The sequence below is a fragment of the Diabrotica virgifera genome, chromosome 7 (assembly GCF_917563875.1).
Source record: "Diabrotica virgifera virgifera chromosome 7, PGI_DIABVI_V3a".
NCBI classification, from domain to species: domain Eukaryota; kingdom Metazoa; phylum Arthropoda; class Insecta; order Coleoptera; family Chrysomelidae; genus Diabrotica; species Diabrotica virgifera.
Window position 1 is genome coordinate 131083667 of NC_065449.1, and position 72089 is coordinate 131155755.

At 32.5% G+C, this 72089-nt stretch overlaps 2 protein-coding genes and 2 long non-coding RNA genes across 6 annotated transcripts; 2 read left to right on the plus strand and 2 right to left on the minus strand.

Annotated features, from left to right (window-relative positions):
- Positions 1-26382: 26382 nt before the first annotated feature.
- On the minus strand, positions 26383-32190 carry LOC126888156 (uncharacterized). Of its 3 annotated transcripts, XR_007699426.1 has the most exons (4): positions 31015-32189; positions 30215-30471; positions 28523-29107; positions 26384-26674 (listed from the first exon to the last, which is right to left on the minus strand). It is a non-coding gene; the product is annotated as an uncharacterized LOC126888156 (long non-coding RNA). The 3 variants fall into 3 exon arrangements; XR_007699425.1 differs by having other exon boundaries at positions 26383-26674; positions 28523-29196; positions 30215-32190; XR_007699424.1 differs by having other exon boundaries at positions 26386-26674; positions 30215-32103.
- Positions 32191-38245: 6055 nt separating this feature from the next.
- LOC126888610 (uncharacterized) lies at positions 38246-39037 on the plus strand. Its single transcript, XM_050656967.1, has 2 exons — positions 38246-38661; positions 38719-39037. Exons 1-2 carry the CDS (start codon positions 38246-38248, stop codon positions 39035-39037), a joined length of 735 nt encoding a protein of 244 aa, XP_050512924.1.
- A 15516-nt stretch (positions 39038-54553) lies between these two features.
- Positions 54554-55486, plus strand: LOC126888154 (uncharacterized). Its single transcript, XM_050656158.1, has one exon. It carries the CDS (start codon positions 54689-54691, stop codon positions 55457-55459), a length of 771 nt encoding a protein of 256 aa, XP_050512115.1. The 5' UTR covers positions 54554-54688; the 3' UTR covers positions 55460-55486.
- A 1554-nt stretch (positions 55487-57040) lies between these two features.
- LOC126888158 (uncharacterized) lies at positions 57041-57794 on the minus strand. Its single transcript, XR_007699428.1, has 2 exons — positions 57584-57794; positions 57041-57424 (listed from the first exon to the last, which is right to left on the minus strand). It is a non-coding gene; the product is annotated as an uncharacterized LOC126888158 (long non-coding RNA).
- Between the last annotated feature and the right edge of the window lie 14295 nt (positions 57795-72089).

The window sequence follows — 72089 nt, forward strand, 5'->3', positions numbered from 1 at the left end:
GTGTTTATTTTTGGGTTGAATGCTTACAGACTTATGTCCAATATTATTTTACAAACAACAGGGCATACTAATGGATATTCATTCTGAATTTAACATTTATGATTTTTGTCTTATTTTCCTTAATACTGTGCCAAAAGGAAATGTTAATTAAGTTTGGTAAATCCTGTATCGCAATCGATGGAACTCATGGGCTCAATTCCTATGACTTTGAACTTATGACAGTATTAGTAAAAGATGAATTTGGGAATGGATTTTGTACTGCTTTCTTATTTTCAAATAGAAAAGATACCTACTTTAATTTACCAATTTTTTTAAATACATGTCTGTGTTGGTATTATAGTCAAATGTTTTCATATCAGGCATAAGCGACACCTTTTACAACGCCTCGTCAAATGTAATGGGTATTGCTCCTAATAGACTGTTAAGTGCCTGGCACATAGATAAAGTCCACTTTACATCAACAATAAATTGGACAAGAAATTGACCAAGTTATTCAAGGCCAAATTTGACGTGTAAAAGCACACTTTGACATCTAAGTTTGTTCGTTATAAACTTCACGTGAAGAAATTGACGAAAAAGAAAATTGTTCTATTTTTTCATTTATTTGGCGTGAATTCAGTGTCACCAACCTGTGTCCATTTGGCGGGAAGTGGAAGTAGAGCTTTTTGTTTATTATTATTTGTTGAGGTTGAGTCTTTCATGTTCATGACAACCTAAAAATTTTGATTGGAAAATGCATATAAGATAAGGGGGTGGGAAAATGGAAATTAGTGGCTTTTTGCAGTTCTGTCTGTTAGTTTTGCTCTGGCTGGGTCTCTTTTGTTTAAACAATTATGTAAGTATTATAAAAACGTTTTCAATTTTCTGTATTCTTTAGGAAACGAATTATTTATGCATATTATTACCTGTAAATAGTAGTACCTATTTCCTATTTCTTTTGATTTTTAATTGTAAAGAATAGAAAAATTACCATTCATTTTAATTTTTTAGAATCAGCTGAAAGTGGTCTACAAAAAAACCAGGAAGGAAACGTATTATAGCCTTGTTGTGGCTATGAAAGGCAAAAGAAAGATACCTATAAAAAGTGTATTGACTAGTTGGAAGAAACTCCACATTGTCGATGCATAATAAGATATTACTTTATAAACAAATATCAAGACCTAGGAATGGAACCTGGATAATATAGTCATCAAGAAGATAGCAGGAAGTCATGAGCAACAACAACTTCATAAGTATGAGAATATTGAGGAAATCCAGCTCCTCATATCTACTACTGGACAAACTAGAAGATTGAAGAGGACAAAGCCTTTTGAACTAGTTTGAGTGATAGGTGATAGTGAAAAGCAGAGCGTAGTGCTTGTGTGCCTGTGTATGTTAGAATAGTGCACGATCTTGTTAGATTAGATAAGAGACGCTATGGGGTAAGCTCTTCATTTTAAGGAACAGTAGTAATTTAGGTTAAATTAAAATTGCTCATTGGTCAGTTATGACCAGATTGTAATTCTCTGATGTTTGGCAAAAAGGGCTTAAGTCAGAATTGCACATCAATAATGTTTTGATGATTTCTGGACCATAAAAAAAGTGTTGCAGACTTAAACTGTATGTACCAATAAAAAGAGCCGATTTTTCTGGTCCAGAAATCATCAAAACATTATTGATGTGCAATTCTGACTTAAGCCCTTTTTCCCAAACATCAGAGAATTGCAATGTACAATTCAATACAAATGAATCATCATCGTAGTGATGATTATGGAAAAAAATATATGACAAGATTTTGTGCAATAAAAATGTTTATATTTATCAAGGATGTATTATTTGGTATGGCCACATATACTTCTGGTATATCGTCGGTGATGTGACAATACCTCCTATCTGCTTTTTCATGAATTTTGTAGGAGACGAAAAACCATTTTTAGGGTCATCTCTGTTTTCACATGTAAATTTTGACATGTTTTGTAGTAAATAGATAATTGAATTTACTACAAAACATGTCAAAAAATATCATATGAAAACAGGAGGTGACTGTAAAAAAAGTTTTTAGTCTCTCTTACAAAACGGTTAACAGAGGTGACAGTTAATAGAGAGACAGATAATCAAGGTTCCACTGTATAGTGAAATTTGGACACCCGACACCCCATACAAATTTTATGGGGGTTTTGTTCGTTTAAACCCCCCCAAACTTTTGTGTAAGTTACAATTGAATTATTATTGTGGTACTATTAAACACAATGTTTTTAAAACTTTTTGGCCTCTTAGTACTTTTTTGAAGTCAGTTTTTATCGTGATATTTTGAATATTTGTCAAATCCACCACATATTTGTATATGGTTAAGTACTATTGTAGAGACTAATAATATGAAAATTTATTTATGATTTACATTTTTAGGTATATTTTGAACCATTTTAAAAAGAAGCCATATCTTGATAAAAAGAGCTTTATCGAAAAAATAGAAAGAGGTAAAAAAGTTTTAAAAACACAGTGTTTAACTAATGGTACCGCAGAAATAATTTAATTGGAACGTACCCAAAAGTTTGGGGGGGTTAAAGGGAACAAAACCCCCATAAAATTTTTATGGGGTGCACAAATTTCACTATAATTTTTCTTTAAGATGTTACTGCAATAATATTGCTTCATGTCCATTTTCAATAAAAAATCTTTAATAGTTTTCAATATATTCGAAAAAATCAATTTTTATTTTGTATCTTCAAAGGGCTGTAACTTTTTTTGTGTGCATATTTGTACTAAGGTAAGTTAGGTTCATTCAAATTATTTTTGGTCCCAGAATATGTGATTTAATTTACGACCAATCTTTTCGGGACACCCTGTATAATAAATGGGATTAGCTGGCTTAAAAATTCATAATCTACGTTCTGTAGAAAATATCCAGTTTTTGGTTTCTGTTTAACTAGATCTTAATATATAACCAAGCATTTTAAGACCTTTTTATTAATTTTTCGATGATATATTCGTGTTTTTAGTTTGTTCAAAATATTCTAGATGATTGTACACTATAATAGATAGCCAACTAAATAAACACAAAAATTTTATTTTTGTTACAGCCTGTATATAAGTTTACCTATATATACAGTGCATTACGCACCACCTTAAAAATTAGGCATTTTTGATGTCTCGAATTTCCTAAACCTGTTGTCCCATCTAAGTGATTTTTTTATAATAATATAGCCTGAGGCTATAGGTTACTGCCTTATGCTTGTCATGCACGGGGAGCTATACTGTAATATATATTATATCACATCGCTCTCTATAGTAATGAGTAATGAGTGAGACTGCACATACGGAACCATTAGTTCCCTGTCTGCAGGCTCACTCATTACTATAGAGAGCGATATGATATAATATACATATATTACAGTATAGCTCCCAGTGCATGACAAGCTTAAGGATGTAACCTATAGCCTAGGCTATATTATAAAAAAATCACTCAGATGGGACAACAGGTTTAGAAAATTCGAGACATCAAAAATGCCCTATTTTTAAGGTGGTGCGTTAATTTCTTGGAGAAGTGTATTGTAATTTAATGTAAATAATGTAATATCCAATAATTGTAATTTAATATAAGATGTAATATAAGTTCCTTAAAAATTTATTTTTTATTTCCCACCATACATTCTTCACAAGTCTAAATATCGATGCTAGACGTCCACCGGAGGTCCTCTCAGGACGTTAGATGGATAATATAGTCATCAAGAAGATAGCAGGAGGTCATGAGCAACAACAACTTCATAAGTATGAGAATATTGAGGAAATCCAGCTCCTCGATATCTACTACTGGACAAACTAGAAGATTGAAGAGGACAAAGCCTTTTGAACTAGTTTGAGTGATAGGTGATAGTGAAAAGCAGAGCGTAGTGCTTGTGTGCCTGTGTATGTTAGAATAGTGCACGATCTTGTTAGATTAGATAAGAGACGCTATAGGGTAAGCTCTTCATTTTAAGGAACAGTAGTAATTTAGGTTAAATTAAAATTGCTCATTGGTCAGTTATGACCAGATTGTAATTCTCTGATGTTTGGCAAAAAGGGCTGAAGTCAGAATTGCACATCAATAATGTTTTGATGATTTCTGGACCATAAAAAAAGTGTTGCAGACTTAAACTGTATGTACCAATAAAAAGAGCCGATTTTTCTGGTCCAGAAATCATCAAAACATTATCGATGTGCAATTCTGACTTAAGCCCTTTTTCCCAAACATCAGAGAATTGCAATGTACAATTCAATACAAATGAATCATCATCGTAGTGATGATTATGGAAAAAAATATATATATATATAGAAATATATATATTTTGTGCAATAAAAATGTTTATATTTATCAAGGATGTATTATTTGGTATGGCCACATATACTTCTGGTATATCGTCGGTGATGTGACAATACCTCCTATCTGCTTTTTCATGAATTTTGTAGGAGACGAAAAACCATTTTTAGGGTCATCTGTTTTCACATGTAAATTTTGACATGTTTTGTAGTAAATAGATAATTGAATTTACTACAAAACATGTCAAAAAATATCATATGAAAACAGGAGGTGACTGTAAAAAAAGTTTTTAGTCTCTCTTACAAAATGGTTAACAGTTAATAGAGAGACAGATAATCGAGGTTCCACTGTATAGTGAAATTTGGACACCAGACACCCCATACAAATTTTATGGGGGTTTTGTTCGTTTAACCCCCCCCCCCCCCCAAACTTTTGTGTAAGTTACAATTGAATTATTATTGTGGTACTATTAAACACAATGTTTTTAAAACTTTTTTGCCTCTTAGTACTTTTTTGAAGTCAGTTTTTATCGTGATATTTTGAATATTTGTCAAATCCACCACATATTTGTATATGGTTAAGTACGATTGTAGAGACTAATAATATGAAAATTTATTTATGATTTACATTTTTAGGTATATTTTGAACCATTTTAAAAAGAAGCCATATCTTGATAAAAAGAGCTTTATCGAAAAAATAGAAAGAGGTAAAAAAGTTTTAAAAACACAGTGTTTAACTAATGGTACCGCAGAAATAATTTAATTGGAACGTACCCAAAAGTTTGGGGGCGTTAAAGGGAACAAAACCCCCATAAAATTTTTATGGGGTGCACAAATTTCACTATAATTTTTCTTTAAGATGTTACTGCAATAATATTGCTTCTTGTCCATTTTCAATAAAAAATCTTTAATAGTTTTCGATATATTCGAAAAAATCGAATTTTCATTTTGTATCTTCAAAGGGCTGTAACTTTTTTTGTGTGCATATTTGTACTAAGGTAAGTTAGGTTCATTCAAATTATTTTTGGTCCCAGAATATGTGATTTAATTTACGACCAATCTTTTCGGGACACCCTGTATAATAAATGGGATTAGCTGGCTTAAAAATTCATAATCTACGTTCTGTAGAAAATATACAGTTTTTGGTTTCTTTTTAACTAGATCTTAATATCTAACCAAGCATTTTAAGACCTTTTTATTATTTTTTCGATGATATATTCATGTTTTTAGTTTGTTCAAAATATTCTAGATGATTGTACACTATAATAGATAGCCAACTAAATAAACACAAAAATTTTATTTTTGTTACAGCCTGTATATAAGTTTACCTATATATACAGTGCATTACGCACCACCTTAAAAATTGGGCATTTTTGATGTCTCGAATTTCCTAAACCTGTTGTCCCATCTAAGTGATTTTTTTATAATAATATAGCCTGAGGCTATAGGTTACTGCCTTATGCTTGTCATGCACGGGGAGCTATACTGTAATATACATTATATCACGTCGCTCTCTATAGTAATGAGTGAGCCTGCACATACGGAACCATTAGTTCCCTGTCTGCAGGCTCACTCATTACTATAGAGAGCTATATGATATAATATACATATATTACAGTATAGCTACCAGTGCATGACAAGCTTAAGGATGTAACCTATAGCCTAGGCTATATTATAAAAAAATCACTCAGATGAGACAACAGGTTTAGAAAATTCGAGACATCAAAAATGCCCTATTTTTAAGGTGGTGCGTTAATTTCTTGGAGAAGTGTATTGTAATTTAATGTAAATAATGTAATATCCAATAATTGTAATTTAATATAAGATGTAATATAAGTTCCTTAAAAATATATTTTTTATTTCCCACCATACATTCTCCACAGGTCTAAATATCGATGCTAGACGTCCACCGGAGGTCCTCTCAGGACGTTAGATGGACGTTCGGCAGCAAGACATTGGACCAAACTGGGACATCCTATGAAGGTCCAATTGACATTCACTGAACGTCCCCTCGGACGTTAGGTGGACGTCCATTGGACGTTTGGCAACGTGGCATTTGGACCAAAATAGGACGTCCTGTTAAGGTCCAATTTACGTCCCCTAGGACGTCCGATTAAGGTCCAATGTACGTCCCTTCGGACCTTAAGTGGACGTCCAACAGACATTCGGTAGCGCGACATTTGGACCAAAATAGGACGTTCCTTGGACGAAAACGGACCTCCCTAAAGTCTGTGAAGGACATCCTTGTGCTATTAGGGATGTATCTATGTAGGTATATAGTATCTTTATTCTATTATATTCTACTCTATTTCAAACCTATTCTATATAAGTATCTACACATTACACCTATTATCATCATCATCATTCTCTTTGCCTTATCCCTATGCAGTGTCGGCTTCCCTAATTGCATTTCTCCACACAATTCTATCTTGAGTCATATCAATGTTAATCCCCTTTACCAACATGTCCTGCCTTATCGTCTTCTTTGGTCTTCCTCTCCTACTCCTTCCAGGAATCTGCACTTCAGCTATTCTTCGTATTGGGTGATTAACGTCTCGATGTTGAACATGACCAAACCATCTTAACCTATGCTCTCTCATTTTGGCATCAATTGGTGCCACACCTAGACTTCCCCTAATATACTCATATCTAATTTTATCCTTCTTTGTCACTCCACTCATCCATCTAAGCATTCTCATTTCCACCACATGCATTCATTGTTCCGCTTTCTTTTTCACTGCCCAACATTCAGTTCCGCGCATCATAGCCGGTCTTGTGGCTGTTTTATAGAATTTTCCCTTCAGCTTCATTGGAATTTTTCTGTCACAACACACCACTCGCTTCTTTCCACTTCATCCATCCAGCCCTAATTCTACTGCATGCATCTCCATCTATTTCTCCATTACTCTGTAATACCGATCCTAGGTACTTAAAACTATTGCTTTTCATAATCATTTCACCTATTATATTATATTTTACTTTATTCTATACTATATATCTATTCTAATCTATCTATATATTTCATTTAATCTGTTACATTCTACTCTATTCTGTTTTAAATCAAATACTTTATTAGTAAGTATCTACATATATATTACATCTATTCTATTATATTCTACTCTATTCTATTTCAGTTTATTTTATACTATATATCTATTCTAATCTATCTCTCTATTTTATTTATTTTATTAATCTGTTCTATTCTATTCTGTTTCAAATCAAACACTTTACTCAAACAAAGAAACAAACGACATTCAAAAGCTTCTAATAAAAAAATCATTGCATTGGTACTACTGAAAATATTGACATTTTTACAACATTTATTCCAAGTTCCTTCAATTTTTTTGAGGACAAGAAAATTTTGCTTTCAAGAAATTCACGAATTTATTGGCGTCAAGTTAATAACGAACAAACATGGATGTCAAATTGTGCTTTGAGAACACGTCAAATTTGGCCTTGAATAACTTGGTCAATTTATTGTTCAATTTATTGTTGATGTAAAGTGCACTTAAGGCATGGTAAGTAAATCTTAATAAAATATCTGATTCTGAAAAAAAACCTATTATGTATACAAGATGTATTAATGATGGTTTAGAGAGTATTAATAGCTTTTTGGGTAGACTTCTAAGTGATGCAGATACATACAATTTTAGTAAGTATTTCCAGTAGAACTACTGCAATAACATCCAACAATGGGCCATTGTTATAGGAAGGGGTTGTGGAATTAATACCAATATCACCATTCAAAATTTTCATAAAATTTTGGATAAAAGGGTATCCATTAGTTGTTATCAGTTAAGTTTAAAACTTGGCACTCATGGAGAGCTATACCATAATATATAATAGGTATATCTCATAATATTACATCTCATATTGTTCACTACAGTAGTAATGAGTGAGCCTGCATACACAGAACCATAATAATATATTAGTTCGTGTATGCAGGCTCACTCATTACAATAGTGAGCAATATGAGATATAACATATTATAGTATAAGTCTCTGTGCATGACCAGATTAACACGTTTGGTACCCATCTCGAACAAGCTCCACTTGGCTGGTACCACATAGTTAAATAATTTATTTAGTTACACAGTACTACTCACATAACTTATGTGTCGTAAAAAAGTACCTTCGGTAAAACCTTCGTGATGCTACGTCATGGCCACTGAATGTGTTAAAGCTTGTTAATGTAGGAGAGTTATACTAAAATATATATATATATATATATATATATATATATATATATATATATATCGGTTTTAAAACGTTCTCCTACGTCTTCCGATGCCTAGTCGCCATTCACTTCGGTCCATCCAAAGGTCTTCATCCAATTCTCTTTCTCTCATTTCTCGATTTATGCCTTCTCTCCAACTAAGGCGGGGTCTTCCTCTTTTTCGTCTACCATGAGGGGTCCACGTTAGGATTTGTTTCGGGAGTCGTTCTTCGGACATTCTTTGTACGTGTCCATACCATCTAAGCTGTTTGGTACTAATGTCATCTACTATTGTGTGTTTCACATTCATTATTTCCCTAATTATGTTGTTGGTTACCCTTTCTAATCTTGATTTTCCTGCTGAGCGCCTCCAGAAATCCATTTCTGTTGCTTCAAGTTTTCTCTTGTATCTTTCTTTTATTTGCCATACTTCACTGCTGTAAGTGATTATACTCTTAACAATTGTATTGTATATTCTATGTTTGTTGTTGTTTGATATTGACTGGTCCCACAGGATGCTATTGAGAAGGGTAATTGCTTTTCTTCCCTGGTTGTTTCTTTCTTCTATCGTCCGGTCTACGCTTCCTTCTTGTGTGATGGTCATACTAAAATATATATTGCCTTAAATAGAAAAATATCTTATTTAAATTGTATCCATGTAAGTTTTGATTTAATGAAATAAACCTTTTAATCAAAAAAGTGTTGTTTACTTGTGTACACCCAGCAATATCCTGATCATAGATAAATAATATAGTATTACTGGATCCTGATATGCAGACGCCAATAGGGCTTTTCATCGATTGTCATTTGTTTCGAGCTTCTGTCATGATTCACATAATATTAATGTATCTACGTCATACGTCTTTGGTTTGTATCATTGGTATATACCAATAATGTACGACGTAGATATATTAATATTATGTGACACATGACAGAAGCTCGAAACAAATGACTGTGTATGAAATGCCCTATTGAATAGGGCTTTTCATCGATTGTTATTTGTTTCGAGCTTCGGTCAAGTGTCACATAATATTAATATATCTACGTCATACGTCTGTGGTTTGTATCATTGGCAATATCAATAACATATGACATAGATATATTAATATTAGACAACACATGACAGAAGCTCGAAACAAATGACGGAGTGAAAAGCCCTATATCATGTAAATACAAGTCATAAAGATGTCCACTTTTTTCTATGAAGATGTCTTTCTACGGTTAAAATTTCACAGCCTAAAGACATCATTTATGTAACTTCTTAAGCCGTCACAAAATGACTGCAATAAGAAAATAGAATTTATTAACTCGCCTCGCCCCCAGGCAAAGTAAAGGTGCTAGGCCACTAAGAATGTTTTTTTTATTTTGCGGCTTTAGCGCTTAGCTATTTAGCCAGATACATGATGAGAATTAATACTATTATAATACATATTAAAACTAATTCAAATTACTAGTAATTTTATTAATATTCTGAATAATTATGTAACCACTTTAATACTAAAATAAAAAAGTGTCCATCTATACTATCCCAACACATTTTCACCTTTGAAATCGTAAATTTCCATTCCCATTAAAAAATAATTTGTACTGTATAAGTATATTTCTTTTGAGCTTCATTTTTTTTTCAAAATACTGCAACATGAGTTTTAAATTATGACACAGTACAATACTTGTTTCAATATTTACATTTAAATAAAATAATCCTAATTACTTGTAAAAGTAAGGTTATAAATTTAAGAATACAGAACTCTCTTTTAAAACCAAAGTGGCATTACACTAATTTTAAAATTCCCGCTAATAGGAAAAAGGTAAATCTGGCAACAGTGCCGTCGTTTGCTGGACATTTAATCTCTCCCGCGTATTGGCTCCGTGCGTCTCCCCTCTACTTACAGTCACGTGACACGCTGTCAGATTTTGTAAGGACGTTTTAACATTGAGTCTTATGGGATTATTTTGTTAAACTTGAATATTTTATTTTGTAGTGATAATAACCGAAAAAAATTGTTAGAATTCATTAGTTATTAATTTATACTGTAATTTATAGTGCAACAAAAATATTTTCTTTTGCGTTAATAAAGATTTATTGACATAAACTGCGATAGTGAGGTTATGTATACAAAATCGAACTGATAATCAATATTGGAAAGTGAAGAATTTATATCAGATTAAGTGCGTTTTTATTTTCTGTTTATATTAATTCATAATATCACTAGCGTGACACGGCATTTTTTTTAAATGTCTCATTTAAACATACACAAAGCGTCCTTATAAAATTTCAAAAAACCGCCACCATGAGCAGGTCGGTCGATTTTGCTTTGACACTTTGTTAACGCTCGGGACGAATAGGGCTTTTCATTTTCATCGATTGTCATTTGTTTCGAGCTTCTGTCATATGTTGTATAATCTGTGTATAATATTAATATACACGGATTATACGACATCTGACAGAAGCTCGAAACAAATGACTGTGAATGAAAAGCCCTATTCTTTCATTTTTCCGACTGTATTTGCCAGCAACTATTGTCAGAAACATCTTAGTATCTCATTTTAAGCAGTTATTGACTTACACCGATTGGCTTCTGGCATTGATTTGTTAATAGATACCTTTCACTTTTCTAAATAAAAAAATTAGTTACAGATATGACAAACATCTAGCTAGAAGATGGAATCCTGCGTTCTTAAAAGAAAAAAAGCTAGTTCCAGAAGTAAGCTACCAATAATAAACTAGAGAATGTATTACAAGAAAGAACAACGCTAATACTCAACATAGCTCAATTGCTTCAGATAGAAAAAGAGGAGAAAAGGGTACAACACAAGCGTGCCAGAGACAATGAAAGGGCAGAAGAGAGACACAAAATTCATTGATTTATTAAATTTAAAAATTAAATTATACAAAGGACAATTAAATAAAAAATTAAAAAATGATACATGTATATTAATGATCCTTCTATTTCCCCATAAAGCTTGTTACTGACCAGGAGGTATACTATAATAGATATATATTATATCTCATATCGCTGACTCTAGTAATGAGTGAGCCTGCATAAATGGAACCATAATATACATTATAGTTCCGTGTATGCAGCCTCACTCATAACTGTAGTGAGTGATATGAGATATATTATAGTATAGCTCCCCGTGTATGACAAGCTTAACACAAAAAATTGATCAGGTTATCAAACATCTTAACTTCAGTAAATTCAATAATTTAGCTTATTCCTGGTATATACTCTTAGCAAAAAATAATTTTTGAATTAAATTAATTGACGCAAAAAGAAGAATGTGAATGTATGTAATTTATTTAAGCCAAAATATATTGTACGTCTGTCAGTAAATAGAAAAAAATGTTTATTTCACAAATAAACATTTCTTCTTTCGCTTAAATTAAATCACAAACAGCCTCCCACATACCTCTTGGCAGTTTGAACATTTAATTTAAGCGAAAAGCATTGTTTATTTGCCAAATAAACATTTTTTTCTATTTTCTGACGGCGATAGAATGTTTTGAGATAAATAAATTGCATACACTCTCAATTCAATGGATTATTCAATAAATATAGACATAATATTGAATAATTTTTAGAACGTGTAATGACATGTTTTTAAATCTGCCGCGTTTACGATTCCGATCCTGATTAAAAATTTGGCAACATCGCGGAATTGGTTGTAACATCTATCCCTACCTAGATAAAACAGCTGATGAAAAGCGGGAATTTAAAAAAATAATAGGTTAGGTTATATATTAGGTCTGTTCCTTTGTTTTAAGTGTAACACTAGTTCTTGAAAAGTGTAAGAAAAGTGTTACACTTTCTTGTTTCTTTGTTTTTCTAGTGTTAACACTTTTTTTTTTCACGATACACTCAACTTCTGTCGTAGAACGCGTACAACTCGTTTCTTTGAAATGCTGTAGGAAAAAAAGTGTAAAGTGCACTTTACATCAACAAGAGAGTTAGCCCCGTATTCATAGACAAGAATCTACAGGTCGAGCAAGTCTCGTAAATTTCACGATTGCGAGCCACGCTTCACGCAACCGTGTTTGCGTACTTGTGTTTCGAGTTGCGTGGTCGTGCGGAGTTATATTTACCAAATTTAAATCCGTTCCAACATGCTGTCAAAATTAAATCAATATGTCAATATGGCTACTGGGTGTAAAAGATAAATCTATCTGTTCTTAATGAGTTTTAGATAATTTTAGTTGTATTTCTTTGTAATTTTGTGTTGTACAAAGATTAATTTAACATTTTCTCTGGAAGTATTAATTTAGAAAGATAATATGCTTCATTGGTGTTGTGTTTTGAAGTGTGAAATGCAAAGTAATTGTGATAAAGTCAAGATAAAGTTCACTTTTAAACTGAACTAAATAAGGTATCTGAGAGACAACAATGGTTAAATGCAATACAATGTACAGGTTTTACTAGCGAAATGAAAATTTTCCTGTCCTGTCTGCTGTAAACATTTTATATCTGGTAAGTTACAATTACAACAGTAACGATTTTTGAAGATGTTAACATTTTAATCTTATAGGAAAACCAGCCGACTTAATCGATAATAACAATCTCCAGATTGGGTTCCTTCAATAAATATGGGCTATAAACACAATGAAATAAGTTCCCCAAAATCTAAAATGGAGTGGTATCAAAGGAGAATTAAAGGAAAAAATATTCATATTGAAATTATTTATAAGGCACTGGACTGTCTTAAATTCTACAATAATACTAGGTGGGTAAATGATTTTAGACATTTTTCATTAAGAGTAGATTAAGATTAAGTAGATTTTCATTCAGTAGATTTAAGACTTGTTTACACAGGTAGAGTAATGATGCAAGTACTTGATAGAGTAGAGTAACTCTACCTGTAAAAATGCTCAGCACAGTAGAATAGCTGGTAGAGTGTATAGTTGGAGTTAAAGTAGAGTGACTAGCAACCTATGGCAAAGTAACTACTCTATGACCACCACTACTGCCAAAATGTCTACTTGGCTGCACACTCTACCCATGGAACACGCTCAATTATGGCAGAATAGAGTAGGTAGGAGAGTACATGGGGGCGCTGTCATTCTGGCTGGAATTGTGTAAATAGTGAAAATGAAGTTCACCGAAGATGAAACTTTAAAACTTGTAGAGCTATAATACGGCGAATACCAGTGTTTATGGAATTTAGGTAGTGTATACTACAGAAATAAAAGTTTGCAGCAAGCTGCGGAGGATGAAATCGTCGAAAGAATGGCAAAGGGGGCTTTGGAGTAAACGAGCTTAAGCAAAAAATTAAGAATTTAAGGTGCACTTATAATCAAGAGTGTTTAAAAATACAAAAATCGGTTTCACTATACTAGCATCAGTACTATACTTGTACTCTCCTCATGTGAATGGTATCAAGCCATTTTTGGTAGAGTACTACCGCTACTCTACTCTCCTCAAAACTCTACCCATGTAAACAAGTCTTTAGAAACAGTGGAAAATGAGGTAGCTAGTAGAGTAGTAGTAGAGTAAAATATACTGGTTTAGCAAATTACAATGTTTTAAGGTAATACAGTAGCGATAAACAGGTAGCCAAAACGTGTTCTAAGATTGTCACTGTAATTTTGAATATTTTTTCGAGGCATTTGGCACACGTATTCGTAAAATAATAAAGAATGGCGGTACAGAGCCCAATTTGAAAAATATATTAATATGTGGAAATTACTCTGTAATTATACAATATTTAAAAAACGAGCCTGTACCGCCATTAAGAAGAACAAAAAAATACACTTTCTTCAAATAAACTTTTTTATCTGATGCCTAGATTTTGTGTAATTTTGGAACTACTAATGAAATAAAAAATTTTAGTAGTTCCAAAATAACACAAAATCGGATAAAAAAGTTGTATTTGAAGAAAGTGTATTTTTTTGTTCTTCTTAATGGCGGTACAAGCTCGTTTTTTTATATTGTATTTAATTACAGAGTAATTTCCACATAATAATATATTTTTCAAATTGGGCTCTGTACCGCCATTCTTTATTATATTACGAATATGTGTGCCAAATATCTTGAAAAATATTCAAAATTACAGCCACAATCTTGGAACACATTTTCGCTACCTGTTGATCGATACTGTTTCCTCTTAAGATAGTTTTAATAGTTATTTATGATATAAGTATTAAAAGTACAATTTTAAGATGCGCATGTGAAAGTTAACTTGAAAAAATAATTTTATTAATGTTTTGACTTCCACATCAGATGTCATTGTCAAAATACAAAATATTTATTATTATTAGGTTTGTTCTAGCAAACAGTCAAACTAGTCAAAAACCATCAGCAAACAGTTGGTCAGTAAAAGAACATAATACAGTCACCAGTGCGATCCCCTCTACTCGCGCTGGTCCACTATTCGCTGATGGTTTCAAACTGATGCTAGAACAAACCTATTATTATTATGCATATCATTATCTGTAAATAATATTTCTTCTGATTGTTAATTGTAAAGGATAGAAAAATTACCATTTATTTCATTTTTTTTAGAATCAGCTGAGAGAAGTGGTCTACAAAAAACCAGGAAGGAAACGGAATATGTGGCTACGAAAGGCAAAAGAAAGGTTTACAAAGCAAATGTGACACATTTTTTTGAAATATTTAGGAATATCAGTAAATTGCATTAAAAAAATGTATGAAAAGATTTTGTTCAATAAAAATGTTTATATTTATCAAGGATGTATTATTTGGTATGGCCACATATCGTCAGTGATGTAATAATACATCCTATCTGTTTTTTCATGAGTTTTGTAAGAGAGACTAAAAACTTGTCTTAGGGTCACCTCCTGTTTTCATATGATATTTTTTGACTTGTTTTGTAGTAAATTAAACTATCTATGAACTACAAAACAAGTCAAAACTTACATATGAACACAGGAGGTGACCTTAAAACATGTTTTTCCATCTCTCACTGTGGTAGTTTCCAAACTCGTCTGAAGGTGGTACACAATCAATACAATCTAAATGTATAAGTTAATATCGCTAAATTTCCCAGCTCAACTAGTTTCATGTCTTTTTATCTCACTACTTAATACATCTTTTGTGCTATTTTGCCGGTTATTAGAGCGCTCATCACTGTATTTCTGGTATATCCAGGGAATGTCTACAAAATATATTTTGAATGTCCAGAGAACATTCGTGGACATTCATGGAATGTTCCAATAAGACATTCAGGTAATGTTTAAAATGCTGACACAGGATTTTCCTGGGATGTTCAGGGAACATGTTTTCGGGGATATTCCAGGAATTTTTCAATGTCTGTGTACCTTCTATGGAATATTTTGGTGTTATTACCGCCGCACTCCACTTGCGATTTGTAATCAGGAAGATTGAACACATTGTTTCAAATACAAGTCAATTCATTTGTGACTAAATAATCATGGATTGACTTCTATTTGAAAGAATGTGTTCAATCTTCACAACTACAAATTGCAAGTGGAGTCCGGCGCTTAGGGCTACTTCCTCTTCGGTATTATGTATTATACTACAGAAATCAGGAACTTTCCTTCTAAATATATGTATGCATCTTGGCCATCAAACATATTCTTCCAAACATTTTTTTAAGGGGTTACATAGGTCTTGTGGGTAAAAAAAGTGACTTTTTAAAAAAATTATATCTCGAAAACTAAAATTTATTTTTATTTATAATTAGAACATGTAAAAGTATAGTACTTAAGGCAGTCTCAAAAAAAGTTTCAGCCAAAAATATTCATTTTTGTAGAGTTAAGTTTTTTTGCGTTGGCAGCATAACTAAGTCCAGTCTCATCTGAAATCAAAAAGTTTCTTGTAGTTTATACCTCTGGCTAGAATATGAACGAAGGAATTAAAAAAAATGAAATTTGAAGATTTTACATAAGTTTAAACACATTTTTGACCCCAATTTTTCTCATTTTTAAAGTAGTTTTTTATAAAACAAAAATGACCTCATCTAATAAAAAATCCTTTGTTCATTCACTAGCCAGAGGTATAAACTACAAGAAACTTTGATTTCAGATGAGACTGGACTTCAGTGTTCTCAGACCTCCTGAAATTTCAGGAGACGTACTGATGGCGACCCTCGCCTACTGATCTACTGATGGCGTCCTTAAACCTCCTGATGAAGTGATGGAATTATGAAAATCATCTGGTTTTGTTCCAACTCGATACAAAACCGTTCTTGAATGATTGCGAGGATGCGCAGTAACGAAAAATGTGTTACTGCGCAGCATTATTCGTCATTGCGCATGCTCGTAACGATTCAAGAACGGTTTTGTATGGAGTTTGAATTTTTCAGAATTTTATCCTATTTCATTTTTTTTTATTTTTATGCTTTAGCCGCCATCTAGCGTTGCCACAGCCGTCCCTTACAGATTTTATAGAGTTGCATGCCTACCTATAAACGTAAAAATACTCCACCAACTGATTCTACTGATTTTTCGTGGCGACATCTAGTTGCCAATCTATAAACGTAAAGACTGAAACTACAGAATTCTACCAATTTTTGAGGCGAGCGAGTCTCCTGAAATCTCCTGATCGTTCGTGGCGACACCTCCTGATCCTCAAAAAAGTCATCTGGGAACACTGCTGGACTTGTTATGCTGCTCACTGCAAAAAAGGGCTGTTGTCGAAAAATTGCAGTCACCTCTACAAAAATGAATATTTTTGGCTGAAATTTTTTTGAGAGTACTATACTTTTACATGTTTCAATTATAAATAAAAATAATTTTTAGTTTCCAAGATATAATTTTTTTAAAAAGTCACTTTTTTACCTGCAAGACAACAACTTAACAAATTGTTGATTTCAAATTGTAACAATTGTTTTGCAAAGTATGCTGCCCTCTTGTATTTTCTGTGTTATCTTCATCATACAATTACTTCATCTAAAAACTTTCTGCGATATATTCGCAACAACAAAAACAAACAAAACAAAAAAAATAAAACAAAAGTTTAACTACCTTCACACCACAGAATCAAGCAATCAAGTTACACAAATTTTCAAACACCTCACCTGACACAGCGTCTCAAGTACGATTGCGCGAATTGGTAAATATAACTCCGCACGACTACGCAACTCGAAACACAAGTACGCAAACACGGTTGCGTGAAACGTGGCTCGCAATCGTGAAATTTACAAGACTTGCTCGACCTGTAGATTCTTGTTATTCATAGTCGGTACTCAAGTATGAGTCGATGCTTAAGGTCGACCTTGAAAAAATTTGTATACAAATTTGTATAAGAATTTGTTCAAGGTCGACCTTAAGCATCGACTTAGACTTGAGTACCGACTATCAATACGGGCATTAGAGAGTTATCGAAACCGTCGTTTGGTAATAAAAGATCCTTTATTTTGACACTTTTGACATATAAGCATGGTTATTTATGTCAAAATAAAGGAGCTTTTATTAAAGGACGATGTTAAATAGGGTTTCGATATCTCTCTATTGCCACCGGTAAATAAAGGATCCTTTATCTATAGAGAGGATCTATTGATATCGGAGAGAACAGGATACTTTAATAAAGGACAAATACAGGACGGGTCTAAGGCTGTATGACACTATGCATTTTCTTGTATCATTTCTAATATCGCTTCTGATATGTCAAAAAAATGTATAGTGTCATACACAGATACAAGAAACGATATCAGAAACGATACAAGAATTTGTGTCAGGCACAGATTCTTGTACAATAACTGCGCCAATTTCTGCGCAAAGAGCAAAAACGTAAAACCTGCTGGTAAAACTTCTAAATGTCATAATGGCGGCTGAAAATGAGATCATATGATTTATGTCTTGATGAATTTATTTGTGTTTTGTAGGTATTATTTATAAATATTTTATTGATACTTAATATACCGTTTGGTATGGACTACTGTTCTACTAATAACCATATATTTAGAATAACTTTGGGTTTCATATTGCATAATTTTTTAATAGAGGAAAATACAATAGTTCCAATTTGGATCAAACTGAAGATAATTATAATGCAAATATTTTAGCACAAATATCAAAACAAAATAAAAAACACAAATAATCAACAGTCAACGTAAAAATTCTAGTTATTATAACATTAAAATATTTGTTTTTAAAAGTTTATAAATTTTATAAAATCCTTAAAATCAGCTGTAGACGCAGTACTACCATACCAATGTAACGTGACAGGGTGATAAACAAAATTTCGACCAATCACGTGCCGAATTTCATACAGTTTTCGATACAAGAACTTGCATAGTGTCATACAGGACACAAATGTACATACAAGAAATGATACAAGAAAATGTATACAAGAAACGATATCAGAAACGATATTAGAAATGATACAAGAAAATGCATAGTGTCATACAGCCTTAAAAGAGTGGTATTGCAAACGCAGTTAATTTTATTTTGACAAATGACATGAAATATTTTTGTAAATATAAAAATAACCTATAAAATTCCATTTGTCGATATAAAATTAAAATAAGATAATTGAAGAGTAAAACGTTAAATTTAATTATTTTGTCATTTAAAGATGTTTAGAGAACAACATAATATATATCCCATAATACTCATCGTTCATAAATATGGAAGTGCAATAAATTGGAAATACTATTTTATGAGTTTTTAAATACTTTTGCATTATGGGTATATGTAATGGGGAATTTCTGGAGAATATATTATTAGGGAATAGTGGATATCCATTCCTCAACTACAACTACCGAATGACACCATTCCAGAATTTTCAGACAGAAGTTGTGTTTTTATAATCCATCACAAATCCCTTCAAGAATTGTTATTGAAAGAACATTTGGTATTGTGAAGAGATTTCCCATTTTACCATATGTAATGAGATGCAGCTTGTTCAGTTTTACATATTGCAGTAGTACATAATAGAGAAAACGTTGAAATACTGGCAAATGAGTGTGCTGTTGATATTGATATAGAAGCTGTGGCAGTACATTTTCAACCAGGAGCTAATCTAATGTGACTAAATTGTGTGTGTGTTTGTTTAAAATTATTGTTCGACATTTAAAGCTAGCGCTTAAACTAATTTTATTTTTATTGGACTGCAGTTTGTTAATAAATTTATAAATAAATATAAATATTATATTGGTGACTGATTTTAAGTATTTTATGATCATTAGCAGGTTTTAAATAATAAATTTATAAATATATACATACATGCTATTGGCGTTTGATCTTTTATCCATTTGGCCCTCTCTTTCTTTTCACCTCTGGATAACTAGTTATCAGGAAGTTTATCTGACAGATTAGATACTAATAGATATCTGACAGAGAAAAACTTCCCGTTAACTAGTTATCCGGAGCTGAAAAGACAGATACTAAGGATACTGTTATATAAACTTCCCAATAATTAGTTATCTGAAAATGAAAAGACCTCTAATCTGTCAGATAAACTTCCCGATATACAAAAAGATAATAGAAGAATTAAGCTTTATGCTGGTTTTTATTAATTTTTTTGGCAATGTTTAAATAAACAAGCTGATGGCATGAAATGGATCACGAACAAGGAGGAATGAAGAAGGAACTGGAGATTGTGTTTACCATTAAACGCATAAAACTGCAGTATCTGGGACACATATGATAAATCAGCACCGTTACTCCCTGCTGCAGTACATATTGCAAGGTACAGTCAAAGGTAAGCGAAGACCTGGTAGAGGGAGAATATCAATGGAACTGTTTCGAATCGCAGCTAGCAAGGTTACGATTGCTATATGATTTCCAACATTCGAAACGGATAAGAACCAAAAGAAGAAGATGGCATGAAAATGAAAGTGTATTAATACTTTTGATTAAAAACTTTATAGATTCTTATCTATAAAAGATTAAATTTTCAAAAATAAATACTTGAACCTTTGTTTTATTTTGTTAACCTGTTGTTATATATCTGTTGAATAGAACTCTATTTTGAATCTAGAATTTTAACAAATCCTAACTTTCATTAAAATTTATTGATCTTCAATCTCTTATATCTTCAATAAATATTTATTTCTATAGAAAAATGTAAAATATATTGAGTTTAATAAATGAGTTACTGATATTTTAAGTCTGATCATTGTAATTAGTAACAATTTAAAATTATTTAGGTAATATTCCTTTTTACAACTTCTTGTAATAACTCAAGCTTCAATAAAATGTTCTTTTCTATATTCGTTTGGGTCAAAACATCAATAATCTATATCTCAGAATATTACTTAGAGTTGTTTTTAATAAATAAAACCCAACATACAACTTTAATGATGAAAGTTTAATCAAATATCAATCCCACAATACATAAATTATCAATCCAAAGAAGCCACAAGATAAATTCAAAATACAAGTGAAGTTAGACCTTTCTTCACATTTTTGACACGTTATGTCAAAATAAAGGAACTTTTATTAAAATAATAGAGAGTTATTGCCACCGGCAAATAAAGGATCCTTTATTACAGGATACTTTAATAAAGGACAAATACAGGACGGGTCTAAAAGAGTGGTATTGCAAACGCAGTTAAAGAATCTTTTATTTTGACAAATGACATGAAATATTTTTGTGAATATAAAAATAACCTATAAAATTCCATTGGTCGATATAAATTAAAATAAGATAATTGAAGAGTAAAACGTTAAATTTAATTATTTTGTCATTTAAAGATGTTTAGAGAACAACATAATATATCCCATAATACTCATCGTTCAATAATATGGAAGTGCAATAAATTGGAAATACTATTTTAGGAGTTTTTAAATACTTTTGCATTATGGGTATATGTAATGGGGAATTTCTGGAGAATATATTATTAGGGAATAGTGGATATCCATTCCTCAACTACAACTACCGAATGACACCATTCCAGAATTTTCAGACAGAAGTTGTGTTTTTATAATCCATCACAAATCCCTTCAAGAATTGTTATTGAAAGAACATTTGGTATTGTGAAGAGATTTTACCATATGTAATGAGATGCAAGTTACCTTTTATTCAAAGAATAATATCAGCTTGTTCAGTTCTACATATTGCAGTAGTACATAATAGAGAAAACGTTGAAATACTGGCAAATGAGTGTGCTGTTGATATTGATATAGAAGCTGTGGCAGTACATTTTCAATCAGGAGCTAATCTAATGCGACTAAATTGTGTGTGTGTGTTTGTTTAAAATTATTGTTCGACATTTAAAGCTAGCGCTTAAACTAATTTTATTTTTATTGGACTGCAGTTTGTTAATAAATTTATAAATAAATATAAATATTATATTGGTGACTGATTTTAAGTATTTTATGATCATTAGCAGGTTTTAAATAATAAATTTATAAATATGTACATACATGCTATTGGCGTTTGATCTTTTATCCATTATGGCCCTCTCTTTCTTTCTTTTCACCTCTGGATAACTAGTTATCAGGAAGTTTATCTGACAGATTAGATACTAATAGATATCTGACAAAGAAAAACTTCCCGTTAACTAGTTATCCGGAGCTGAAAAGACAGATACTAAGGATACTGTTATATAAACTTCCCAATCATTAGTTATCTGAAAATGAAAAGACCTCTAATCTGTCAGATAAACTTCCCGATATACAAAAAGATAATAGAAGAATTAAGCTTTATGTTGGTTTTTATTAATTTTTTTGGCAATGTTTAAATAAACAAATACTGATGGCATGAAATGGATCACGAACAAGGAGGAATGAAGAAGGAATTGGAGATTGTGTTTACCATTAAACGCATAAAACTGCAGTATCTGGGACACATATGATAAATCAGCACCGTTACTCCCTGCTGCAGTATATATTGCAAGGTACAGTCAAAGGTAAGCGAAGACCTGGTAGAGGGAGAATATCAATGGAACTGTTTCGAATCGCAGCTAGCAAGGTTACGATTGCTATATGATTTCCAACATTCGAAACGGATAAGAACCAAAAGAAGAAGATGGCATGAAAATGAAAGTGTATTAATACTTTTGATTAAAAACTTTATAGATTCTAATCTATAAAAGATTAAATTTTCAAAAATAAATACTTGAACCTTTGTTTTATTTTGTTAACCTGTTGTTATATATCTGTTGAATAGAACTCTATTTTGAATCTAGAATTTTAACAAATCCTAACTTTCATTAAAATTTATTGATCTTATATCTTCAATCTCTTATATCTTCAATAAATATTTATTTCTATAGAAAAATGTAAAATATATTGAGTTTACTAAATGAGTTACTGATATTTTAAGTCTGATCATTGTAATTAGTAACAATTTAAAATTATTTACGTAATATTCCTTTTTACAACTTCTTGTAATAACTCAAGCTTCAATAAAATGTTCTTTTCTATATTCGTTTGGGTCAAAACATCAATAATCTATATCTCAGAATATTACTTAGAGTTGTTTTTAATAAATAAAACCCAACATACAACTTTAATGATGAAAGTTTAATCAAATATCAATCCCACAATACATAAATTATCAATCCAAAGAAGCGACAAGATAAATTCAAAATACAAGTGAATACCTTTCTTCACATTTTTGACACGTTATGTCAAAATAAAGGAACTTTTATTAAAATAAAGGTGTCCTCTAATTTTCCTTAAATACAGGCCGCCTGTATTTTATTAAAAGACAAAAATAAAAGACGCAATACTGCGCATGCTTATATGTCAAAATAAAGGATCTTTTATTACAGGTCGACTTAAAAGACGTTGGCAATAACTCTCTATTGGTGTCCTCTAATTTTCCTTAAATACAGGCGGCCTGTATTTTATTAAAAGACAAAAATAAAAGACGCAATACTGCGCATGCTTATATGTCAAAATAAAGGATCTTTTATTACAGGTCGACTTAAAAGACGTTGGCAATGGGTGCTATGATGTATCTTTACGTAAGCTGATTACGTACTATAAACTCGACTCGAATTACAGGCTGTAATCTCCAATAACACATGTACGTAAAATCGGTATGATGTATCAACGATATCCAAGCGGTTGCCTACCTTCGTACGTAATTTCTTTTAGGTAAACGCACGCGTAAACGTAATTTTTAAACTTTATTTCTAACTAAACTAAAATTATTTGCATAATGCCATTTAGTTAGGGTTAGGTTATGTATGGTATTAATAGGCCATTTCAAGACTTTGACGTTTATGACACTAATTGAAAGCTGGAAGGCAAACATTGAAATTATTTATATTTGTACCGCATTGAGTTTCTTAAGTTTTTTACGTTTAATAGTTTTTTTATAAAATAGTTATTGTTGTTATAAAATAGTGGTTTATATAATTGTTTTTATATAATAGTTTAATCGTTGTATAATAGTTTTTTATAGTTGTATTTTCCGAACATTTTGCTGTTGACTTCTGTAGCTTCCAGCTGTAGAAGTACTTTAACGACTGTATTTAGTTGTAAGCAGTGAATAAATAAACATAAGTAAATATTTTCAAAAGCTTTTGGTATATAGATCCATTTTCCCTCAAGGGGTATGAGTTAACCTACAGTAGAAAAAGTTTTTCAAGGGTGACAACATGGACAAATATAGTTACTTACATGGACATAGTTTTTTTTGTATTTGGAGCTTAGTAATAGTTTTTACACAGGTCAACAAATGAAGGCATTCAAGAGTTTAAATTCTTACAAATATTTTGAGGTAGGATTTGTATATAATTGTGGAGCTATAAAAATAAATAATTTCATCATAGTGGTTCACCCCAGATATCTTAAAAAATTGACCTTTTAAAGAATTTGTACAGTCGGAAAAATGAAAGAATACCCATGAACGGTCACGTCAAACAGGTACAATCACATATTTTGTATTTGCTGTTCTTTTTCTATAAATAACAAACGATTGAGATAGATTAATTATGTTAATAATATGTGATCGTTCATGGGTACTCTTTCATTTCTCCGACTGTACCTGCAGTGAAAAAATTTCAAGAGAAGAAACTGAGAATCTGCCGGAAGAGGTGAAATGTTTTTTGATTTTAGACAACGCTCCTGCTCATCCCTCTGAAAATATTCTATGATCAAAACATGGCAACTTTAGTTGTATGTTTTTGCCAAAAAATACATCGCTTATTCAACCCATGGATCAGGAAATAATTTTAGCAACAAAATGAATATATCGCAGAAAGTTTTTAGATGAAGTAATTGTATGATGAAGATAACACAGAAGATACAAGAGGGCAGCATACTTTGCAAAACTTAACTGTTACAATTTGAAATCAACAATTTGTTAAGTTTGCTACAGCATGGAAAGGCAGTTATTAAGGGGTTACATAGGTCTTGCGGGTAAAAAAAGTGACTTTTTAAAAAAATTATATCTTGGAAACTAAAAATTATTTTTATTTATAATTGGAACATGTAAAAGTATAGTACACTCAAAAAAATTTCAGCCAAATATATTCATTTTTGTAGAGTTGACTGCAGTTTTTCGACAACAGCCCTTTTTTGCGGTGAGCAGCATAACAAGTCCAGTCTCATCTGAAATTTCTTGTAGTTTATACCTCTGGTTAGTGAATGAACAAAGATTTTTTTATTAGATGAGGTCATTTTTGTTTTATCAAAAAAAAACTACTTTAAAAATGAGAAAAATTGGGGTCAAAAATGTGTTTAAACTTATGTAAAATCTTCAAATTTCATTTTTTTTAATTCCTTCGTTCATTTACTAGCCAGAGGTATAAACTACAAGAAACTTTTTGATTTCAAATGAGACTGGACTTAGTTATGCTGCCCACCGCAAAAAAACTTACTCTACAAAAATGAATATTTTTGGCTGAAACTTTTTTTGAGACTACCTTAAGTACTATACTTTTACATGTTCCAATTATAAATAAAAATAAATTTTAGTTTTCGAGATATAATTTTTTTAAAAAGTCACTTTTTTTACCCATAAGTTCTATGTAACCCCTTAAAAAATGTTTGATGGCCAAGATGCATACATATATTTAGAAGGAAAGTTCCTAATTTCTGTAGTATAATACATAATACCGAAGAGGAAGTAGCTCTAAGAGCCGGACTCGACTTGCGATTTGTAGTCGTGAAGATTGAACACATTCTTTCAAATAGAAGTCAATCCATGATTATTTAGTTACAAATGGATTGACTTGTATTTGAAACAATGTGTTCAATCTTCCTGATTACAAATCGCAAGTGGAGTGTGGTGCTAATAACACCAAAATATTCCATATATGTCCATAGAAGGTACACAGACATTGAAAAATTCCTGGAATATCCCTGAAAACACGTTCCCTGAACATCCCAGGAAAATCCTGTGTCAGAATTTTAAACATTACCTGAATGTCTTATTGGAACATTCCATGAATGTCCACGAATGTTCTTTGGACATTCAAAATATATTTTGTAGACATTCCCTGGATATACCAGAAATACAGTGATGAGCGCTCTAATAACCTGCAAAATAGCACAAAAGATGGAAAACATATTAAGTAGTGAGATAAAAAGAAATGAAACTAGTCGAGCTGGGAAATTTAGCAATATTAACTTATACATTTAGATTGTATTGATTGTGTACCACCTTCAGACGTATCAGACGAGTTTGGAAACTACCACTGTCACAGTGACAGTTTTAGTTGATCTACTCCTCTGATATGTGTAAAGGTGGGAAACAATCAATATAAAATAAAATTTAAAGGTTAATTTCGCTAAATTTCCCAGCTCGACTAGTTTCATTTCTTTTTATCTCACAACTAAATATGTTGCCCGTCTTTTGTGCTATTTTGCCGGTTATTAGGGCACTCATCACTGTACATCCTTGCTGATGTGACAATACCTCCTATCTGTTTTTTCATGAGTTTTGTAGGAGAGATGGAAAAACATGTTTTAAGGTCACCTCCTGTGTTCATATGTAAGTTTTGACTTGTTTTGTAGTTCATAGATAGTTTAATTTACTACAAAACAAGTCAAAAAATATCATATGAAAACAGGAGGTGACCCTAAGACAAGTTTTTAGTCTCACGAAACTCATGAGAAAACAGATAGGATGTATTATTACATCACTGACAATATGTGGCCATACCAATTAATACATCCTTGATAAATATAAACATTTTTATTGAACAAAATCTTTTCATACATTTTTTTAATGCAATTTACTGATATTCCTAAATATTTCAAAAAAATGTGTCACATTTGCTTTGTAAACCTTTCTTTTGCCTTTCGTAGCCACATATTCCGTTTCCTTCCTGGGTTTTTGTAGACCACTTCTCTCAGCTGATTCTAAAAAAATAAAATAAATGGTAATTTTTCTATCCTTTACAATTAACAATCAGAATAAATATTTACAGGTAATAATATGCATAAATAATAATATTTTGTATTTTGACAATGACGTCTGATTTGGAAGTCGAAAGATTAATAAAATTATTTTTTAAGTTAAATTGTGGCTTATTTCCCAATTAGAATAGTTAATTACAAAAATGCCTCAAATAACTAGCTTCAGAACAATAAATAATTCGTTTCATACCAACATTCGTCCAAAGTCAATTACACCTGTAGTACTTCCATGAAAAGATTCTTTAAGTGAATTTTGCATAGTTTTCTTTAAAATATCTCTATCAGGCCAGAACACAATTTTTTTTAAACCTAAGACACATCCCATATAGCACACAACGTCCGATGTACGTCCATATAACGTACATTTAAAGTCCAAACGTCCATGGACCAAAACCGGACGTACTATGTACGTACATTACGGGACGTCCATTGGACGTTTGATTTCAACGTACATTGGACATCCATTTGTGGTCCATGGATATTTTACACAAAACGTGACTATTATATTAAGTCCCAATACAAACTAAATGAGAATCTTTTTGACAACGTTGTCGCTCTTCGCGCTATCGGTCGTGAAAGGTATGTAGTATTATTAGGCAGGTACTTTTAGGGGATTATCGCTGTTAATTGTTGTGGAATACTGAAGGATGGTTTATTTATGATAATTCACAGAATGGCAAACGCGCTTGTAATATACAACAACGGTACTGACTCTAAAAATAGTTTGGAACAGAAACAGAACAGAGATTAAACCTCTTTTAATGTGCATGCTTCCTAGGGCGTCATTATCTGAATCTCGTCTTTATGAAAATACATCCTGTGATATATTTGTGTTTTCTGTTTATCGTGCAAGTGCAGTCGTGCATTAATGAAGTTCCTAGTTCCTATAATAAAGTATATATTATAATGAAGTTATAGTAAAGAGAAATAAAAAGGTCTTTTGTGTAATATTTTTAAGTATAAGTTTAGTATTATAAGGAACTATTTCCTATAAAGGCTTTTTGCTATGTATTCACAAAATTATGGATACTAGATTTCTTTCTGAAAAGTGCCCTACAAATGTCCATAAGACGTACATTGAATGTACATAAGGTGTACACTGAAAGCTTCAATACAACGTACAATGTACGTTTGTAGCGGACGTTCTATGGACGTCCAATTTTGTGAACTCTGGACATTCGTTGGACGTCCATCGGATGTCCATTGTACCTTAGCGGGACGTCCATTGGACGTTCCAATGTACACAGATGTACGTCCATTGGATGTCCATAAAACGTACTTGTGCTATCTGGGATTATATGCAAAGTATTTTTGAAATAAGTTGATACCGGGTAGGGTGAAATACTAAACCTATATCCCAAATCTTTATAATCTAAGTTTAAGCTTAGTTTAGCTAAAGTAAGCAATACTTGATCACTTGGTGACAAAACAGTATTTTGATGGCATTTGATAAATGGTGTAATATACTTTAAAGCTATTTTAAAAACATTGTAATTTGCTAAACCAGTATAATTTTTAGTTTTGGCATCATCATTTTCTATACTTTCACAAGATAAAGCTAATTTCTTAAGCTGATATTTAAAATCCTGTGTTAATGTTAATGACATAAAATGTATTTGTTAAATTTTCCATTGTAATATATGTTTGACTATTTGGCAAAATCTTGTCTTCTACTAAACTAGCTTTTATACCAAATAACTGCTATCTACCACTAACTATCCACTGTTTCTAAATCTACTAAAGTAACAGTAATGTATCATTAATGAAAAATGTGTAAAATCATAGACCTACCTAGTATTTGTAGAATATAAGACCAGTGAATATAGTCCAGTGTCTTATAAATCATTTCAAGAGGAATAAAAAAGCAATTTTTTCTTGTAGGTACCCTTTTCTTTTAATTCTCCTTTGGTACCTTAATTCCCATTTTAGATTTTGGGGAACTCATTTCATTGTGTTTATATACCCCATATTTATTGAAGGAACCCAATCTGGATTGTTATTATCAGTTAAGTCGGCTGGTTTTCCTACAAGATTAGACTGTTAACATCTTCAAAAATCGTTAATGTTCAAATGTTGTAACTTACCAGATATAAGATGATTACAGGGGAATTTCCATTTTGCTAGTAAAATCTTTATATTTTATTGCATTTTACCATTGTTGTTGTCTCTCAGATGATAACTATAACTTATTTAGTTAAATTGGTTCAGTTTTGTGCTTAGAATGTAGCACTGATGGTAAGTGGTAAAAGCTAACTTTATCACGATTACTTTGCATTTCACACTTCAAAACACAACACCAATGAGGCATATTATCTTTCCAAATTAATACTTCCAGAGAAAATGTTAAATTAATCTTTGTACAACAACTAAAATGATCTAAAACCATAAGAACCTGATAGAATAATATTCAATGTTTGCCTTCCAGTAGCCATATTGTTTTAATTTTGACAGCATCTTGGAACAGCCTATGATTATTATGTTATTAAAACGTTTTTAACTATTTTAAATGGGAAATAAGCCACAATTTTACTAAAAAAATGATTTTATTTAGATTATTATGAGTTATTAAAATCATTTTGTTATGTAAAATTGTGGCTTATTTCCCATTAAAAATAGGTAATTATTATAAAAATGCCACAAGGAAATAGCTTCAGAACAATTATTATGTTATTTTTTATTTGTGAAACCAAGTTGTTTGTGTGTTATACCTGTATTTGATTTTTAGTTTAATTAGTTGTTTAGTACTTCAATATATTATATCATAAAGTGAGTTCTTGTTTTTGTTCTAAGTAGCTTTCACTATTTCCTACTAACACTACATCATCAGGATACAGTAAGTACCAGGCAATGTTACCCTGCTAGGCCTTGATCTCGCATACAAAAATAAAGTTAATTCATAGAAAGCTGAAAATTTGTTATAATAGCTTAATGGTGTCTATTCGGACAAACTTTGATGTATGCAAACACTGGAAAAGGGGAAGTTTTAATTGTGGAACAGTTTAAAAATTTTGAATGTCAGATTAAAAAAACGTCCCATGTATTTTATCGGACAGAACATCCAATAGATTTGTTACCTATTCATTAAACTCTCATGCAAAATTCAGACTGCTATTACTAACCAACATGATTCCTGTCATTTGACATGTTCTTCGTGTTCCACTCATCAAAATGCCCAGTTGGTGATAAACACCAGTCTGATTTTTGCATGAGAATTTAATGAAATGGTAACAAATCAATTGGAAGTTCTGTCTGACAAAATACATGGAACGTTTTCATAGTCTGACGTTCCAAATTTTTAACCTGTTCCACAATTAAAACTGTTCCTATGCATCAAAGTTTGTCCAACTAGACACTGTTAAGCTATTAATAAATTTTACACTTGCTATTAAGCAACTTTCTTTTGGTATGTAGGATCCAGGTCTAAGCAGTTTCCTTGTTTACTGATCCAAAACTAATGAGTATAAATAAGAACTGAGAACTTACTGTGGCTCTCCCATATTTTGATGATGTGACTAAGTAGTTTTATTACCCTGTAGTTTGTTCATTATTGTATTTTTTTTTTCTAAACAGGTACAAATATACTGCTTCTCCATCGTTTAGCACTTGTCGTAACTTCCATAATTCTATTAAATAAACGTGTTAGCCAACTTCTTCCTATCTCTCCTGACGCCTTCCACACTTCCCCAGGAATATCCTCTGGTTCCCTTTTCTTTCTTTATTTTTTTGAAGTGCTTGAACCACTTCCTCGTGGTTAATGCGAGTTAACAATAAAATCAAGGTAGGAAGTATATATATATATTAGCATGTCTCTCAACTAGGATGGAAAAAATACAGTATGTTTAAGATATGCAACGGCAGACACGTGTCTTAGACTTATTAGCTATCATCAGTACAGTATAGCCAAGTTCGAATAGATCTGCATTAACCTTTCCTTGTTTGAAAAACTCTGAGAAAAAACATCGAGTTTCAAACATTCTAAACATTTGGCATTCCTTTCCTCAGGTAGCTGTAGCTTCCTCCTTGGATGTATTAGTTGTTATTCTGGAATCGTCAAGGTCTTCTAACATTATTGTCACAAATTGGTTGTAGTGCTCCTGTAGTGATCCTTTCCCAAGCTAACATACACCTATTCTAACTTTGCTATACAGTACTGATGACGCCTTATGAGTCAGAAACATGTGTCTATGGTTGCATTCCATCCTAAACATACTTTCTTTTTTTTCCATCGTCATTGCAAGATATGCTGATATATACTTCCTATCTTGATTTTACTATTAACTCACATCATTAACCTTCTCTTCCATCAGTTCTTGTACAAATGAGTTTGATAAGAAACAAACATCCATAGAGATATAAAAATGCAACAGTTGTTGCCTTAAAAAGATATCAACTAACAAGATTTAAGTAATGTAGCTAGTCAAATGAACCATTGAAAATGTAAATAAAAACATAAATCATTAGGTTTTTCAAAAACTGAGTACAGTTGACATTATGGCTAAGCTATTAAATATTTGGAAGTGTAACTCTTGGTTCCTGTTCTTCTTTAATATTAATAAACATTTATATCCTACATTTTCAATGGTTCATTTGACTAGCTACATTACTTATCTTGTTGATATCTTTTTAAGGTAACAACTATTGCATTTTTATATCTCTATGGATGTTTGTTTCTTATCAAACTCATTTGTAGATGAAGTGATGATGTTTACTGATAGGATTGAAGTAGCCGAATTTATCTTTTATTCTCTACCTATTGATTGAAGAACCCACCACTTTCAAGTGATCCTTATTTGATATAGACGGTGGAGAATAAAGGCAAAGAATATGGCTACTTCATCATTTACTGAAGATATTTTCGTTTACAAATCTGTAAACATCCTAGTAGGTATAGCATACAGCAATGTAGATGAAATGTTTATAGATTTGTAAACAAAACATCTTCACTAAATGGATAAAGTAGCTGAATTCTTATTCATAATCAACTTAAAGTGAACATTAACTAAAGTTCACTTTAACGTTGACATTTACCCATATGAATTGCATTGACAAGGGTACCAACTTAAAACTTAAAGTCCACTTTAACTGATTATGAAACCGGGCGTAGTCTTATATCTGTATTTTGAGGTTGCAGATATTAAGTTAAAGGGCAGGATAAAAAAACTCTGTTAACACATTCACGGACACGCTTCACATGTAGCCACATCTTACGGAGTAAGTGACTATATTATATGCAGTTGTGTCGGTGAATGTGTTAATATCAACCTTTCGCAAAATTTATTTGTTTCATCAAGTCTAAAATAAACTTATAATTATTTTCTCAGTAAATACAATGACATTAAGACGAAAAAGCATTGTATAAAATAAGGGACAACATAAAGTTTAGGGCAACGGCCATGCAGCAGCATGAATTTTGTGAACAGTGTTGCCATATCTGTTTATAATTTAGACATGAATTTAGACCTTGTGTAAAATGTTTTTTTTTTATAATTTAGATGTTTAAAATATTATAAAAAATATGTGTATTTTGAATAAATATATTTTGAATATTTTTTGTTATGAAAAGCTATAATTTTTTAATTTATACAAAGCAGGATTTATAGAATATATTCTAAATTATTTTTGTAAATTCACCCCTTATACATTATCAGATATACTTGGCAATGGGGCTAAAAATTTGATAACAGAAATGGTCATTTTGCAACAGATGGTCACCAGATGAAATTTTTTAACATTTCTTGATAAAATGTACCTGCAATTGTATTGTTTGTTAGTCTTTGCAGTTTGCTGGACTAAGTGCCCAGAAAGAATTTGTAGTGTTCAAATTAAATTTAAGAAAAATATAATGGCTACTTTTATTGTTGCTCCAGACGCAATTTTAAATAATAATCAAATGAGGGTAGAAACATGGAATTTGCGGCTACTGTTTGCACAAGAATCTACAGGTCGAGCAAGTCTCGTAAATTTCACGATTGCGAGCCACGCTTCACGCAACCGTGTTTGCGTACTTGTGTTTCGAGTTGCGTGGTCGTGCGGAGTTATATTTACCAAATTTAAATCCGTTCCAACATGCTGTCAAAATTAAATCAATATGTCTACTGGGTGTAAAAGATAAATTTTATTCTATCTGTTCTTAATGAGTTTTAGATAATTTTAGTTGTATTTCTTTGTAATTTTGTGTTGTACAAAGATTAATTTAACATTTTCTCTGGAAGTATTAAGTTAGAAAGATAATATGCTTCATTGGTGTTGTGTTTTGAAGTGTGAAATGCAAAGTAATTGTGATAAAGTCAAGATAAAGTTCACTTTTACACTGAACTCAATGGTTAAATGCAATACAATGTACAGGTTTTACTAGCGAAATGAAAATTTTCCTGTCCTGTCTGCTGTAATCATTTTATATCTGGTAAGTTACAATTACAACAGTAAGGATTTTTGAAGATGTTAACATTTTAATCTTATAGGAAAACCAGCCGACTTAATCGATAATAACAATATCCAGATTGGGTTCCTTCAATAAATATGGGCTATAAACACAATGAAATAAGTTCCCCAAAATCTAAAATGGAGTGGTATCAAAGGAGAATTAAAGGAAAAAATATTCATATTGAAATTATTTATAAGGCACTGGACTGTCTTAAATTCTACAATAATACTAGGTGGGTAAATGATTTTAGACATTTTTCATTAAGAGTAGATTAAGATTAAGTAGATTTTCATTCAGGAGATTTAAGACTTGTTTACACAGGTAGAGTAATGATGCAAGTACTTGATAGAGTAGAGTAACTCTACCTGTAAAAATGCTCAGCACAGTAGAATAGCTGGTAGAGTGTATAGTTGGAGTTAAAGTAGAGTGACTAGCAACCTATGGCAAAGTAACTACTCTATGACCACCACTACTGCCAAAATGTCTACTCGGCTGCACACTCTACCCATGGAACACGCTCAATTATGGCAGAATAGAGTAGGTAGGAGAGTACATGGGGGCGCTGTCATTCTGGCTGGAATTGTGTTTTGTGTAAATAGTGAAAATGAAGTTCACTGAAGATGAAACTTTAAAACTTGTAGAGCTATAATACGGCGAATACCAGTGTTTATGGAATTTAGGTAGTGTATACTACAGAAATAAAAGTTTGCAGCAAGCTGCAGAGGATGAAATCGTCGAAAGAATGGCAAAGGGGGCTTTGGAGTAAACGAGCTTAAGCAAAAAATTAAGAATTTAAGGTGCACTTATAATCAAGAGTGTTTAAAAATACAAAAATCGGTTTCACTATACTAGCATCAGTACTATACTTGTACTCTCCTCATGTGAATGGTATCAAGCCATTTTTGGTAGAGTACTACCGCTACTCTACTCTCCTCAAAACTCTACCCATGTAAACAAGTCTTTAGAAACAGTGGAAAATGAGGTAGCTAGTAGAGTAGTAGTAGAGTAAAATATACTGGTTTAGCAAATTACAATGTTTTAAGGTAATACAGTAGCGATAAACAGGTAGCCAAAACGTGTTCCAAGATTGTCACTGTAATTTTGAATATTTTTTCAAGGCATTTGGCACATGTATTCGTAAAATAATAAAGAATGGCGGTACAGAGCCCAATTTGAAAAATATATTAATATGTGGAAATTACTCTGTAATTATACAATATTTAAAAAACGAGCCTGTACCGCCATTAGAAGAACAAAAAAATACACTTTCTTCAAATAAACTTTTTTATCCGATGCCTAGATTTTGTGTAATTTTGGAACTACTAATGAAATAAAAAATTTTAGTAGTTCCAAAATAACACAAAATCGGATAGAAAAGTTGTATTTGAAGAAAGTGTATTTTTTTGTTCTTCTTAATGGCGGTACAAGCTCGTTTTTTTTATATTGTATTTAATTACAGAGTAATTTCCACATAATAATAATTTTTCAAATTGGGCTCTGTACCGCCATTCTTTATTATATTACGAATATGTGTGCCAAATATCTTGAAAAATATTCAAAATTACAGCCGCAATCTTGGAACACATTTTCGCTACCTGTTGATCGATACTGTTTCCTCTTAAGATAGTTTTAATAGTTATTTATGATATAAGTATTAAAAGTACAATTTTAAGACGCGCATGTGAAAGTTAACTTGAAAAAATAATTTTATTAATGTTTTGACTTCCACATCAGATGTCATTGTCAAAATCAAAATATTTATTATTATTAGGTTTGTTCTAGCAAACAGTCAAACTAGTCAAAAACCATCAGCAAACAGTTGGTCAGTAAAAGAACATAATACTGTCACCAGTGCGATCCCCTCTACTCGCGCTGGTCCACTATTCGCTGATGGTTTCAAACTGATGCTAGAACAAACCTATTATTATTATGCATATCATTATCTGTAAATAATATTTCTTCTGATTGTTAATTGTAAAGGATAGAAAAATTACCATTTATTTCATTTTTTTTAGAATCAGCTGAGAGAAGTGGTCTACAAAAAACCAGGAAGGAAACGGAATATGTGGCTACGAAAGGCAAAAGAAAGGTTTACAAAGCAAATGTGACACATTTTTTTGAAATATTTAGGAATATCAGTAAATTGCATTAAAAAAATGTATGAAAAGATTTTGTTCAATAAAAATGTTTATATTTATCAAGGATGTATTATTTGGTATGGCCACATATCGTCAGTGATGTAATAAGTTTTTTCTGTTTTTTCATGAGTTTTGTAAGAGAGACTAAAAACTTGTTTTAGGGTCACCTCCTGTTTTCATATGATATTTTTTGACTTGTTTTGTAGTAAATTAAACTATCTATGAACTACAAAACAAGTCAAAACTTACATATGAACATAGGAGGTGACCTTAAAACATGTTTTTCCATCTCTCATACAAAACTCATGAAAAAACAGATAGGAGGTATTGTCACATCAGCAAGTGCCCTAATAACCGGCAAAATATGGGCAACATATTTAGTTGTGAGATAAAAAGAAATGAAACTAGTCGAGCTGGGAAATTTAGCGAAATTAACCTTTAAATTTACGTTATATTGATCCCACCTTTACACATATCGGAGGAGTATGTCAACTAAAACTGTCACTGTGACAGTGGTAGTTTCCAAACTCGTCTGATACGTCTGAAGGTGGTACACAATCAATACAATCTAAATGTATAAGTTAATATCGCTAAATTTCCCAGCTCAACTAGTTTCATGCCTTTTTATCTCACTACTTAATACATCTTTTGTGCTATTTTGCCGGTTATTAGAGCGCTCATCACTGTATTTCTGGTATATCCAGGGAATGTCTACAAAATATATTTTGAATGTCCAGAGAACATTCGTGGACATTCATGGAATGTTCCAATAAGACATTCAGGTAATGTTTAAAATGCTGACACAGGATTTTCCTGGGATGTTCAGGGAACATGTTTTCGGGGATATTCCAGGAATTTTTCAATGTCTGTGTACCTTCTATGGACCTATATGGAATATTTTGGTGTTATTACCGCCGCACTCCACTTGCGATTTGTAATCAGGAAGATTGAACACATTGTTTCAAATCAAGTCAATCCATTTGTGACTAAATAATCATGGATTGACTTCTATTTGAAAGAATGTGTTCAATCTTCACAACTACAAATCGCAAGTGGAGTCCGGCGCTTAGGGCTACTTCCTCTTCGGTATTATGTATTATACTACAGAAATCAGGAACTTTCCTTCTAAATATATGTATGCATCTTGGCCATCAAACATATTCTTCCAAACATTTTTTTAAGGGGTTACATAGGTCTTGTGGGTAAAAAAAGTGACTTTTTAAAAAAATTATATCTCGAAAACTAAAATTTATTTTTATTTATAATTGGAACATGTAAAAGTATATAGGTCTGGATCCCGCGTATGAAAAAAAAGTTGATTAATAGCAAGCTGAAAATTTGTTAATAGCTTAAGGGTGTCTAGTCGAATAAATTTTGATATATGGGAACACTGAAACAGGGGTAGTTTTAATTGTGGAACAGGTTAAAAATTTGGAACGGTCACAGCACGAAAACGGCACATTTATTTTGTCCGACAGAACAGACTTAAACTCTCCGAACAGAGATTAAACTCTCATGAAAAAATCAGACTGCTATTTATTACCTGTCATAATTCCTGTCATTTGACATATTCTACATGTTCCACTCATTAAAACGCCCATTTGGTGATAAATAGCAGTCTGATTTTTGCATGAGAGTTTAATCTCTGTTCGAAGAGTTTAAGTCTGTTCTGTCGGACAAAATAAATGTGCCGTTTTCGTGCTGTGACCGTTCCAAATTTTTAACCTGTTCCACAATTAAAACTACCCCTGTTCCAGTGTTCACACATATCAAAGTTTATTCGACTAGACACCCTTAAGCTATTAACAAATTTTCAGCTTGCTATTAATCAACTTTTTTTTCATACGCGGGATCCAGACCTAATAGTACTTAAGGTAGTCTCAAAAAAAGTTTCAGCCAAAAATATTCATTTTTGTAGAGTTTAAGTTTTTTTGCGTTGGCAGCATAACTAGTCTCATCTGAAATCAAAAAGTTTCTTGTAGTTTATACCTCTGGCTAGAATATGAACGAAGGAATTAAAAAAAATGAAATTTGAAGATTTTACATAAGTTTAAACACATTTTTGACCCCAATTTTTCTCATTTTTAAAGTAGTTTTTTTTTATAAAACAAAAATGACCTCATCTAATAAAAAATCCTTTGTTCATTCACTAGCCAGAGGTATAAACTACAAGAAACTTTGATTTCAGATGAGACTGGACTTGTTATGCTGCTCACTGCAAAAAAGGGCTGTTGTCGAAAAATTGCAGTCAACTCTACAAAAATGAATATTTTTGGCTGAAATTTTTTTGAGAGTACTATACTTTTACATGTTTCAATTATAAATAAAAATAATTTTTAGTTTCCAAGATATAATTTTTTTAAAAAGTCACTTTTTTTACCTGCAAGACAACAACTTAACAAATTGTTGATTTCAAATTGTAACAATTGTTTTGCAAAGTATGCTGCCCTCTTGTATTTTCTGTGTTATCTTCATCATACAATTACTTCATCTAAAAACTTTCTGCGATATATTCGCAACAACAAAAACAAACAAAACAAAAAAAAATAAAACAAAAGTTTAACCACCTTCACACCACAGAATCAAGCAATCAAGTTACACAAATTTTCAAACACCTCACCTGACACTGACACAGCGTCAAAAGTAGGCCTGATACAGAGTACGATTGCGCGAATTGGTAAAATAACTCCGCACGACCACGCAACTCGAAACACAAGTACGCAAACACGGTTGCGTGAAACGTGGCTCGCAATCGTGAAATTTACAAGACTTGCTCGACCTGTAGATTCTTGTACTGTTTGCTGCCTTATTTAGTAGTGTGTATGACTGTTTGGTGTGGTGTGCCATGCGGCAATTGATTAAAAACACAGTGCTGTGCAATGTATGCAACATACACAAGACACTGGTTAAACGCACTGGTCGTGTAGACGAGTTTATGTGGAAATGTAAACAATGCAAGACGTCTACACATCAGTTCGAAAAGGTTCATTTTTTGCGAGAAGTCATTTAGCTATTTCCCAGATAATGATAATATTATACGGATTTGCAAATGACTTCCCGCAAAAAGTAATCTCTAAGGAAACATCACTGTCTGCCCCTACTGTTATCGACTGGTGCAATTTCTGCAGAGAAGTGTGCAGTACATATCTAGAGCAACATCCTGTGGAATTAGGAGGGTTCGATGAACATGGAGAACCAGTCACGGTGGAAATGGACGAAACCATGTTTTTCCACAGGAAGTACCATCGAGGACGGGCCTTTGGGAACAGACAGTGGGTTTTTGGAATGATAGAAAGGAACAGTGGAAAACTGTTCCTTACACCAGTGCAGGCACGGAACGAAGAGACACTGCTGCCCATTGTATCAAGGTATGTTAATATTACATATTTATATTTAGTAGTAGAATACAATGATATTCATTTTAGAACAATTCTACCGGGGACATTAATTGTCACTGATGGATGGGGATCCTATAGAAATATTGGTCGCTTGGATGGGGGTGTGTATGAACACAGAACAGTTATTCATCAGAATAATTTCGTCGATCCAAATAATGACAGTGTTCATACACAAACTATAGAGAGCGTTTGGATGCGGTCTAAGAAGAAGCTCCGTAGACAATGCGGGACTTCCATGGATTTGTTTCCATCGTACCTCCAAGAGTTTGTGTGGAGGGAACGAATAAAGGATAAAGACCCATTTGTGGAATTGTTATTATGCATTTTAGAACAATATTTAGTTTAGTAAAATTTAAGTTCAGTTTAATTTAGTGTATTATTAGTTTTATTTCATAGGTTAGTTTATTCATTTAAGTTAGTTTCTTTTTATTTTTTAGAGTTTATAGTCTACAGTTTAAGTTAGTTTCTTTTTATTACTATTTAGTATTTTAGATATTTTATTTTTTAGAGTTTACAGTCTACAGTTTAAGTTAGTTTCTTTTTATTACTATTTACGCCCGGTTTCATAATCAACTTAAAGTGAACATTAACTAAAGTTCACTTTAACGTTGACATTTACCCATATGAATTGCATTGACAGGGGTACCAACTTAAAACTTAAAGTCCACTTTAACTGATTATGAAACCGGGCGTTAGTATTTTAGATATTTTATTAGTTACAGTTTAGAAATCTTCACATTAATGCTTTTAATATATTTTCTGATTTATATCTAACATTTGTTTTGATTTTTAAATTATATGTTACATTCTTATTCAATTTTGAATTTTAGATGTTACAGTAAGAAATATTTTACAACATGGCAACACTGTCAGTGTTTTTAGATTACCTCAAATGTCAACTACAAATTGGTTATGTTTGGTTGCCCTAAACTTGATGTTGTCCAAAATAAGCATAACAACTTACAACATGAGGTTAGTCCATTAAGTTTTAAACATTATCACTAAACATAAACATAAAAAATATAAGATTGTTGATCTATTAGTAATTACAATGTATTGTTTAATTTTATCTCACAGTAATAGTTTATGGCACTGAAATATCTCATAAAAAGTTTCGGATTACTTGTCCTGTGTTTCAAACGGATTACTGGTTATCTCGTAACGGATGTCACTCTAGATTTAAATTATGTCTTTCTGCCACAGCATTTAAAAGTTCATAATAACAGATTTACAAAATTCATCTTTTCAAAATATAAACATTAAACTTAAAAACAAAGCAAAAAGTTAGGTTAACATGAATTAACTGACAGTCAAGACATAAGACATGACAGAATACACTTTACGTTTTGATGACTGTAATCTGATGTACGTAATTCTGAACTTTACACATGTGTGTAATCACTTTACGTAAATGATACATTAGGTTTGTTCCAACACGACCGAGAACCGTCACGAAACGGTAACGCTCCTGCGCAGTAAAGAAAATCCGTTCCAACAAAAATATGATCGTCATCGGATCGTTCTTTTCACTGTTCCAACAAGAATTGTGATCTTTCGGTGACGGTTTCGTGATGATCATTTCAGTAATCGGGCAAATGCATAATGTGCTGGTTGGACTGACTTGAGCACTAGGATTTAAAGTTGGATTTATAGTTTGACGTAGCGTAGACGTAGACGCAACGTAGACGTAAGAAACGGACTGGAGACGGAAGAAAATATTATGTCAATTTATAGATCGACGTAGCGGAATTTTTGCGCATGAGTAGAAAGAGTAAACAATGACTTAATTCTAATTCAACAACATAGCCTATAAATTATAGGAACAGTAAACAAACTTTGTGTTTATTTATTTATACTTATACTATTATTTATTATAATATTTATCTGTTTTGTGTGTTACATGGATTAGGAAATAAACGAAAGTATGCTCTTTGGTGCAGCATGCCGTGGGATTTCCAACTATTTTGTTTCATTTCCTGGTCTTTAAATGTTTATTGGATTTACCTATCGTATAATATGTGTGGATAACCACGAATTAGGCTAATAAACAACTCATATTATTTATCTGAAATATTGAAATGACTCTATGATATATTTTTATTAAATTAATAACTTAACATCCATTGTATTAACAAATAATTAACAAAATTCGAATATGTTGACAATCAACTTTTTACACAACACAAGGAATGAGGGGGCGGGGCGGGTCCACTTTGAGTGACAGAACAAAATTCAGCCTTATGATTGGCCAGACGGAAGAAACGCACTGTAAAAGATGAAAGTTGGTCATCTCTTATGTTACGTTACGTTTCTCTTACGTTCCGTCAGGCGCTTGCGTTCATCTATAAACACGAGTACACAAAATTCGGTGTTGATCTTTTCCAGTGCGTCTCCGTTGCGTCTACGTCTACGCTACGTCAAACTATAAATCCAACTTAATTCTTTAAATTTTTTGAGCCTTTGATCGACTAAAAGCACACAAGCTGTCACCAACAAAAATGACAAATATATGATTACCGTCATGGGACGATAACTGGGCGATACAATTACGAACATGCGCACAACAAACGGTACAAGTAGTTTCGTGACGGTTTCTGGGCCGTCCAAAAGTTCATGTTGGAACAAACCTATCATAGCCCCCAATAGGGCTTTTCATTCACAGTCATTTGTTTCGAGCTTCTGTCATGTGTCACATAATATTAATATATCTACGTCATACGTTATTGATATATACCAATGATACAAACCAAAGACGTATGACGTAGATATATTAATATTATGTGACACATGACAGAAGCTCGAAACAAATGACAGTCGATGAAAAGCCCTATAACTCTCTCTCTAATTGACCAAGCTATGCAAGGCCAAATTTGACGTGTTCTCAAAGCACAATTTGACATCCAAATTTGTTCGTTATTAACATGACGTCAATAAATTCGTGAATTTCTTGAAAGCAAAATTTTCTTGTCCTCAAAAAAATTTAAGGAACTTGGAATAAATGTTGTAAAAATGTCAATATTTTCAGTGGTACCAATGCAATGATTTTTTTATTAGAAGCTTTTGAATGTCGTTTGTTTCTTTGTTTGTGTAAAGTGTTTGATTTGAAACAGAATAGAATAGAACAGATTAATAAAATAAATAAAATAGAGAGAAAGATTAGAATAGATATATAGTATAGAGAGACTTGAAATAGAATAGAGTAGAATATAATAGAATAGATGTAATATATATGTAGATACTTACTAATAAAGTATTTGATTTAAAACAGAATACAGTAGAATGTAACAGATTAAATGAAATATATAGATAGATTAGAATAGATATATAGTATAGAATAAAGTAAAATATAATATAATAGGTGAAATGATTGTGAAAAGCAATATTTAAGTACCTAGGATCGGTATTACAGAGTAATGGAGAAATAGATCGAGATGCATACAGTAGAATTAGGGCTGGATGGATGAAGTGGAAAGAAACGAGTGGTGTGTTGTGTGACAGAAAAATTCCAATGAAGCTGAAGGGAAAATTCTATAAAACAGCCATAAGACCGGCTATGATGCACGGAACTGAATGTTGGGCAGGGAAAAAGAAAGCGGAACAACGAATGCATGTGGCGGAAATGAGAATGCTTAGATGGATGAGTGGAGTGACAAAGAAGGATAAAATTAGAAATGAGTATATTAGGGAAGTCTAGGTGTGGCACCAATTGATGCCAAAATGAGAGAGCATAGGTTAAGATGGTTTGGTCATGTTCAACGTCGAGACGTTAATCACCCAATACGAAGAATAGCTGAGTGCAGATTCCTGGAAGGAGTAGGAGAGGAAGACCAAAGAAGACGATAAGGCAGGACATGTTGGTAAAGGGGATTAACATTGATATGACCCAAGATAGAATTGTGTGGAGAAATGCAATTAGGGAAGCCGACACTGCATAGGGATAAGGCAAAGAGAATGATGATGATGATAATAGGTGTAATGTGTAGATACTTATATAGAATAGGTTTGAAATAGAGTAGAATATAATAGAATAAAGAGACTATATACCTACATAGATACATCCCTAATAGCACAAGGATGTCCTTCACGGACTTTAGGGAGGTCCGTTTTCGTCCAAGGAACGTCCTATTTTGGTCCAAATGTCGCGCTACCGAATGTCCGTTGGACGTCCACTTCCCAGATAGCACAAGTACGTTTTATGGACATCCAATGGACGTACATCTGTGTACATTGGAACGTCCAATGGACGTCCCGCTAAGGTACAATGGACATCCGATGGACGTCCAACGAATGTCCAGAGTTCACAAAATTGGACGTCCATAGAACGTCCGCATTGTACGTTGTATTGAAGCTTTCAGTGTACACCTTATGTACATTCAATGTACGTCTTATGGACATTTGTAGGGCACTTTTCAGAAAGAAATCTAGTATCTATAATTTTGTGAATACATAGCAAAAAGCCTTTATAGGAAATAGTTCCTTATAATACTAAACTTATACTTAAAAATATTACACAAAAGACCTTTTTATTTCTCTTTACTATAACTTCATTATAATATATACTTTATTATAGGAACTAGGAACTTCATTAATGCACGACTGCACTTGCACGATAAACAGAAAACACAAATATATCACAGGATGTATTTTCATAAAAACGAGATTCAGATAATGACGCCCTAGGAAGCATGCACATTAAAAGAGGTTTAATCTCTGTTCTGTTTCTGTTCCAAACTATTTTTAGAGTCAGTACCGTTGTTGTATATTACAAGCGCGTTTGCCATTCTGTGAATTATCATAAATAAACCATCCTTCAGTATTCCACAACAATTAACAGCGATAATCCCCTAAAAGTACCTGCCTTAATACTACCTTTCACGACCGATAGCGCGAAGAGCGACAACGTTGTCAAGAAGATTCTCATTTAGTTTGTATTGGGACTTAATATAATAGTCGCGTTTTGTGTAAAATATCCATGGACCACAAATGGATGTCCAATGTACGTTGAAATCCAACGTCCAATGGACGTCCCGTAATGTACGTACATAGTACGTCCAGTTTTGGTCCATGGACGTTTGGACTTTAAATGTACGTTATATGGACGTACATCGGACGTTGTGTGCTATATGGGTTAAGGTCCGAAGGGGCGTACATTGGACTTTAATCGGACGTCCTAGGGGACGTAAATTGGACCTTAACAGGACGTCCTATTTTGGTCCAAATGCCACGTTGCCAAAAGTCCAATGGACGTCCACCTAACGTCCGAGGGGACGTTCAGTGAACGTCAATTGGACCTTCATAGGACGTCCCAGTTTGGTCCAATGTCTTGCTGCCGAACGTCCATCTAACGTCCTGAGAGGACCTCCGGTGGACGTCTAGCATCGATATTTAGACCTGTGGAGAATGTATGGTGGGAAATAAAAAATATATTTTTAAGGAACTTATATATTACATCTTATATTAAATTACAATTATTGGATATTACATTATTTACATTAAATTACAATACACTTCTCCAAGAAATTAACGCACCACCTTAAAAATAGGGCATTTTTGATGTCTCGAATTTTCTAAACCTGTTGTCCCATCTGAGTGATTTTTTTATAATATAGCCTAGGCTATAGGTTACATCCTTAAGCTTGTCATGCACTGGGAGCTATACTGTAATATATGTATATTATATCATATCGCTCTCTATAGTAATGAGTGAGCCTGCAGACAGGGAACTAATGGTTCCGTATGTGCAGGCTCACTCATTACTATAGAGAGCGATGTGATATAATATATATTACAGTATAGCTCCCAGTGCATGACAAGCATAAGGAAGTAACCTGTAGCCTCAGGCTATATTATTATAAAAAAATCACTTAGATGGGACAACAGGTTTAGGAAATTCGAGACATCAAAAATGCCCAATTTTTAAGGTGGTGCGTAATGCACTGTATATATAGGTAAACTTATATACAGGCTGTAACAAAAATAAAGTTTTTGTGTTTATTTAGTTGGCTATAGTGTACAATAATCTAGAATATTTTGAACAAACTAAAAACACGAATAAGTCATCGAAAAATTAATAAAAAGGTCTTAAAATGCTTGGTTAGATATTAAGATCTAGTTAAAAAAAACCAAAAACTGTATATTTTCTACAGAACGTAGATTATGAATTTTTAAGCCAGCTAATCCCATTTATTATACAGGGTGTCCCGAAAAGATTGGTCGTAAATTAAATCACATATTCTGGGACCAAAAATAATTTGAATGAACCTAACTTACCTTAGTACAAATATGCACACAAAAAAAGTTACAGCCCTTTGAAGCTACAAAATGAAAATTGATTTTTTCGAATATATCGAAAACTATTAAAGATTTTTTATTGAAAATGGACATGAAGCATTATTATGTTCAACTTTAAATTTGCAATGTATATAAATTTTGCAGTTAATTGTTTTTGTCTTTGGATTTATATCTTATTTACTGTATATTGACGATTTATCTAATTTTATTGAATTGTAGTTGTTATTTGTTATTTCTTGTTGATATTATTTTTCTTTTGACTGTATGTAAGCTTTGTCCATAAAATTGTAAAAATTTTCAGTGACAATAAAGCATATTTCTATTCTATTCTATTCTATTGCAGTAACATCTTAAATAAAAAATTATAGTGAAATTTGTCATAAAAATTTTATGGGGGTTTTGTTCCCTTTAACCCCCCCAAACTTTTGGGTACGTTCCAATTAAATTATTTCTGCGGTACCATTAGTTAAACACTGTGTTTTTAAAACTTTTTTACCTCTTTCTATTTTTTCGATAAAGCTCTTTTTATCAAGATATGGCTTCTTTTTAAAATGGTTCAAAATATACCTAAAAATGTAAATCATAAATAAATTTTCATATTGTTAGTCTCTATAATCGTACTTAACCATATACAAATATGTGGTGGATTTGACAAATATTCAAAATATCACGATAAAAACTGACTTTTCAAAAAAGTACTAAGAGGCAAAGAAGTTTTAAAAACATTGTGTTTAATAGTACCACAATATATTAATTCAATTGTAACTTACACAAAAGTTTGGGGGGGTTTAAACGAACAAATCCCCCATAAAATTTGTATGGGGTGTCGGGTGTCCAAATTTCACTATACAGTGGAACCTCGATTATCTGTGTCTCTATTAACTGTCACCTCTGTTAACCGTCAGGGTCCATACATAAGTTGTTATATTGACTACATAAGTAAAAATTTAGTCATCAACTCATTTTGTTTGAGCATTGCGATAAGCCAAACGAAGTTCGTTGAAATGTACACGTGCAGTAATGCCACCACCGCATTTTTTATGTAAATAAGTTTTGTTCTTATTCAGGGCTCCGGATTAAATTTCAATTTAAATAGGTAATGATAAATGATACCATGCTTTTAGAGTTCTATTTTTAGAATCGCAAGCCGAACATAAAAACGCACGGCACAATAATTATTAGATTTGATGATTTTACGTCGATTAAGAAATTCAGCCGTTGCAAAATGTGAAGTAACAATAAAATAAACAAATTAAGATTTCGGAATATTTTAAATCAAACTGATTCGACTGTACTAACATAAATACCTCTTTTATTGTCAAATAAAACATACAAATACAATTTGAGAGCTATATATGTACTATGAACTTTTATTTTTTTTAATGTTCTGTTAACCGTCTTTTCGATTATCCATCATACCCTTGGTCCGGTGCCCTGACGGATAATCGAGGTTCCACTGTAATTAAGATGCTACTGCCATAAACTGTCACATGTCCATTTTCAATAAAAAATCCCTAATAGTTTTCGATATATTGGAAAAAATAGATTTTCATTTTGTAACTTCAAAGGGCTGTAACTTTTTTTCTGTGCATATTTGTACTAAGGTAAGTTAGGTTCAGTCAAACTATTTCATCTGTTCCCAAAATATGAGATTAAATTTATGGCCTGTATTTTTGTACACCCTGTATATATATAATATATACATATTATATTATATATATACAGGGTGTTTGGTAAAGAATGGGCCATAGCTTAAGCTTATGAGTCCTGAGGTTAAAATAAGCCGATTTAAGCTAACTTACTTTAGTATGAAAGTTGATAATAACTGAAATACAGTGTGATAGTTCCCTAATAATACCAAACATTCCATGTATGTTCCTAGAATGTACACACAGGACATTGAAAACATTCCTTGAATGTCCTCAAAAGCACAAGAACATCCCTTGAATGTCCCAAGAAAGTCCTCTGTCAGCATTTTAAACATTCCCTGAATGTCTTATTGGAACATTCCTTAAATCACAAATGTTCTTAGGACATTCAAAGTATATTTTTAGACATTCCCTGGATATACCTAGTCACTGATGTGACATAATAGGTTTGTTCCAACATGAACCTTTGGACGGTCCAGAAACCGTCACTCCGATCACCGTCCTATGCAGTACCATGGAACGTATTATTTCGTTCCCATGAATTATCTAGTAACAAAACGGTAATCTGTCTGTTCTTAATCGTGTTGGAACAAACCTAAAACCTCAGATTTGTTTTTTCATGAGTTTTGTAAGAGAGACTAAAAATTTTTTTTACAGTCACCTCCTGTTTTCATATAATATTTTTTGACATGTTTTGTAGTAAATTCAATTATCTATTTACTACAAAACATGTCAAAATTTACATGTGAAAACAGAGATGACCCTAAAAATGGTTTTTCGTCTCCTACAAAATTCATGAAAAAGCAGATAGGAGGTATTGTCATATCACCGACGATATACCAGAAGTATATGTGGCCATACCAAATAATACATCCTTGATAAATATAAACATTTTTATTGCACAAAATCTTGTCATTATTTTTTCCATAATCATCACTACGATGATGATTCATTTGTATTGAATTGTACATTGCAATTCTCTGATGTTTGGGAAAAAGGGCTTAAGTCAGAATTGCACATCGATAATGTTTTGATGATTTCTGGACCAGAAAAATCAGCTCTTTTTATTGGTACATTCAGTTTAAGTCTGCAACACTTTTTTTCTGGTCCAGAAATCATCAAAACATTATTGATGTGCAATTCTGACTTAAGCCCTTTTTGCCAAACATCAGAGAAGTACAATCTGGTCATAACTGACCAATGAGCAATTTTAATTTAACCTAAATTACTACTGTTCCTTAAAATGAAGAGCTTATCCCATAGCGTCTCTTATCTAATCTAACAAGATCGTGCACTATTCTAACATACACAGGCACACAAGCACTACGCTCTGCTTTTCACTATCACCTATCTCACAAACTAGTTCAAAAGGCTTTGTCCTCTTCAATCTTCTAGTTTGTCCAGTAGTAGATATCAAGGAGCTGGAATTCCTCAATATTTTCATACTTATGAAGTTGTTGCTCATGACTTCCTGCTATCTTCTTGATGATTATATTATCCAGGTTCCATTCCTAGGTCTTAATATTTAAATATTAAGGACGTCCAATGGACGTCCTTCACGGACTTTAGGGACGTCCATTGGACGTCCGTTTTCGTCCGAGGAACGTCCTTTATACGTCCCATTTTGGTCCAAATGTCGCGCTACCGAACGTCCATTGGACGTCCATCTAAGGTCCGAGGGGACGTAAATTGGACCTTAATCGGACGTAAATTGGACCTTAATCGGACGTAAATTGGACCTTAATCGGACATAAATTTGACCTTAATCGGACGTAAATTGGACCTTAATCGGACGTAAATTGGACCTTAATAGGACGTAAATTGGACCTTAATGGGACGTAAATGGGACCTTAATCGGACGTAAATTGGACCTTAACCGGACGTAAATTGGACATTAATAGGACGTAAATTGGACCTTAATCGGACGTAAATGGGACCTTAATCGGACGTAAATTGGACCTTAATCGGACGTAAATTGGACCTTATCGGACGTAAATTGGACCTTAATAGGACGTAAATTGGACCTTAATCGGACGTAAATGGGACCTTAATCGGACGTAAATTGGACCTTAATCGGAAGTAAATTGGACCTTAACCGGATGTTCTAGGGGACGTGAATTGGACCTTAACAGGACGTCCAATTTTGGTCCAAATGCCACGTTGCCAAACGCCCAATGGAGGTCCACTTAACATCCGAAGGGACGTTCGGTGGACGTCAATTGGCCTTCATAGGACGTCCCAGTTTGGTCCAATGTCTTGCTGCCGAACATCCATCTAATGTCGTGGAAAATAAAAAATATATTTTTTAAGCAACTTATATTACATCTTATATTAAATTACAATTATTGGATATTACATTATTTACATTAAATTACAATACACTTCTCCAAGAAATTAACGCACCACCTTAAATATGGGGTATTTTTGATGTCTCGTATTTCCTAAACCTGTTGTTTCATCTAAGTGATTTTTTTATAATATTATTGGGACCGTGCAAGTTCGGCAAAGCGACCTCTATTTCTACGCTCTGTACTTTTATTCGCACTTTTAATTATATTGGCCAATTATATTAGTCCTGGTTGCTGGATAATTGTCAAGACCATAGTCCAAAAAAATAATAAGAAGAAAAAATAAGATGCAGGTTATGTTTAGCAAACGTAAACAATTGTATGTAGTAAATAAAATCAGTTATTAAAATGCAGTACTGCAAGCAAAATACAATTAATTAAATTTACCTTTATATAATAATTGCATATCATATCAATATTGTGGAGCAATATATAATTTTTCTGCGTCAATGACAGAAGGTATGAAATATACGTCAATTTGACAATTTCAATTGACAATATGAATTATTTAAGATAGATGCAATATTTCTCCGCGACTCGCGCACGGTCGTTTCTCGTTTCCCTTTCCAAGTACTTGCACACCGCGAATAGCCTAGGCTATAGGTTACCTCCTTAAGCTTGTCATGCACAGGGAGCTATGCTGTAATATATGTACATTATATCATATCGCTCTCTATAGTAATGAGTGAGCCTGCAGACAGGAAACAAATGGTTCCGTATGTGCAGGCTCACTCATTACTATAGAGTGCGATGTGATATAATATATATTACAGTATAGCTCCCCGTGCATGACAAGCATAAGGAGGTACTTAACCTATAGCCTAGGGCCTAGGCTAGAATATTATAAAAAAATCACTTAGATGCAACAACAGGTTTAGGAAATTCGAGACATCAAAAATGCCCAATTTTTAAGGTGGTGCGTAATCGGTTGTATATACAGGGTGTAACAAAAATACACGTCATAAATTAAATCACATATTCTGGGACCAAAAATAGTTCGAATGAACCTAACTTACCTTAGTACAAATATGCACATAAAAAAAGTTACAGCCCTTTGAAATTACAAAATGAAAATCGATTTTTTCGATTATATCGAAAACTATTAGCGATTTTTTATTGAAAATAGACAGTATTATGTATGGCAGGAATATCTTAAAGAAAAATTATGGTGAAATTTGTGCACCCCATAAAAATTTTATGGGGGTCTTGATCCCTTAGATCCTCCCAAACTTTTGTGTACGTTTTTAACTATTTAGAATGGGAAATAAGCCACAATATTATTAAAAAATGATTTTTATTAACGTTTCGACGCCCAAATCGGGTGCCGTTGTCAAAATACAAAATACTATTAATATAAACAAAAATGTTGTTGCTTAGTAAAAAAAATTCTTCTAATAATTTATTTAATTTGACTCATTTATATCGGCAATTCAGATACATATGATACATTTTAAAGTAGAAGACTTTAAAATGATATTTTATAAATATTGGCAATATCATTTTAAAGTCTTCTACTTTAAAATGTATCATATGTATCTGAATTGCCGATATAAATGAGTCAAATTAAATAAATTATTAGAAGAATTTTTTTTACTAAGCAACAACATTTTTGTTTATATTAATAGTATTTTGTATTTTGACAACGGCACCCGATTTGGGCGTCGAAACGTTAATAAAAATCATTTTTTAATAATATTGTGGCTTATTTCCCATTCTAAATAGTTAAAATTGTAAAAATGCCACAAGAAAATAGCTTCAGAACAACATTTTGTGTACGTTCCAATTCAATTTTATTATTGTGGTACCATTAGTTAAATTCAATATTTTTGTTTCTTAGTATTTTTCAGATAAGGCAGTTTTTATCGAGTTGCGACTTCTTTTTTAACATGTCTACATAAAAATTTTGTGGGGGTTTTGTTCCTTTAAACCCCCTAAATGTTTGTGTACGTTCCAATTAAACTATTACTGAGGTACCATTAGTTAAACAAAATGTTTTTAAAACTTTTTTGCCTCTTTGTATTTTTTCGATAAGGCACATTTTATCGAGATCTGGCTTCTTTTTTAATATGGTTCAAAATATACCTAAAAATGTAAAGCATAAATAAGTCTGCATATTATTACCAAGTCTCCATAATCGTACTTAACCATATACAAATATGTGGTGGATTTGACAAATATTCAAAATATTTCGATAAAAATTGACTTTTCGAAAAAGCAATAAGAGGCAAAAAAGTTTTTAAAACGTTGTGTTTAAATGGTACTACAATAATAATTAAATTGAAACGTGCACAAAAGTTTGGGGGGGTTTAAAGGAACAAAACCCCCAAAATATTTTTATTGGGTGTCCAAATTTTACTATAGTTTTTTCGTAAGATACTGCTGCCATAATAATGCCACATGTCCATTTTCAATAAAAAATCTCTAAAGTTTTCGATATATTGGAAAAAATCACTTCATCTTGTAACTTCAAATGAGTGATAAAGGCACAGAGACTTAGATGGCGAGGTCACATTGAAAGGATGCCAAACACGAGGACTCCAAAAATGGTACTAAACTACACTACAGCTTCAAGAAAGAGAAGAGGAAGGCCGAAAAATAGATGGAAGCAAGAGGTCGAAAAAGATTTGGAAAGAATGGTGCTACAGGGTCAGAAAAGAAAAATGAATAACAGGAAGGAATGGAGAAAAATCACATATCAAGCCAGAGAAGATCTCAGTACATAAAGAAACGTGAAAATGAAGAAAAAAACAAACTTTTCAAGCCATGGGCCTCTAAGGCCCTTAGTGCTATATATATATATATATATATATATATATATATATATATATATATATATATATATACAAAATATGCATAAGATGGAATGCAACCACAGACACGTGTTTCTGACTTATTAGTCGTCATCAGTATGGTATGGCATCAGATATATATATATATATATATATATATATATATATATATATATATATATATATATATATAACTTCAAAGGGCTGTAACTTTTCTTGTGTGCACATTTGTACTAAGGTAAGTTAGGTCCAATCAAACTATTTTTGGTCCCAGAATATGTGATTAAATTGATGACCTGTATTTTTGTTACACCCTGTATATATCTACATACTTCGTCTAATTTACTAACTGTTATTTATTTTAACTGAAATATTTAGGCGGTAGGTGTGTTCTTTTTTAGAATCACTTTGCCGAGTACAATGGAATTACAGCCACTAGACATATTTTATTATATACGCGTAGAAATAATATTTGAGTATCCCGAAATAACCAAAGTACGTGCCTCCTAGCGGCGGGATACGGGCAACAATACATTGGCTTATAGGGCAGTCCTTACAGTAGGGATCCTGGCCTATACAGAAAAATGCAGGCGGGTGTGGGGTAATACTGCACTTTGGTTGCATTGGTGGTGTATTGGCTAAACGTGCAGGGCAGGGTATGGTGCTGATAGAAAAGGCATTCAGGCATCAAATATCCAAAAATCTTTTCAGGCCATAATAATGAAAAGACCTTCTCCAAACGCAGTAAAAACTTATACTGAAATGATGGCATCTCCTGAGGTAAAATGTTCCGGAAGTAAAATGAGCCTCCGTTCGGATCTCCAGGTGAGGACTATCTCAGGGGGAACACCATTGCAGGTTAGAAAAATCAGGATAGGGTCTTGGAATCTTGGTAGTCTTACAGGTAAGAGTCTGGAGTTAGTGGATGCGCTCAAACGAAGAAGAGTTCAAATTGCTTGTATTCAAGAAACTAGGTGGAAAGGACAAAGGGCGAAAGAACTAGGTGAAGGATACAAATTGTGGTATGTAGGGAGTAGTAACACTAGAAATGGAGTTGGTATAATTGCTGATAGTGAAATGAAAGGTAACGTAGTAGAAGTTGTAAGAACGAGTGATAGAATGATGTCAGTGAAATTCGTAATTGATAAAGAGGTATTGAATGTTGTTTGTGTGTATGCTCCCCAAACAGGTCTGGGTGAGAATGAAAGAAGAGCTTTCTATGATCAATTAGGAGACGTACTGAGTGATATTCCAGCAGAGGAGAAAGTTATAATAGGAGGTGATTTCAATGCACATGTGGGCCAAACCAAGACAGGATATGAAACAATACATGGGGGATTAGGCTTTGGAACTAGAAATGAAGCTGGAGATGACATGCTTGAATTAGCAACAGCATTGGATATGGCGATTGTTAACACATTCTTTAAAAAGAGAGAAACTCAACTTATTACCTACAAAAGTGGACATCAATCCCAAATAGACTACTTCATGATAAGGAAAGAAGACATACGTGAATGCAAGGACTGCAAGGTAATAGTGAGTGAGACAGTAAGCCAACAACATAAGCTGCTTGTTCTGGACATCGAAGTAAAAAGCGAAACTAAACAAAAATATCAGAGAGGACCACAAAAAAATCAAATGGTGGCTGCTGAAAGATGAGAAAGAAGGTCTATTCAGGAGAAGAATAGTAGAAGAAATATGTTGGAACATGAAAGGAAGCCCTAATACAATTTGGAGAAAAATGGCCAGTAGTATTAGAGAGACTGCTATTGAAATACTTGGGAAAACGTCAGGAAAAAAGTTTGAGGATAAAGAGACTTGGTGGTGGTCAAACGAAGTACAAGGAAAAATAAAAGAGAAGAGAAAATTATATAAAAAGTGGCAAGAAACCAGATCCGACACAGATCTTCAAAACTATATGGTGGCGAAAAAGGAAGCGAAAGTAGCAGTAGCAAAAGCCAAAGCAGAAGCGTATTCAAACCTATATGATCAACTTGATACCAGGGAAGGCGAAACGAAGATATATAAAATAGCCAAACAGAGAGCAAGGAAAGCAAAAGATTTTAATCAGATTAGATGTATCCGAGATGAAAATAATAAAATACTAGTTCACGAAAGGGAAGTCAAAAAGAGATGGAGAAAGTACTTTGACAGCTTATTAAATGAAGAATTTGACAGACAGCCTGTAGAGTCAACGGAGACAGTAGCAGCAATGGTCACCAAAATAACCAACGAGGAAGTGGCTCAAGCGCTTCAAAAAATAAAGAAAGGAAAAGCGGTAGGACCAGATGATATTCCTGGGGAAGTATGGAGAGCATTGGGAGAGACAGGAACAAGGTGGCTAGCAGGTCTATTTAATAGAATTATGGAAGTCGGACAAATGCCAGACGAATGGAGAAGCAGTATACTGGTACCTGTTTACAAAAACAAGGGAGATATACAACAATGTACAAACTACAGGGCTATAAAACTGCTTAGCCACACCATGAAAATATGGGAAAGAGTAATTGACAGACGGATACGTGAAGAGACCGAAATATCCGAGAATCAATTTGGCTTTATGCAGGGTAGATCAACAACAGATGCAATTTTCATTATAAGGCAGTTGATGGAAAAATACAGGAGTAAAGAAACAAACGCTCATATGGTATTCATTGATCTTGAGAAAGCATATGATAGAGTTCCTCGAGAGATTCTGTGGTGGGCACTCAATAAGAAAGGAGTCCCTGGTGAATATGTAAAGATTGTGAGGGATATGTATGAGGGAGTAACGACTAGTGTTAGGACAGGTGTGGGAGAGACTGATAAATTTCATGTGAAAGTAGGATTGCACCAAGGCTCTGTGCTTAGTCCGTATTTATTCTCATTAGTTTTGGACCAGATAACAGCGAAACTACAGGGTAACATTCCATGGTGCTTAATGTATGCTGATGATGTCGTGTTAGTAGGAAATAGTGAAAGAGACTTAGAACAAAAACTGGAACAGTGGAGACAAGCTCTGGAGGAAAAAGGTTTAAAACTTAGTAGGACAAAAACAGAGTATTTGGAATGTTCATTTAAAGATGGAGCTAGTACAAATAAAATGGTATCTTTGGATGGTGAAATGATTGTGAAAAGCAATAGTTTTAAGTACCTAGGATCGGTATTACAGAGTAATGGAGAAATAGATGGAGATGCATGCAGTAGAATTAGGGCTGGATGGATGAAGTGGAAAGAAGCGAGTGGTGTGTTGTGTGACAGAAAAATTCCAATGAAGCTGAAGGGAAAATTCTATAAAACAGCCATAAGACCGGCTATGATGTACGGAACTGAATGTTGGGCAGTGAAAAAGAAAGAGGAACAACGAATGCATGTGGCGGAAATGAGAATGCTTAGATGGATGAGTGGAGTGACAAAGAAGGATAAAATTAGAAATGAGTATATTAGGGGAAGTCTAGGTGTGGCACCAATTGATGCCAAAATGAGAGAGCATAGGTTAAGATGGTTCGGTCATGTTCAACGTCGAGACGTTAATCACCCAATACGAAGAATAGCTGAAGTGCAGATTCCTGGAAGGAGTAGGAGAGGAAGACCAAAGAAGACCTGGGGGGAGGCGATAAGGCAGGACATGTTGGTAAAGGGGATTAACACTGATATGACCCAAGACAGAATTGTGTGGAGAAATGCAATTAGGGAAGCCGACCCCGCATAGGGATAAGGCAAAGAGAATGATGATGAGAAATAATATTTGAAGATTTATATTAATGATTAATTATTTGTATGGGAAATAAGCCACAATTAAAATGAAAAAAATAATTTTATTAACGTTTCGACGCCCAAATCGGGTGCCGTTGTCAAAATACAAAATATTACTAAAATAAACTAAAGTGTTGTTGCTAAGCAAAAAAATTCTTCTAATAATTTATTTAATCTCACTCATTTATATTGGCAATTCAGACATATATTATACATTTTAAAGTATATATATTTCCCATACAAATAATTAATCATAAAAATGCCACAAGGAAATAGCTTCAGAACAACATTTATATTAATGTTAACCTAAAGAAATACACAATAATATGTTTCATTTAATTTGTATAAATGGATTATAAAGCGTTTTTATGAAGCAGATTTGTTCGGATCACACTGTAACTGTAATCGAACGAAGGTGACATTTTAGAATAAATTGGTAACATTTATTTGACAGTTACGGTGATGACACTTCATATTTGTTTATATTCTTTACTATAAGTATCTGTTTTATTTATTATATTTACTGTTTTTATTATTTACTTTACTATAAAAAGATCCTCTACTATAAAAATATAAATTTCACCTAATTTTATAACGACTTGGAATAATCGAGGTATCTGACAACTTTTTTAGTTGTTATTGTAGACAAACTTATACAAAGAAACCTACCAGCTTTTTGCCAAGAGTTCGGAGCCGTTTTTTAATTATTAACAATGCAGTGCAAAAACTCTTGCACTGCAAATCTTAAAAGATTATAACTTAATTCTTGTTCTCTATTTCTTAAGTTTTTACTTATTTACATTGAATATTAATTTGTTTTGTTATATAATCCACGTTTACAATAATTATGTGATATATTTGATTTAAAATGGATTCAGGATCTTTTTATACTTTGGCAACTATGTCAACTTAGATCTCTGGCGTAGATAATGACCTGCAACAGTAAGTAAATTAGATGGACTGTAGGTTATATTTGGTTCTTGGGACATCAAAGTATATTTTTTAGACATTCCCTGGATATAGTCACTGATGTGACATACCTCCGATTTGTTTTTTCATGAGTTTTGTAAGAGAGACTAAAAACTTTTTTTATAGTCACCTCCTGTTTTCATATATTTTTTGACATGTTTTGTAGTAAATTCAACTATCTATTTACTACAAAACATGTCAAAATTTACATGTGAAAGCAGATGATCCTAAAAATGGTTTTTCATCTCCTACAAAATTCATGAAAAAGCAGATAGGAGAATTATTGTACATTACAATTCTCTGATGTTTGGGAAAAAGGACTTAAGTCAGAATTGCACATCGATAACGTTTTGATGATTTCTACAGTACTGTAGTAGATTCTACTGTACATACAGTTTACATCTACAACAGTTTTTTTCTGGTCCAGAAATCATCAAAACATTATCAATGTGCAATTCTGACTTAAGTCCTTTTTGCCAAACATAAAAAAACAATCTGGTCATAACTGACCAATGAGCAATTTTAATTTAACCTAAATTACTACTGTTTCTTAAAATGAAGAGCTTACCCCATAGCGTCTCTTATCTAATCTAACAAGATCGTGCACTATTCTAACATACACAGGCACAGCACACAAGCACTATGCTCCGTTTTTCACTATCACCTATCACTCAAACTAGTTCAAAAGGCTTTGTCCTCTTCAATCTTCTAGTTTGCCCAGTAGTATCGAGGAGCTGGATTTCCTCGATATTCTTGAACTTATGAAGTTGTTGCTCGTGACCCTGCTATCTTCTTGATATTTGTTGATAAAGTAATAACTTATTATGCATGGACAATGTGGACTTTCTTCCAACTAGCCAATACACTTTTTATATCTCTCTTTTGCCTTTCATAGCCACAAGGCTATACATTTACTTCTTGGTTTTTTTTTGTAGGCCACTTTCAGCTGATTCTAAAAAAAATTAAAATGAAGGGTAATTTTTCTATTCTTTACAATTAAAAATCAAAAGAAATAGGAAATAGGTACTATTTACAGGTAATAATATGCATGCATAAATGATTCGTTTCATAAAGAATAAAGAAAATTGAAAACGGATTTTATAATACTTACAAAATTGTTTAAACAAGAGATCCAGCCAGAGCCCAGAGCAAAAACTAGCAGCATAGAAAAAAGTGTTGTGTGATTTGACTAGCAGACAGTACAGCAGAAAAGCCACTAATTTCCATTTCCCACACCCCCTTATCGATGCATTTTTTTCCAATCAAAATTTTTACTAAATTTTTAGGTTATCGGTTATCTTATGAAAATGAAATATGTGATGACCAATGACCACGCGACGCTACATAGATACTCGCGCGGCAAATTTGAAAATGAACGCAAATTGAACAGTAAATGGCCTCTCTTAAAATCTTGTAATGGAAAATTTTACCCCTCCAGGAAGACATTGTACTATGTTCATAGAATATCTTGTGGTAACTTTCCACCCATAATTTAATCAGATAGATGTTCACGGAATAGAACGGTAGTACCTATATTCCTGGAATGTTTTGTGTTGTTAAGCCGCAGTCTCTCTTATGCGATTGTCGCATGCGTTTGACGCAAGCAGCAGTCGCAAGCGATGTTCTGTGCACTCCTCAAATGTAAACTTTATGCGGCCGGTCTGTCTTGTGCGTCCGACGCGAGGAATCGCATGCGCCTGCTGCATCGACTGGTGATGATAGCAGTGCTTTGCAGTGACTGCATGCGTCCATTTCATAAAACAACAAAAAATTTGACATAGAATTTAAAAGTTTGTTGTTTATTGTTTATCAACTTATGATAACGAGGTTCGAGGTTAAGAAGCTTTGTTAATTAATATTTTAATAATACGTAATTCCAGATATAAATAAGCAATATGCTGTTGTTTTCATAATTGCACAGAGAATAAACATTTTGCACTTTAATTTGACACCAAGTTTTTCTTCTGGTGTTATCACTCTCTTTACCATTCTTGTAGGAGATTTCGTTATGTCTTCCTTAATAGCACATAACAAGAAATTAATGGAACTGGTTCTTCGTCACGCGAAAGAAACTATGAAACTTGGTCTCATTATCAACCATATATTTACTTATTAAATTGGTTTGGTATCCTTCTTCAACCCTATTCACAAACATTTCATCAGTTTTACTCTTTTTTGGTTTACCTTCATATGAGAGCATCATTTTTAAAATGTTCTCCTCCAATTCTTGCTCTTTTAATATGTGAAGATAAACCTATCTCTGTAGATACCCCATTATTATTATCACTAAATTAATTACTACTTACTATTACCGTTGATTGATAAATATAGAGGGGTATATTCATCCAGTATATTCATCAATAAGCGTTATTACTATTACTACTACCTACTAATTATAAATTACTAAATATTACTATTAATATAAATGACTAATGAATATTATTAATTACTAAGGATTACTATTATTATAAGTTACTAAATATTTCTATTATTATTAATTACTAAGTATTACTATAATTATAAATTATTAAAAATAGTATTATAAATTACTATGAAGCAATTTTACTGTTATCGGTGCTATCCTTTATCAGATAATATATAACATAACCTTTAACCTATTATTTTTAAAATTCCCGCTTTTCATCAGCTGTTCTATCTGATGCGTCTAAACGCACAAGAGAGACCACCCCAACCACTGCGTTAATTGCTTGCGACTACTGCTTGCGTCGAACGCATGCGACAATCGCATAAGAGAGACTGCGCCTTTAGGATTAAACTTTTATTTTATTTATTCTTGAATATTTCCTATTGTTAAACATTGTAACCAATAATTTACAAATAAGATTTTCATTACATTACATAAAATCAAAAACATGTTTTGGATATTAAACTATATAGTTTGTTTATAATTGTAATAATTGTATATACAATTTTGAATTAAGATTTAATCTTTTCGATTTAAACTACAGTAAAACCTGTGTTACCGGCCCCCTGTAAACACCGGCCACCTGTACTAACGGTCAGTTTAAAAATTCCCCAAACCAATTACAGTAAAACCTGTCAGTAACGGCCACTAAAAATGAAAAAGCTATTGGCCGATATAGAAAGGTGACCGGTATTGCCAGTTTTTGTAGTCCAGATATAATTGGTTTGGGGAATATTTAAACCGGCCGTTAGTACAGGTGGCCGATTTTATCAGGTGGCCAGTAACACAAGTTTTACTGTATATCTAGACTACAAAAACTGGCAATAACGGCCACCTTTCTATATCGGCCAATAGTTCTTTCATTTTAGTGGCCGTTACTGACAGGTTTGACTGTATTTCATTAACGTAAAGTTAACGCGTAAGTTAATATTTTATTGAATTATTTTGCTATTTGATCCCGTAATTGGTATAATGTGTCCAATATAATATATAAGCGTTCATAAAACGTCCGTATTTCGTCCAGTATGGACGTCCAAAGGACGTTCAACGTCGGACGTCCAAAGGACGTCCATATTTATTCCGTCCGAAGGGGGAGAGATTAAAGGTCTGTTCCTTTGTTTTAAGTGTAACACTAGTTCTTGAAAAGTGTAAAAGTGTTACACTTTCTTGTTTCTTTGTTTTTCTAGTGTGTACACTTTTTTTCACGATACACTCAACTTCTGTCGTAGAACGCGTACAACTCGTTTCTTTGAAATGCTGTAGGAAAAAAAGTGTAACACTTTTCTACACCTACCTCCGAGACGGTGGTGGTGGATATTACACTCGTCCTGCGCAGTATCATCCAACCGGAGCCAGCTGTTTAGCCGTTAAATGTGTTTGTTTACAAAAAAGATATATTTCTTTTTAGTTTAATTTAAACTAGATTTATAAATTGAAAAAACTAAAGTAGCTACAAGTTTTAATTTAATTTTGCTTAACCTCCGAGTGGCACTTTCCTGTAATTTTAAAATTATCACTTTTCAGTGATTTTTTTAATATGCTTTTATGTCCTTAAGTTCAACAAAGCATTTCCTTTAATTACAATTAAGCCAAAACATCGCAAATCCTGGGCCCTGGACTACTAAAGGTATCCGGTATCCGCATATCAGCCATGAATATGCGTTCACTACTCTACATCAAGAAATTTACTTTCCAATGGCTCTGTCATTGAATATATCAGCAAGTATAGGAAAACCTATTTAGAACTTATAAAATCAGCTAAAAAATCGTACTATCAAAATTGTCTGAGAAGCTGTAAAAGTGTTGTTCTGAAGCTATTTTCTTGTGGCATTTTTTACAATTTTAACTATTTAGAATGGGAAATAAGCCACAATATTATTAAAAAATGATTTTTATATTTTGTATATATGAATAGTATTTTGTATTTTGACAACGGCACCCGATTTGGGCGTCGAAACGTTAATAAAAATCATTTTTTAATAATATTGTGACTTATTTCCCATTCTAAATAGTTAAAAAAAGCTCTAAAAGTGTTGCAAAAGAAACTTAGTCCATAATAAACGATCTTCGAAATAAAATTCACCCAGCTTAAACATTTTTCCTTTCAGACCCTGGAAATCTAAATGAATACTTTGTTAATGTTAGTAAAAATATAACATCAACAGCTTCGTGCAATCGTACTTGAGACACTGTGTCAGGTGAGGTGTTTGAAAATTTGAGTAACTTGATTCTGGGGTGTGAATTTCTAAAACTTTTAAGTGTGGTTTTTAACCGTTGAGAAAAATTATTTATTTAGTGTTGTGTTTATAATTTAATATATGTTTTAAAATGAGTTTTGTTTTATTTTTTGAGAAAAATGCTATTTTCCAAAGTTTATAAAATTTCTTACGCTCGATTTTATATTAATAAAGTTAAAGTGGACCTTAAATTTAAAGTTTTCTTTAACTGTAACAATTGCTTTTTTTAAGGTAACACACACTTTAACTTTATTATGAAATCGAGCGTTAGTCAAAATTCTAAATGCTCAGTAAATAATAACAACAATTAGGTACTTGTATTGAAAACAACATATTTTGTAATTTGAAAAAAAAAACAACATATTTGCAACATAGATAACAAAACAACATGCTTTGTTACGTATTTTAAAAAACTCTCCATCATGCATGCTCCATGAGAAAAGAAAATATAAAACTAATTTCATCCTTATTGTGTCTCAGATGGCGTAGCTACTTTTGCTATAACTACTCAATGCTTTGCTACTCTACCTACCTACATACAATTTGTATTGTTTTATCAAAAACAAGCATTTACATACTCTGCAAATTGTATATTTTTTCTTTGCATTTTCATATGAAAAAACCGCGGTATTTATCTTGAACTTTTTTTGAACAATGTGCAATACTTAGGTAATATTATTATTAATAAAACAAAGTATATTAAAATACAATGTTAAAAACTTTAATAATATTAGCAATATTTAAAAACTTCAATATATTATATTATAGTATACATATTATGAATCAGTAGAAATGATTATATTTAAATTTGATAAATTATAACTCCAATCGACCAGAGCACGACCACACAACCCAAAACACAAGTACGCAAATATGGTTGCGTGAAGCGTGGCTCGAAGCCGTGCAATTTACGAGACTCGCTCGATCTGTAGATCCTTGTGTCCTCATCTCGCCAATTAATGATTCTTTTGAGAAAGGTAAATTTCCAGAGTACCTAAAGACAGCTATCATTATTCCTCTTCATAAGGGTGGTGAAAAATCTAATTCCTGCAAGTATATACCTATTGCATTACTACCGGTACTCCAAAATTATTGAGAGACTCATAAAAGCATGACTTATGTCCTTTCTTGTTGAAAACAACATTTTATTACAAAAGTTCGGCTTTTTAAATAATAAATGTACTGCTGATGCCATGTTTTCTGTACTACATGAGGTTTATCAAGCACTGAGCAATAATCTTCACACTGCCACTGTTTTTTGTGACTATGCCAAAGCTTTTGATTGTGTAAATCATGAAATTTTGATAAAAATAACTAAATTTCTATGGAATTCGAAGAATTTCTTTGAATTGGTTTCAATCTTACTTGGATAGTTGGAAACAACTGGTTAGAGCAAATAATACAGACTCTAGTCTCCAAAATATTGTATGTGGGGTCCTCTACAAACCACAAGGTTCAGTATCAGGTCCTCTACTTTTCCTTACGTTTATTAATGACATCCCTAGTTTAAAAATTAATGGAAAAAATTTTCTTTTTGCTGATGATACCAGTATTACTTGGAGCAACTCAAATATTGCTACTATACCTTCTGATCTACTCACGATAAAAACCTGGTCCGATTCTAATTTACCTTTTTTTAACATAAAACAGTAGCATTATCCTATACAGGAGCTCGTCAATCTTTACCTCTTAACACATTCACAGACACAACTGCATATGAAGCCACTTACTCCATAAGATGTGTCTACATCTAAAGTGTGTCTGTGAATGTGTTAATAACAGCCAGATCAGTATCGTTGATTCTGTAAAGTTTCTTGGTATTTTTTTTAGATAGCAATCTTAAGGGTTAAAAGGGTCTAAAGGGATAAACATTCACTGAAAGCGATATTATCTTTAATACCCGTGGTGCCTTCAACATTTAATGTCTGACTAAATTATTCTTTATAGGCAAAAAAATTTAAGGAATTTTGAATTAATTAGTTTTTAAATAAGTACATTTACCAGCAACAGTTGTAACGTAATTGTGTCAACTCGACAGTATTTAACTAGTTATTTGAATTTAATACCCTAGGTAGGGCATTATTTTTCAAAATAAATATTGAAAAATAACGCCCTAGGGCATTATAATATAACTGACTTCGAAATCATGTACAGTGGAACCTCGATTATCTGTCTCTCCATTAACCGTCACCTCTGTTAACTGTCAGGGTACATACAGAAGTTGTATTGAGTTATACATTAGCAATCATTTAAATGCAAAAAAATAAAAAAAAAGGTAATTTGATTTGTGATGAGGACACAAACGGCTATCCATTGCTGACAGATAAAGAACTCATTGAAATGGCAACAAAGGCGGACCAAACCTATTCGGAAGCTGACACAGTAGCTATATTGATGCTTGGACACAAGGAAGCTTGACTGTAGCTATATTGATGAACCTATTGTAACTGACAAAGATTTGCGTAAATAATCTAGAGAAGCTGCATCGCATATGCAATAATTCATCGAGTGGTATTCTCAACAAGAAGAAGCCAATAAAGTAGATTGCATGATCTTATGCCTTATGCCGATTAAGAAATTCAGCCGTCGCAAAATATGAAGCAGCAGTAAAACAAACACAAATTTCAGAATATTTTAAATTGATTTGATTGTATGAACACAAATCCCTCTTATATTGTCAAACAAACCATACAAATGAAATTTGAGAGTTGTACTATGAATTTTTATTTTTTTTAATGTTCTGTTAACCGTCTTTTCGATTATCCGTCATACCCTTGGTCCGGTGCCCTGACAGATAATCGAGGTTCTACTGTAATAATATTAATGTCCGACTGGTATATTATTTGACAAATAATGACATGATTTTGAAGTCAGTTTGATAAATAATGACATGATTTCGAAGTCAGTTAAGTATGATATAATGCCCTAGGCTCTAGGGCATTATTTTGAAAAATTACGCCCTAGGGTATTAAATTTAAATAACTAGTTAAATACTGTCAAGTTGACAAATAACAACCCAAGTAAAACTATGGTTACCACAATTACGTTACGACTATTGCTGGTAAATGTACTTATTTGAAAACTAATTAATTCAAAATTCCCTCAATTTTTTGCCTATAAAGAATAATTTAGTCGGACATTAAATGTTGAAGGCACCACGGGTATTAACGATAATATCGCTTTCAGTCAACTTATATCCCTCAGGCCAAAGGCCCTCGGTATATACACCATTGACCTCAAGTGTTATTATCCTTATAATACCCTTGGTACCTTAACTATAATCTCACAATCAGCCCATAGAAGGTGTCAAACAAATAAAATATTTGGGAATCATACTTGATAATTTATTAACAATTAAACGATTACTTTATTGATTACAGTTAATTTATTTAATGGAAATTAAGGTAATAATAATAATAATGTTTATTCAAAAATAATCAAATATAAAATCTTCCTGAGACTAAAAACATATTTAAGTGTATAATTAATAAGAATTAACATAGGAAGCCACAAGGAAATAAATCTGCACGTAGCTATAGCCCAAAGTAACTCCTGTTATTTATCCAAATATTTACTAGTCAAACACATTTGTTTTGAAATTCCAGCAGTTTCTTCTTTTTATACCTTTTAAATATCTGGTGGTTGTTCCTAAAACAAAGACATAAATAAAAATTCTACATTGTGTACCATAAAAAAATCATAAAAATGTGGAAAGTATCACAAGAATAAAGAAAAGTCCCAGATATAAAATTCACTATTAAAATAAAAATAGTAAATAATTATTTATATCTGACACTTTTCTTATTGGAACTTCTTTCTGGTAACATCCTTAATCTCTGACTTTTACAATTTATAAGACAAGAGATGATGAATAAAGAAAGGGAAAAGGACTCTGCAGTATACAGTTACATTCTGCTTTCATTAATCTAGAAAAAAGATCAGAAAGATAATTCAAAGTCCGAAATTGTAAAAGTCAAAAAGAGATTAAGGATGTACCAGAAAGGGGTTCCAATAAGAAAAGTTTCAGATTTAAATAATTATTTACTATTTTAATAGTGAATTTTGTATCTGGGACTTTTCTCTTTTCTTTAAGAGATATCGCTGAAGCATCCTAATAGTAGATAACTATTTTTGAAATTCCACTTAAATAGACAATTTGATTTCGTTTTGATTCAGAGGTGTACAGGCAGCTCCACTGGGGACGCCGTAAGGCAGAAACAACTGTCTGGAGATTGTGTATCGCCTCTGGATCGAAAGGAAACATAAACTGTCTCTTCACTATCACAAGAGTATTTTAATATTTTTATTGAATAAAAGTAGTCAAAAAAAAAAGGACTAGTTGGTGGAGCGAAGAGATAAAAATAGCTGTGAAAGAAAAGAAAGTACCATGGAGAGCTTATCTAGAAAATAACAGTTAATAAGCAAGGAAGCTTGTGGAAGAAAAAGTTAAAAAAGCTAAATTGGAACAGTGGGAGAGATTTGGAGAAAAGATGGAGCAAGACAGTAGTAGGACAAACCAAAAATTGTTCTATTAAGGTCTGAAAAAATGAGAGGTAAATCAGGTAGTACTGTCGTGCAAATAAAAAAAATAAAATGGAGAAACACTTACCCAACCACAAGATATAGTTAATAGATGGAGTAAATATTCCAAAGAGTTGAGTAATGAAATAACAATGGAAGAATTAACGGAAGCCATTGCAAAAATGAAAAATGGTAAAGTGGCAGGAATAGATAATATCAAAACACGATTGTTGAAATATATGGGGGAATCTGCATTACACTACTTACACAAATTACTGATAACAATTTGGAAATAGAAACGCATCCCAGAAGATTGGGCAACAGCAGTAATGGCTCTTCTGGTAAAGAAGGGAGGTAAAAAAGTAATGTTCAAATTATCGAGGTATTTTCATGCTAAGTGTACTGGCTAAGATTTATGAATGAACACTGGAGATGAGACTGAGAAAGAAAGTGGAACATCAACCAGACGATGCACAAAAAGGTTTCTGACCGGGCACAGTGTCCAAGATCATATCTTTACTATAAGACAATGGAAAAAGCCTTTGACAAGGTACCCGGACATCACATTTGGAAAGGGCTTGAACTGTTCGATGTTGGAGGAGAACTAATTGATGCAAGTAAAATTTATGTACTGGAACATTGTGCGAGCATTAAACTGTGAATCAAACAAATTTGCTAATACACAAGGAGTAAGGCAAGGTGGAGTTTTAAGCTCACTGCTATTCATTATATTATATATATGAATGAACCAATAAAAAAATGCAGTAGAGTCCCGAAAATTAGATTTAGGTTACCACTGATTAAAAAGTATAACTCTGAGTAAATGTGTATCTGCAGATGACATTGCATTGATACCAAGTTCAGAGAAATCTTTACAAAGCAACCTAAATTTATAGACGAGAGAACTTGCAGACAAAGGAATGAAAATAAAATTAGCAAAGACTAAAACTTTACTTATTTCCAAGACACCGAGAGAAATCCATATAAACCTAGACGGAAATTTAGTAGAACATATCGTCGCCGTGGTGGTCAAGGGGGCCAAGCCACAATTTTATCGAAATTGAGTTAAGTGCATAGGATGTATTTAAAACCCTCAAAAAATGCCGTGGTCAAAGGATTTGAGCAAAAAATTTCTTCTTCTATACTATTTTAAAATTCGTCAATAGATCTAGCACACAAACTTTAAAACAGTCAACGACAATAAGCCGCTTGTATTCATTGACTTCCATAATTTATTTATCTCTATCTTAAAAGAATTCGAAGTCAACAGATCTGAGTGGCATATCTCTGTTGACCACTCAATATAATGTAACCGGCCCACGCATCGGTTAGATTTAAACGGTTTTTCACTGATATCTTACCCTTACTAAGCAAATAGGTAATTAATAACTTCTGCAAATTTAACAAGAATTTAATAGGAACATGTATTTTTTATCAGTCGTGTGCTTTAGCTATCGGTGACTTGTGACTTGGTGTTTGATTTCATTTTTTCAGTTTGTAAGTGTTTCAGTTTTCAATTTCTTGAAAATGTATTCGCGTGGGAAAAATATGGTTAATTTGGCTTTAAATAGTTTTGACCAAAATAAAGAAAATCAAGATAATCTCAAAGGTAAGTGAAATATTAATTTTTATTTTATATTTGTTTGTATTGATACCTAGTACCCGACTAATATTTGTGTATTTAGTAAATTTGCACCTGGGTGGTAAAAAATGATTTTAAAAAAATTAGAATTAAAATTAATTACATGCGAAATTGATCAGGCGCTAGTAGATTGTGAAAGATCGAACTTTTCATATAACACACATCAATTCCTCACGATGTTTTCCTTCATCGTCACTTAGTTATGTATAATATACATATTATGTACTTAATACGGAATTAATCATGGATAATGGTAACAAAGTTGCAGTGAAAGTCATGTAAATTAAATATACAATGATAAGGACGCTAATAACCGGCAAAATAACACAAATGGAAAACATGTTAAGTTGTGAGATAAAAAGAAACGAAACTAGAGTTGGGAAATTTAGCAATAGAAACCTATAGATTTAAATTTTACTTATTGTTTCTCACCTTCAGACGTATCGGACGAGTTTGACAACTGCCAATGTGACAGTGACAATTTTAGCTGACATAATCCTCTGACACGTCTAAAGGTGGGAAACAATAAACATAATGTAAACAACTTAATATGTTTTCGATCTTTAGCGATTTTTTGCCGGCTGTTAGCCCGCTCATCACTGTATAGTGTTTTTAGCATACCTTTCCTACACTTTTAGGACCCTAACGGACGTAAATGAAAGGATGAACTGTAGGTAATGATGCTGGTTTATTTTGCACATTTACCTGTATTTGTACACCAAGTGATTGAAATTTAATTTTTTTAATATTAAATTTTTAGTTAAAATTTAAAAATTAAAATTTTTTTTTACTTACAGATTCTGATCAACTTGGTGTACAAGCACAATCTGTCGAATCTTTTGAAATATCTGGACGAGACGAATATGTAGAGCTCCATAATCACTCACTCAGTGTACCAATTGGAGAACGCAGTCAGGATATAATACAAGCACAGTATGTGGATGTGGACGAAAGAGCTGATCAAATTGAGTATGCAGAGCTTAAAAATGTGACACTAGATAATATTGATATTATACACAATGAGGACTTAAACTTGGCACCGGAGTTTCAAGAGCTACACCAAGTAGCACCCCATCTGCCTGAAGTTCAACAGGACCATAATATCTCTGGATCATCTACATCTGTAATATCCTTTAACGACGATATTGCTCAAAATTGGAAACCTCAATACCGTCGAATCCTTATAGCAGAAACTTCCAGTTCTTCTGATAATGATGAAAATAGTGTAGTACCATGTTCCGCCACTTCTACAAACCCAACTGAAGAAGTGTTATCTCGAAAACGAAAGCGAAACCCAAACAACTGGAAGAGAAATTCACAAAAGACATTGAGAATGGCAGGCAAAGAGTATCAAAATAGAACAGGGAATAACATTCGAGCTAGGATGGTTAGAGATGTTACCTGTAAATGCCATTATAAGTGCAATACCAAAATAGAAAAAACACAGCGTGAGCAAATGTTAAGTGAATATCTAAGTCTGGAATCTGAGAGATCAAGGTGGGCTTTTATTGGAAACAGCGTAAAGCGTATTCCTGTGAAAAGAAGGTACTCTGGAGACAATAACAAACGAGCCCATACCTTACAATATACGTTGATGTGCAATGAGCATCGGGTCCAAGTGTGCAAACAGTTTTTTTTGGCTACATACGACATCTCAAGCAAAAAAGTTGAAACTGCATTGAAAAAATTGACTCCTTCTGGTATTACGGAAATAGATCACCGGGGTCACAAAGAGCCGCCCAACAAAAAATCAGAGGATGTGAAAAATATAATTAGGAAACATATTCAAGAATTGCCCGTAGTTGATTCACATTACTGCCGCAGCAGCAGTAAGAGAAAATATTTGCCATCTGGATTGAGTGAAACTCGTATTTATATGGACTATTTGGAATATTGTAAAGAAGTTAATGTTGAGCCAGAAAAATTTAGTTTCTACAAATCGGTCTTCGTGTCAGAGTTCAACTACGGGTTTCACACTCCCAAAAAGGATCAGTGTGACTTTTGTACACAGTACAAAAACAAGTCAGACGAGGATAAGGTAAAAGATGAAGAGGCTTATAAAGTACACTTGGCTCGTAAAGAAGAAGCTAGGGAACACAAAAAAGTTGACAAGGACCACGCCAAATGTGATACAAATTTCTCTTCCTTTACTATGGATTTAGAAAAAATATTATTGACCCCTAGTTTACAAGTAGGTCAATTATACTTTAAAAAAAAGTTGAAAACATATAACTTCACTATATATGATCTTGCTGCTGGACAAGCAACAAATTACATGTGGCATGAGGGTGATGGGAAGAAAGGTGCATCAGAGATCGCCACGTGTCTGTGGAAACTTCTGGTTTCACTAGGTACCAAAGAAGAAGTGACATTTTATTCGGACACAGCATCAGGACAAAATAGAAATACTATTGTATCTGCTATGTTCTTACGGGCCGTGGAGCAGCTACCTATACAAACAATAAACCAGAAGTTTATGGAGTCAGGACACTCAGAGATGGAGTGCGATTCTGTGCACTCCACAATAGAGTCCCGTGGAAAGCAAGTTGACGTGTACACACCAGAGGGATGGTATATGGTCGCTCGTACTGCAAAAACAAGTAAACCTTACCACAAGGTCATTGAAATGGATTATTCTGACTTTTTAGATTATAAAAAATATAGCAGCCAGATAATTACAAACAAGTCTCAAGCAGAACAGGGAAAAATGAGGTGGATAAAAGTTAAATGGATCCAGTATCGTAAAAGTTGCCCCAAAACTATTTATTTTAAATACAGATTAAATGACAACGAATTTGACTCACTGAACATTGAAAAAAGACAGCGCAGAAGAGTACCCTATTTTGAAGTATCAAGATTATATCTGTCGAAGCCTAAAATAAACAAAAATAAATTAAAAGACCTTTTAAAACTATGTGAAAATGGAAGTGTTCCGTCTACATATCACAAGTTTTATGAAAGCTTGGAACCCGAAGATGAAGATGGACAAGAAAAGCCCGATACAGAGAGTGATGAAGAAGATTAATTAGAAGTAATAGTAGTGTATCTATCAGATGAAAAATGTTACATAGGTGTTAAAAAATATTTAAAAAGCATATAAGGATCGTTTAATAAGTCCCTAGAAAATCCAAGAGTTTGTTGCATTGAGAACATGGTTAGTTTTTAGTACACTGAAAAATAAAAAAAGAAATATCGAAGATAATTGTTTTGTTATCTTTTTCTAAGAACTTATTTAACGACCCTCATATTATGTTACTAATGCTAAAATTGATTGGTGTGTAATATCCAACTAACGATAGTGATTAAAGTAGTTTTTTATGTTTTCATCTTAAATTGTTTTTTTTTTAATTTCATTTCTGTTCTTATGATACTCATTTGGATATTTTGTAAAGACTTTTCAAAGCGTCCATTTACAAAGCCCAATGAAAATAAATTATTTTGACTTTGACAATATAGCCATATTAGGCTAGTTCCTGATTTTGTAAATTGATTGTCGTTGTTCTTTTTATTATTTGAATTAATAAATTCTGAGAACCTAAATGCGACCATTGTTATAATATTACTTATTAACTTTTAATGATAACAAGATTAACTGATATTGTAGATTATAACAAAATTTAGAAGCTTTTCCACTAATGGTCAGTTTCTCACCCAATAATTCTGCGGCTTGACGCTTTTGACTGCCACACAAGGTTCTAACTATTATGTTACTGTTCAGTGGTCAAGAGGTCTAATACACATATCTTTTGAAATAACAACTTAAACATGAATTAATTTAATAAGATAAGTAGATATAATCTAAAATCAAGCATATTCAAAATTTAGTCATCAAAAAACAATAAATTTATACTTAAAATTTGCAAAAACTAAGTAATTTTGTCACGCGAAATCTTTAAGCGCCCGTTTCTCAGGATTTTACTTTTGTGGATTAAACCCATTGACCTCCACGGCGACGATATGAATGATTTTGAATATTTATAAACTATAATAGACAAAAAATGCAAAAAAAAATGAACAACAGAATTGCTAAAACATCACGATTATATCACTCCCTCACTACAGGTTTCATTAGCAAAAGAGAAATTAGTGAGAAGACAAAAGGGACAGTATATTATATACCTCCCTTCTCTGCTTCATGGAAGTGAAACATGGCTGGCTTTCCTAATAATTAAGCTTGAATTATCACATCTTGATTATTATTGTAGACATTTAAAATCCTTATTAATTGAATTACATTAAACTTACCACTTATAAAATGTTTACTTTTCACATTTTAATTTTAGTTCCGTTATATCTGTTCTTCTCGTGGCTTTTATCCATTGTCCCCGGCTTTGTTTGGATACTTCATTTAAATGTATTGCATGGGGAGCCTTGGGAACAGTATAAAATAAGACTTTTCCCTGTCTGCCCTACTCCCACAATTTACAACAATACAAGTTACATGTATAAGCTTCCCAAGAAAGAAAAACTGATAACTGCTATGGACTAATTCAGTTCTGTAGGCGATAAACTACTTTATATTTGATTTGCTATCACAATTTCGCTGCACAATCGACAATAAAAACAAACAGGATATTCTTTACAAATGTAAATATTAGGATTAGGTTATGTTATGTGCCCCCAGTTAGGCAATCCAAACCACGTGATTTTTAATGACAGGACGTATGGCAGGCAATTCAGCGTTGCCAGAGTTGTTAAAATTGTACCAATTTGATACAATTAACAACCAAACTTTTGATACTAAAGTCTCCTAAAGTAAAAACCTAAAATTTTGTGACATAAGAAATTTGCT

Excerpts from the sequence above, each read along its gene's own strand:
- LOC126888610 (XM_050656967.1), top strand. The coding sequence starts at position 38,246 with ATGCAAGACGTCTACACATCAGTTCGAAAAGGTTCATTTTTTGCGAGA. Across the intron at positions 38,662-38,718 it reads CTGCTGCCCATTGTATCAAG|AACAATTCTACCGGGGACAT; the intron begins GTATGTTAATAT and ends TATTCATTTTAG.
- LOC126888154 (XM_050656158.1), top strand. The coding sequence starts at position 54,689 with ATGTATGCTGATGATGTCGTGTTAGTAGGAAATAGTGAAAGAGACTTA.